Source organism: Phyllobates terribilis, unplaced genomic scaffold (genome assembly GCF_046119375.1).
Source record: "Phyllobates terribilis strain yellow unplaced genomic scaffold, ASM4611937v1 Scaffold_1__5_contigs__length_1240528914, whole genome shotgun sequence".
Classification (NCBI taxonomy): Eukaryota; Metazoa; Chordata; class Amphibia; order Anura; family Dendrobatidae; genus Phyllobates; species Phyllobates terribilis.
The window spans coordinates 293,995,304-294,067,392 of NW_027362761.1; positions in this window are offsets into that span (position 1 = coordinate 293,995,304).

Consider the following 72,089-nt stretch of genomic DNA (forward strand, 5'->3'; position numbering starts at 1 on the left):
ACGAAAGGAGCAGAGCACAAGCAGCGGCTGGGGCGAATGAAGGAGAGGTAGAAGGGTTTATGAATGAAATGTCACAAAGGGAGAGAGAATGTAGGGGGGCCGGGGAGAGTCAGCCTGGGACTGAGCTCGTAAAACCCCCCTGTTGCTGTTGCTTTTCCTTCCAACAGCTGGTATATAAAAACATGGGTGCATTCGAATGCAACATTGTGTCAACATTTCAAAGCGATCGGTGAAGAACTTTCGGAGATTTAAGATTTTGAATAAACGAACATTTACATTTTTATTTATATAAAAGATATTAATAATTGATATTTTATATATTATGTTTGTGAATTGAACAGAAATCTTCTAAAATTTTCCTAAATTATATTCAAATTGTCTCTTCAGAGAGGAAGAGAACCAGAATTCTAGAGCCACCTGCAGGAAGTAGCAATCCTAGAAGTCAATAGCGACCCTTTAACGAGCCTTATCACATGACTTAGAATAAAAAGCCAAGACTAGAGACTTCTAGTCCTCTTCCTCTCTGAAGAGACAATTTGCATATTTCCCAGAGGAGCATTGTGGTTTTAAAAGTCTCCTCACCTGACGTGCTCAACACGTCACTTTCCGCAAGGAGAAATATTACCCCTAGATACCTAAATTATATTGAAATGAGATTTGACTATTAGCTTTCAGGACTTGGAGAAATAAAAGAGAGGGAGAGAGGACACTTTTAGATCTCTTTGCCATCAAAATAGCTGTCTAGGATTAGGCATGCTAAATTCCAGCATGTCAGACACTCACTTTATATATGAGGACGCTGAAGGACTGGTCTGGTCACAAGCTCCTCCACCAGCAGCCATTCAATGGACAGAAGTGCTGGTCAGTTTGTGAGGAAAGCTGCACGAACAAAAAGAAAGTGGTAAAAAAAAGCCTTTATTTTTTTTTCAGAAATTCTTTTTATTGTAAAAGCTTTACCAATATAATATTTTTACATCTCATTTCATTGAAAGCTAAATAATCAATTTGTTTTGGGGGTATGAGAAGAAATCATATTACCTGAAGGAGAACATACTTTATAAACACAATCAGAAATGTTACAGCTTGTAAAAGGAACAAATATACCAATGATACAAAAATATTAGGTACTTCCCTTGCTTAGAATATTGCCTACCAATCAATGCTTCAATTGTATCCAACAATCAATATTGGTGCCCTTTAAAGAACTTGCTACATTTGAGTTCACCTTTATCCCATCTACAGTTGATTAAACAAAATAGTGGCAAGCACAGATCTGACAAGCTAGCATGGAGGGACATCTTTTGTAATTTACCCCCTGTGTAGTAATTTCTTGGACAAACAGGATTATGTCTTTGTAAGTGAAAAAGAACAGGTTAAAAAGAGCAGTGTTCACATCAACTGAACTGGGGGTACTCCATGTAATTAAATCATTGTCCTCTGACAGCTGACCGTCTTCTGTTCCCTATTCAGGTGCATATTTGCCATCCAAATTCTTCCTTTTAAGGTTTTAACCTCCTGTGAGGCCTCAAAACAAAGACATTTGACAAGTCTGATACGATCTTGTTTAGCATATGCCATGGTTATAGGGACAACAATTTTCAAAGTGACCAGTGATGCTTGTCATGTAATAAGCATATAGGGCATGTAATCAATTGTATTGCTATTAGGAAGGAATCCAATGATATTTTGACTATTGCATTTTGGATAGATACACTGCAAATCAATCCATTACATTCTTCAACTCTATAGTTAAAATAATATACAGAGGACTTCTCACCCACCATTTCTCACCATTTCACATAATGCATTATGTTCTCCCGGTGTTTGTGTGGGTTTTCTCCATATACTTTGGTTCTTCCAACATTCCGAAAACTGACTGGTACATTAATTTGCCCCAGTGGGGAATTAAATATGCAAATTGTCTCTTCAGAGAGGAAGAGGACTTGAACTCTAGTGCCACCTATTGGAAGTAGCAATCCTGCCAGTCATTATCTACCCTTTAACAAGTCTTGAAATTTGACTTACGATAAAAGCCAAATCAGAATCACAATTTGTAGACACGGTGTATTGGGGTATTAGTTTTTCCTTGTGACATGGTGTTCCATCATGCTGGAGAAACAACCAAATTGCTCCTGGATTGTTGAGAGAAGTTGCTCTTGGTGGATGTGTAGATACCATTGTTTATTTATGGCAGTATTCTCAGTTTTGAAAAAATTGTGAGACCCTCCCTTGGATGAAAGAAACCCCACACATGAATGTTCTCAGAATTCTGTACTGTTGACATGACATACAACTCATGGAAGAGCTACCATGTGTCAGTTTCAAAACTTTTGACTACGACTGTAATATCTTATGGTTTAGTAAGTTGTTTTTTTTTGTAATTGTGGCCCATTGGTCTAGATTGTTAATCATCAATCATGGTCTGTTTGCCATCATTAAACCGCAATCATTGGCTGTCTAAGTGGATCACTGGAGCATCATTAGCCTTTTGTGTTGCGATATATGATGTACTCCACCATTGACTTCAGATTGCATGGTCCACTGCTAGATCTTTTTCAAGGATGTCAGTGGGTCTGTTAGACACCTCTGCAGCCAATCTTCAAAATGGGATGGTATATACCTTTAAGGAATAATTGTTTTGGACTTTCTATTAGGCAATGTATTCTTGGAAGCCACAGACTGAATAACTTATGATGCTCTAGTGCTAAGAATAATTATAAGAAAGTCATATACAACTGGTTGTAGTCGTTGATATGGGTCACACAAAAAAATATATAGAAGTGATTTTCTTTAGCAAAGATTAATAGCAACATGTTTTAGGAAGAAGAAAATAAAATGCAAGGCATACAATATTGATGAGATATATTTGACAAAATAGTTCTTATAAACCAAATCTATATCTTCCAAGATATTCAATCAATCACTGAGTTGAGTCACATAATAACATGTTTTACCTAAACAATATAGAGTTAGAATGATGGATTGTTTATAGTCCGTACCATTCAGTGTAATAAACACAAAAGGACCGTCACTTATAATCCAACGTATCTCAGAACCGGTGAAAACATGCCGAAAACAATAAACTAAATGCAGGACATATACAGGCAATTATTTCACTTATTTAAGAAAATCCGTGTTTATTTTAAAATTACTTTTAAGCTCCTAAATAGAGTTACATTTACACAATGTATTTGTATTTCTTCATACTCTCGTGCCTTATGGCAGTGGATAATTTATCATCCGTTCTATAAAAATCCTAGTTGTGTCGCCTTGTACGCGTTTTTCCTCAAACAGCAACAGAGAAAATATGGTCGCACTAAAAATATCCTCACTTTCCAAATCCTATTAAAACTTCTGACATTTAAACATTTCATCACATCAACTCCACCCAATCTCTTCTGAAAACTGCACATATTAAATTAGCAAAGTGTTTCTTGACATAATTTTTATATAACAGGTCATATTCTACTTAGGGTGTAACACAAGCAGCTATTAGCTTGGGTGTGAGAAATTGAAGAACATTTTTATTGAAAACCAGTTAGTATCGATTTTATACCATTTAATGTGTGTTTATAATGATATATGACTTTTGTGCTGAAAGGTCTTGCACAGCCACTTCCTACCCTACTGACCGCAGCATTGGACAGTTTTACCCATTAGCTGACAATAGGCTACCATGAATGCAGCTGGTAGCCCATAGTCAGAGGTTGACTACATCATCGGCATCTGCATATATTAAAAAAGTTACTGATCAGTGTCTAGAACAACAGTGGAGTGTTCCTCACTATATCCTATCAAAGGGGAAAGACAATAAAGAGAAAAGAGAAGCAGCACAAAATCAGATACTGCCTAGAGGTAGTAAAAGATAGGAGGGATTGTTAAGCAGGGACCACTGAATGACTATTGTTGTGACCAGTAGGTAGTAACTGGTGAAAAAGGCATTTTAATCTGGAAACATCTGCCGAGGGGTTGGGGGTCAACCATTCTACTAATAAAGGGCTCGTATTGAGAATTTCCTTTAATGCTATAATAACTAAACTTTGCTTTGTGAAGCGAGATTATTGTTTCAGAGGGTATTCTATATTGTGTGCAGTACACCTAATCCTGGGTTTAGATATATCAACAGCGGCCATTACATGACCACCGATCAGCTACTGTATATAGCAGTAGTTTAATGCCCTGTTTAGACAAGCTGACCAGAATTCTATGTATACAACACAATTACTATTGTGATCATTTTCTGGGCATAGAATATCATTGTTCTCGGCAGCACAGGTCCTGTTTACACAGGATGATGTGCTGCCAAGAACAATGATTTTTAAGCTGGCTAAAAATCATTAAACCCAACAATCAAGCAATTTGGTCATTCCTTATGGAGATTGCTGGCCTGTTTAGATGGCCTAATAATGGTAGTGAGCACTACTATCAGCTCATTGAAAACTGACAATAGACTGAGAAGTTGGATTGAGAATTGGACTAGGATAAGGATGGTTAATGAGCGCATTCTTTCAATAATGTAGAAACTAATTAAATCCCAACTTTACTCTTCTCTTATAACTTATACTATAGGAAGATAGGTACAGCCTCATCTCTAGTTATCTATCAAAGATCAGAGCTGCTACATTTTTTCTCGGTATGAGAACTTATACATCTCTGAAAATAGATGCAGAATAGTACAGTTGCAGATACTGCACCCAGTAAGACACCTTTAATTTCCTGTGACCAGTACAAAATGTATACATGGGCCCACCACCTAATATAGTATGATCTAATCCATAGATATTGACATTTTCTATATTGTTGTAGTATTTCACCAACTTATGGTAAACTGTGTATTTGTTATTGATAGGACTTTCTGATATATTGACGAGTTATCATTAATTGCTCTGAAGTTATTTCAAAGTGACATTAATCTAACATCACTTCCTGTCACTTTTTCCAAAAATGTCCACTACAACATAAAAATAAATGCCAATATCTTTGTAACTAATGCATAGACAGAAAGTTGCTAGTGGTGGAGGCAAGGACATAAAAAGCTCATGAATATGGAGGACTACATGGAAGCAGATTTATTAGTACTCTACGTTATAATGCTGGCCGGCGCCTGCACGCAGCCTAAAGCTGTGGGGAGAAAATTAACTTTATTCCCCCCCGCAGAATTCCCATATCAGTTACGGGGGTAGTGCTGGTTCAGTCACCGCTTAGAGTATACAGCGTGACAGCTGTAACTGCGCCCCCCAGCCCTGACTGACAGCTGAGCCTCAATGCAGAGCCAGTGTAAGTCAGGACCAGGGGCCCGAGAATACAGAGCGGCGGCTGTAATCGCGCCCCTGGCCTTGATTGACACTCCCTCTGCTTTAGGGCCGGCTGTCAGTCAGGGTTGAGGGTGCAGTTATTATTATTTATTATTATAGCGCCATTAATTCCATGGCGCTGTACATGTGAAACTGGGTATATATAGCAAATAACAACTACAATAATTTGAACCAAAACAAGTCATGACTGGTACAGGAGGAGCGAAGACCCTGCCCGTGAGGGCTCACAATCTACAGGGGATGGGTGAGGATACAGTAGGTGAGGGTAGAGCTGGTCGTGCAGCCGCTGGTGCTGCCCCTGTGACTGAAATGGGAACGCTGCTGGGGAGAATAAAGTTTATTTTATCTCCACAGCGTTAATTATATGCAGGCGCCAGCCAGCATTATAACCCTACTAGCTATTGAACCCGTTCTACGCCCGGGTGGCGAGCATTTTTATTGGTACATTTTTAATTTTATTAAATTATCCTGCGCCATTTGGTTTAAAGATGTCTGCGAATTTGCATAAACAGTTTCTTCAATAAAATGGCGCCACAGTGTGGTATGCACATGTGCTGACTCCGGTGCCTCACTGCGCAGGCGCCACCCATCCCGTCCAGTATATATAAGATGTACTGAGAATACAGGGGGTGTACTCACTTATGCTGAGTGCTGTATATATAACAGTGAGAATACAGGGGGGTGTACTGACTTATGCTGAGAGCTGTATGTATAATGTACTGAGAATACAGGGGGGTGTACTCACTTATGCTGAGAGCTGTATGTATAACGTACTGAGAATACAGGGGGGTGTACTCACTTATGCTGAGCGCTGTATGTATAACGTACTGAGAATACAGATGGGTGTACTCACTTATGCTGAGCGCTGTATGTATAACGTACTGAGAATACAGGGGGGTGTACTCACTTATGCTGAGAGCTGTATGTATAACGTACTGAGAATACAGGGGGGTGTACTCACTTATGCTGAGCGTCATATGTATAACGTACTGAGGATACAGGGGGGTGTACTCACTTATGCTGAGCGCTGTATGTATAACGTACTGAGAATACAGGGGGGTGTACTCACTTATGCTGAGCGCTGTATGTATAACATACTGAGAATACAGGGGGGTGTACTCACTTATGCTGAGCGCTGTATGTATAACGTACTGAGAATACAGGGGGGTGTACTCACTTATGCTGAGCGCTGTATGTATAACATACTGAGAATACAGGGGGGTGTACTGACTTATGCTGAGAGCTGTATGTATAATGTACTGAGAATACAGGGGGGTGTACTGACTTATGCTGAGAGCTGTATGTATAACATACTGAGAATACAGGGGGGTGTACTGACTTATGCTGAGAGCTGTATGTATAACGTACTGAGAATACAGGGGGGTGTACTCACTTATGCTGAGCGCTGTATGTATAACATACTGAGAATACAGGGGGGTGTACTGACTTATGCTGAGAGCTGTATGTATAACGTACTGAGAATACAGGGGGGTGTACTCACTTATGCTGAGAGCTGTATGTATAACGTACTGAGAATACAGGGGGGTGTACTCACTTATGCTGAGCGCTGTATGTATAACGTACTGAGAATACAGGGGGGTGTACTCACTTATGCTGAGCGCTGTATGTATAACATACTGAGAATACAGGGGGGTGTACTCACTTATGCTGAGAGCTGTATGTATAACGTACTGAGAATACAGGGGGGTGTACTCACTTATGCTGAGCGCTGTATGTATAACATACTGAGAATACAGGGGGGTGTACTCACTTATGCTGAGAGCTGTATGTATAACGTACTGAGGATACAGGGGGGTGTATTCACTTATGCTGAGCGCTGTATGTATAACGTACTGAGAATACAGGGGGGTGTACTCACTTATGCTGAGCGCTGTATGTATAACATACTGAGAATACAGGGGGGTGCACTCACTTATGCTGAGAGCTGTATGTATAACGTACTGAGAATACAGGGGGGTGTACTCACTTATGCTGAGCGTCATATATATAACGTACTGAGGATACAGGGTGGTGTACTCACTTATGCTAAGCGCTGTATGTATAACGTACTGAGAATATAGGGGATGTACTCACTTACGCTGAGCACTGTATGTATAATGTACTGAGAATACAGGGGGGTGTACTCACTTATGCTGAGCGCTGTATGTATAACATACTGAGAATACAGGGGATGTACTCACTTACGCTGAGCACTGTATGTATAACGTACTGAGAATACAGGGGGGTGTACTCACTTATGCTGAGCGCTGTATGTATAACGTACTGAGAATACAGGAGGGTGTACTCACTTATGCTGAGCGCTGTATGTATAACGTACTGAGAATATAGGGGATGTACTCACTTACGCTGAGCACTGTATGAATAACGTACTGAGAATACAGGGGGGTGTACTCACTTATGCTGAGCGCTGTATGTATAACATACTGAGAATATAGGGGATGTACTCACTTACGCTGAGCACTGTATGTATAACGTACTGAGAATACAGGGGGGTGTACTCACTTACGCTGAGCACTGTATGTATAACGTACTGAGAATACAGGGGGGTGTACTCACTTTTGCTGAGCGCTGTATGTATAATGTACTGATAATACAGGGGGTGTACTCACTTATGTTGAGTGCTGTATGTATAATATACTGATAATACAGGGGGTGTACTCACTTATGCTGAGCGCTGTATGTATAATGTACTGAGAATACATGGGGGTGTACTCACTTATGTTGAGCGCTGTATGTATAATATACTGATAATACAGGGGGTGTACTCACTTATGCTGAGCGCTGTATGTATAACGTACTGAGAATACAGGGGGGTGTACTCACTTATGCTGAGCGCTGTATGTATAGCATACTGATAATACAGGGGGTGTACTGACTTATGCTGAGCGCTGTATGTATAATGTACTGAGAATACATGGGGGTGTACTCACTTATGTTGAGCGCTGTATGTATAATATACTGATAATACAGGGGGTGTACTCACTTATGTTGAGCGCTGTATGTATAACGTACTGAGAATACAGGGGGTGTACTCACTTACGCTGAGCACTGTATGTATAACGTACTGAGAATACAGGGGGGTGTACTCACTTTTGCTGAGCACTGTATGTATAACGTACTGAGAATACAGGGGGGTGTACTCACTTATGCTGAGCGTTGTATGTATAATGTACTGTGAATACAGGGGGGTGTACTCACTTATGCTGAACGCTGTATATATAACGTACTGAGAATACAGGGGGGTGTACTCACTTATGCTGAGCGCTGTATGTATAACGTACTGAGAATACAGGGGGGTGTACTCACTTATGCTGAGCACTGTATGTATAGCATACTGATAATACAGGGGGTGTACTGACTTATGCTGAGCGCTGTATGTATAATGTACTGAGAATACATGGGGGTGTACTCACTTATGTTGAGCGCTGTATGTATAATATACTGATAATACAGGGGGTGTACTCACTTATGCTGAGCACTGTATGTATAACGTACTGAGAATACAGGGGGTGTACTCACTTACACTGAGCACTGTATGTATAACGTACTGAGAATACAGGGGGGTGTACTCACTTTTGCTGAGCGCTGTATGTATAACGTACTGAGAATACAGGGGGGTGTACTCACTTATGCTGAGCGTTGTATGTATAATGTACTGTGAATACAGGGGGATGTACTCACTTATGCTGAACGCTGTATATATAACGTACTGAGAATACAGGGGGGTGTACTCACTTATGCTGAACGCTGTATATATAACGTACTGAGAATACAGGGGGGTGTACTGACTTATGCTGAGCGCTGAATGTATAACGTACTGAGAATACAGGGGGGTGTACTGACTTATGCTGAACGCTGTATGCATAACGTACTGAGAGTACAGGGGGTGTACTGACTTATGCTGAACACTGTATGTATAATGTACTGAGAATACAGGGGGTGTACTGACTTATGCTGAACGCTGTATGCATAACGTACTGAGAGTACAGGGGGTGTACTGACTTATGCTGAACACTATATGTATAATGTACTGAGAATACAGGGGGTGTACTCACTTATGTTGAGCGCTGTATGTATAATATACTGATAATACAGGGGGTGTACTCACTTATGTTGAGCGCTGTATGTATAACGTACTGAGAATACAGGGGGTGTACTCACTTACGCTGAGCACTGTATGTATAACGTACTGAGAATACAGGGGGGTGTACTCACTTTTGCTGAGCGCTGTATGTATAACGTACTGAGAATACAGGGGGGTGTACTCACTTATGCTGAGCGTTGTATGTATAATGTACTGTGAATACAGGGGGGTGTACTCACTTATGCTGAGCGTTGTATGTATAATGTACTGTGAATACAGGGGGGTGTACTCACTTATGCTGAACGCTGTATATATAACGTACTGAGAATACAGGGGGGTGTACTCACTTATGCTGAGCGCTGTATGTATAACGTACTGAGAATACAGGGGGGTGTACTCACTTATGCTGAGCACTGTATGTATAGCATACTGATAATACAGGGGGTGTACTGACTTATGCTGAGCGCTGTATGTATAATGTACTGAGAATACATGGGGGTGTACTCACTTATGTTGAGCGCTGTATGTATAATATACTGATAATACAGGGGGTGTACTCACTTATGCTGAGCACTGTATGTATAACGTACTGAGAATACAGGGGGTGTACTCACTTACACTGAGCACTGTATGTATAACGTACTGAGAATACAGGGGGGTGTACTCACTTTTGCTGAGCGCTGTATGTATAACGTACTGAGAATACAGGGGGGTGTACTCACTTATGCTGAGCGTTGTATGTATAATGTACTGTGAATACAGGGGGATGTACTCACTTATGCTGAACGCTGTATATATAACGTACTGAGAATACAGGGGGGTGTACTCACTTATGCTGAACGCTGTATATATAACGTACTGAGAATACAGGGGGGTGTACTGACTTATGCTGAGCGCTGAATGTATAACGTACTGAGAATACAGGGGGGTGTACTGACTTATGCTGAACGCTGTATGCATAACGTACTGAGAGTACAGGGGGTGTACTGACTTATGCTGAACACTGTATGTATAATGTACTGAGAATACAGGGGGTGTACTGACTTATGCTGAACGCTGTATGCATAACGTACTGAGAGTACAGGGGGTGTACTGACTTATGCTGAACACTATATGTATAATGTACTGAGAATACAGGGGGTGTACTCACTTATGCTGAACGCTGTATGTATAATGTACTGAGAATACAGGGAGGTGTACTGACTTATGCTGAACGCTGTATGCATAACGTACTGAGAGTACAGGGGGGTGTACTGACTTATGCTGAACGCTGTATGCATAACGTACTGAGAATACAGGGGGGTGTACTGACTTATGCTGAACGCTGTATGCATAACGTACTGAGAATACAGGGGGGTGTACTCACTTATGCTGAACGCTGTATGTATAATGTACTGAGAATACAGGGAGGTGTACTGACTTATGCTGAACGCTGTATATATAACGTACTGTGAATACAGGGGGGTGTACTCACTTATGCTGAACGCTGTATGTATAATGTACTGAGAATACAGGGAGGTGTACTGACTTATGCTGAGCGCTGTATGCATAACGTACTGAGAGTACAGGGGGGTGTACTGACTTATGCTGAACACTGTATGTATAATGTACTGAGAATACAGGGGGGTGTACTGACTTATGCTGAACGCTGTATGCATAACGTACTGAGAATACAGGGGGGTGTACTCACTTATGCTGAGCGCTGTATATATAAAGTACTGAGAATACAGGGGGGTGTACTCACTTATGCTGAACGCTGTATGTATAATGTACTGTGAATACAGGGGGGTGTACTCACTTATGCTGAGCGCTGTATGTATAATGTACTGAGAATACAGGGGGGTGTACTCACTTATGCTGAGCGCTGTATGTATAATGTACTGTGAATACAGGGGGGTGTACTCACTTATGCTGAGCGCTGTATGTATAACGTACTGAGAATACAGGGGGGTGTACTCACTTATGCTGAGCGCTGTATGTATAATGTACTGAGAATACAGGGGGGTGTACTGAGTTATGCTGAGCGCTGAATGTATAACTTACTGAGAATACAGGGAGGTGTTCTCACTTATGCTGAGCACTGTATATATAACGTACTGAGAATACAGGGGGGTGTACTGACTTATGCTGAGCAGTATGTATAACATACTGATAATACAGGGGGTGTACTGACTTATGCTGAGCGCTGAATGTATAACGTACTGATAATACAGGGGGTGTGCTGACTTATGCTGAGCGCTGTATGTATAACGTACTGAGAATACAGGGGGTGTACTCACTTATGCTGAGCGCTGTATGTATAATGTACTGTGAATACAGGGGGGTGTACTCACTTATGCTGAGCGCTGTATGTATAACGTACTGAGAATACAGGGGGTGTACTCACTTATGCTGAGCGCTGTATGTATAATGTACTGTGAATACAGGGGGGTGTACTCACTTATGCTGAGCGCTGTATGTATAATGTACTGTGAATACAGGGGGGTGTACTCACTTATGCTGAGCGCTGTATGTATAATGTACTGTGAATACAGGGGAGTGTACTCACTGATGCTGAGCGCTGAATGTATAACGTGCTGAGAATACAGGGGGGTGTACTGACTTATGCTGTGCGCTGAATGTATAATGTACTGAGAATACAGGGGGGTGTACTCACTGATGCTGAGCGCTGTATGTATAACGTACTGAGAATACAGGGGGGTGTACTGACTTATGCTGAGCAGTATGTATAACATACTGATAATACAGGGGGTGTACTGACTTATGCTGAGCGCTGAATGTATAACGTACTGATAATACAGGGGGTGTGCTGACTTATGCTGAGCGCTGTATGTATAACGTACTGAGAATACAGGGGGTGTACTCACTTATGCTGAGCGCTGTATGTATAATGTACTGTGAATACAGGGGGGTGTACTCACTTATGCTGAGCGCTGTATGTATAACGTACTGAGAATACAGGGGGTGTACTCACTTATGCTGAGCGCTGTATGTATAATGTACTGTGAATACAGGGGAGTGTACTCACTTATGCTGAGCGCTGTATGTATAATGTACTGTGAATACAGGGGGGTGTACTCACTTATGCTGAGCGCTGTATGTATAATGTACTGAGAATACAGGGGGGTGTACTGACTTATGCTGTGCGCTGAATGTATAACGTACTGATAATATAGGAGTGTACTCACGAATGTGTCTCTCTCTTGCTCTCTCTCTTGTCCTGGACATCTTGTCGTCATGGCGCCACACTGAGCATGCTCAGTCTATAGAGGCTTCGGACAGAGACACACATCCCCGGTTATATTATAGATTAACCTGCAGATTAACCCCATATCTGCAAGTTAATAGAATTTTTTCTGGTGACAGGTTCCCTTTAAAATCAAAAGCCTGATAGGGAGTCCTATTATACAATTTGCATAGGTTTCCAGGAGTCCAAGTTACACCTTATTATTTCTAGCAGTCCAGATTGTGATATGAAAAATATTGGCAACAATTTTTTTTATAAATAGATGTAACACAAAAACTTTTTTAAACAATGGACCAATTTATGATGACATATTAAGCCTTTAAGCAACTTGAGAAAATAGAATGTTTTCTTATGACAGGTTGTCTTGACAATAATTGGATCGTAGAGTGTCCTTCTTTTGGAATATCCACCAATCAGATTCCTCAGAAACCACATCAATAACCCGAGAGGAGCTTTACTGTCCTGTATTACACAGACAAAACATTGATTTAAATGGAGTCTGAGTGTAATGCCAAATTTTCCCTGTGGAGGTGCTAATGGGAAATAGAACAACTATTTCCAGGTTTCCTCATAGGTTACACTATGAGGTTACACTATGAGGAAACCTGGAATTAGTTGTTCTATTTCCCATTAGCACTTCCACAGGGACAATTCGGCATTACAGAGAGTCCATTAAAATCAATGTTTTGTCTGTGTAATACAGGACAGTAAAGCTCCTCCCGGGTTATTGATGTGGTTTCTGAGGAATCCAAAAAGCAAAGGATCCATCTCTATAAAATCAAGACTCCTTAGTAGGGTATCGGAAAATGAGATATGTAAACTAGACACCCAAAAAGATCCAGGATAGTTATATATTTATGGCAAAAATTTCCAAATGTAATAAAAAGAAAAGTAATGTTATTTTGTGGATAACTCACAAGCCTTTCAGTATAATCATGTTCGGACTTCTCATTTGTCATTCATTATCGCTTAATAATTACATAAGTCATCATACATGAAAACAAACTGGCCAAAACAAGTGACTCACAATAATCTGAGGACATTGTGTGATGTGTGTTGGGCCTTTCCTCCATAAATCATTATTTAAGCACTATTCTGTCAAAGACTGAACATCCGCAAGGGAATTAAGACATGAATGAAACTGGAAAATGCCTGATCCAAGAAAACTTTACGTCCAATTCACAGATTCCGATTTTGGAAACATGCTAACACTCTTTTTCCCATGATGAAGTCCTAATTCCATAAACTCATGTTGCGTAGTTTAATGCAAAGATAGACTGTCTGTATAAGATATATAACAGACCCCGAATGCAGGTGGCGGTTTATCTCAGACATTTTCATTTTAACAAAATGTCATTTTGAGAAAAAAAAGAATCCAACAGAATGTTAATCCTTAATATTAGAAGTGTTTATAGTAGAAAATCAGGTTGAAACTTCACTAATACAACAGACTGCAAGAATGACTCTCTATGGGATAAAACACGTCCATACATAAACAAGCTTATAGTCTTATCATTAGAGGCATCATTTAAAATTCCATAGATGAAGCATATAGAAGAAAAAACTCAAATGGGTGCACATAGGGTGACTTTGTTAAGATGCAGCGGGAGGGGTGAATGTGAGTGTGTAGGTGCTCACCTTATAGAGTTGTGCTATGCTGGGCACAACTGCACTGAAGACCAGATCAAATGTCCATCGTGCTGCCACTGTCGTCACCCCACAGCTAAGCAATGCTAAACGGAGTTGGGAGGGAAATCTAAAGTAGTGGAGAGTCATGGATGAGGACCGGAATAATGGATGAAAAAAACATTGTTTCTTTAAAACATCTCTAAAGCACTATGCAATTCAGGGCTCCAGGTCCCCTTTCTCAAGAGGCAGAAATAGAGTTTGGACAAGCACTATTACTTCAGGTGTTATAATCTGTTGGATTTAAAATTTCAGGCCCCCAAATGTAAAAATTTATACAAGGGCACCCAAATTGATTTGTAGCATATGCTGCAATTGTAACCTCTGTTACCCCAATTGGCATCCTATAGGCTTGTATAGGGCCAGGGACTTCCATTCACACTGAAATGGATCTGTGATCCAAACAATCAGAGTGTGGATCACATAGTACAACTAAGGAGCAAGACATATCGGATAATGATAGAAGCAGTTATCAATGAGACGGGCTAAGGCCTCCATATACTTTAGATAACTGTTGGCCAAATGATGTTTCGACTGTTCATTTTTCCGGCAACTATCTTGCCTAACTCTCCCATAGACAGGAGCCTGTGCTCTGTATGAAAGAGCCGCTGCCAAACATCTCTGATAGCGTCTTATCTCTTAGAGAACAAATGGATCATCAATCCCAAGTCGAACCAACCAACACCAATCGTCAGGGCTCCTATACATTTTAGATTGTCAGCCAAATCCATCAATATTGGTGGGCTCTGCCGACATTAGTTGAATGTGTATAGGGTACCAGTGACATGTTTTTTTATAAATTTTGCTCCATTTTTCTGTGAGTTTTAGTCAAGAATATATTTTCCTACCATTTGTAGGAAAGAACACCAAAAAATAAACATTTCCTGAAATTATATTCTTAATCAAGCAGAGCAATAGTATTTTGCAAAGTTAGTAATTTAAAGGGAAGCTGTCAGTTGATTCATAAACCACAGGCTGGCTGTTTTAGAGCATCCATGATTTTTTAACTCTAAAATGGTGTGGTGTTTCAGAGAAGGTGTGATGCATAAGCACTAAATAGTCTAAGTTGGTGAAGTGAGAAAAAGATAGGCATAAATTAAATTTATGGCATCAAATAGCTAAAAATTGGCATGTGCATATGAATTCACCCCTTTTGCTATGAAGCCCCTAAAAATTTCTGGTGCAAGCAATTACCTTCATAAGTCACATGCTTAGTGAAAAGAAGTCCACCTGTATGCCAATGAAAAGAACATGGTATCACAACAAACCTGCCAAGAGAGGGCCGTCCACCAATACTCTCAGCCCGGGCAAGGAAGGCATTGATCAGAGAGTAAGCACAGAGACCAAAGGTAACCCTGAAGGAGCTGTAGAGTTCCCAAGCAGAGACTGAAGTATCTGTCCATACGACCGCAATAAGCAGTATACTCCATAGAGGTGGTCTTTATGGAGGACTGGGCAGAAAAAAACCTTTACTTACACACAAAAATTTTAAGGCTCAGTTTGAGTTTGCCAAAATGCATTTGGGAGACTCCCCAAATATATGGAGGAATGTGCTGTAGACAGATGAGACCAAAATTGTACTTTTTGGCCACCAAGGTAAACGCTGTGTCTGGCGCCGAACCAACACAGCTCATTACCCCAAGAATACCATCCCCACAGTAAAAAATGGTGGTGGCAGCATCATGCTGTGGGGATGTTTTTCAGCAGCAGGGACAGGGAAAATCGTCTGAGTTGAGGGGAAGATGGATGATGCTAAATACAGGAATATTCTTGAGCAAAATCTGTTTCAGTCCATCTGTGATTTGAGACTGGGACGGAGGTTCACCTTCCAACAAGACAATGGCCCAAAGCATACTGCTAAAGAACACTCGAATGGTTTAAGAGGAAACATGTAAATGTTTTCGTGTGGCCTAGTCAAAGCCCAGACCTTAATCCAATTGAGAATCTGTGGTCAGACATGAAGATTGCTGCTCACTAGAGGAAACCATCTAACTTGAAGGAGCTGGAGCAGTTTTGCCTTGTGGAATGGGCAAAAATCCCAGTGGCAAGATGTGGAAAGCTGATAGAGACTTATCCAAAGTGACTTGCAAATGTGATTACCACAAAAGGAGGCTCTATAAAGTACTGACCTTAGGGGGGTGAATAGATATGCACACAGAAGTTTTCAGTTATTTTGTCCTATTTGTTGTTTGCTTCACAATAAAAAGAAAACCAAATGTTCACAGTTGTATGGCATGTGCTTTACATGAACTGATGCAAACCCTCAAAAAAACAGTGAAATTCCAGGTTGTGAGGTAGCAAAACACAAAAAATGACAATGGGGTGAACAATTTTGCAAGCCACTGTATATACCATTGCATTGTGAAGAATAATACAACTGAGGAATTTAAGCAGAGAAAATTCTCTCATAGACAGTAGTCTATTGCTCATTATTAGTGTTTTTGCTTCCCATAGAGAAGGTGCAGAGTCATGAAAGAAACCTGGTAAAAAAGAAGCTGATAATCCATTAAATTTGTGGAAAGGTCCCCACTAGCATTGCCAGAGTGTCAGGAGTGTCTCTCCCTGCAACCAATTGTGTTGAATATCTACACAAGATGTAAGAATGCAGCAATATCAGCTGTAGTTTGTCTAATGTGAGAGGAACTGTACATGATACATAAGTGCAGGGTAATGAGTAGCAGTAGGTGTCAGCTTTTGCCTTAGTTGGGGGATGCTATAATTTTTTTCTGCCTTTTTGACAGGGAGAATGGGGCTACTTGGAGTGTAATTTTTCTCTTAAGATCTTATAGTTTTAGATTTTTAAGGTTGAAAGAAGACGCGAGTCCATCAAGTTCAAACTATAACAACATTTTGAACCATAAGGCTATTTTCACACATCATGGTTTTTTCAGCGTTTTTTGATGCGTTTTTTTATGCAAATTTTCAGCTGCGTTTTGCAGTACCAGCAAAGTCTATGAGATTCCAGAATTCTTAGTTCATACAATATGGTTTGTTCAGGACTTTGTGCCTTTCATGTTTTTTTGAAAAATAGACCATGTCACTTCTTTCAGCATTTTTTCAGCGTTTTTTCACCTATAGGAAGTAATGGGCGGTGAAAATAACGCTGAAAAAACGCACCAAAAACGCAGATAACTTTTTTTCAGCGTTTTTGATGCCAAAATAGAATGGGTTTTTTTTTTGCACTGAACTTTATGTACATGCATAAAAAGAGACAGAAGGACAGTGAAAAAAAACGCTAAAAAAAACGAACCAAAAAATCACCAAAACTGCTAGAAAAATCCAGAACAAACCTCCCTTGAGGGATCAGGTTTTGCTGCAGAAAATTGATGCCAAAGAAACAATGATGTGTGAACATAGCCTAAGAAAGCAAAAATCCAACGTGGCAGATGCTTATTGCCCCATTTTAGGGGAAAAATTCTTTCACAATTCCACTTATGGCAATAAAACTAGTTCCCTACATCAATGCTCCATCTCCAAAATTTAGTACTCATAATCTAAAATATTATATTTTTCAATAAAGGCATCTAGGTCTTCTTTGACTGGTTCTAGTGAATCGTCTATTTACCTCTTATCGACTTATGATGTTCGTCATATGTCAGCGTCCGAGCCCACATCTTTCCCCGCACATGACAGCTGATTTAATCAGTTCCATCCATGGCTGTTAACCTGTTAAATCACGCTGTCATTCTCTGAGAGTGGCATTCAACACACGCGGGCTCCCATAGTTGTGCCCATGATGTGACTGTGGGGCGCCAATGGGTTGTCATGACAGCTGGCGGTCTGCTGAAGAAGCCAGTGCTTGTCATTACAATCCTCCTTTGAAAAGCAGCGTATAGGAGATTGTGATTTTAGCTACACATAGCAGTGCTGATGCAGTGACATGTATAGCACAAGTGATCAGATGATCGCAGCTTCAAGTCCCCTAAGGGGACTATTGAATACAGTAAAAAGTTTTAAAAAAAATGTTTTAAAAATATGAAAAAAATAAAAAACTCAAGTTCAAATCAATCCCCTTTGCCCCAATTAAAAATAAAACAATTAAAAAAATATATACATATTTGGTATTGCTGTATTCATAAAAGTTCAATCTATCAAGATATAAAATAAATTAATCAGATTGGAAAACAGCATAATGAGAAAAAGAATCAAAACACCAGAATTTTGTTTTTTTTGGTCGCCACAACATCGCAATAAAATGCAATAAGAGGCGATAAAAACACTGTATCTACACCAAAATTGCAAGGCGCAAAAAATAAGCCCTCACACACCCCCATATCCTGAAAAATGAAAACATTACGGGTCTTGGAAAATGGAGACACAAAAATGTTTTTTGGGTTTTTTTTTACAAATTTCCTAAAAAAAATTCACCACTTAAATAAAAAAACTATGCATGTTTGGTATCTGCGTACTAATACTGACTATATTGTCAGGTCAGTTTTACCATATAGTGAACATGGTAAATAAAAAAGCCAAAAACCATCATGAAATTGCAATTATTTTGAAATTTCAACGCACTTGGACATTTTTTCCTGCTTTCCAGTGCATCACATGATAAAATGAATGGTGTAATTCTAAAGTACAATTTGTCTCGCAAAAAGAAAGCCCTCATACGGCAATATTGACAAAAATAAAAACGTTAAGGCTCTTGGAAGAAAGGTAGGAAAAAATGAAAACGAAAAAAGAAACGGAAATGGCCATGGTGTGAAGGGGTTAAAACCTTTGGCAAAGAGTTTCATAGTCTCTATTCTCATGGGTCATACAATAAAGAATCTGCATCTATTATGATGATTAAATCTTCTTTTCTTTAGACGTAGTGTGTGCCCCCTTGTTATCATTGCAGGCCTAGGTGTAAAAAAAATCATTAGAAAGAGCTCTCTACTGTCTATTCATACATTTGTGCATTATAAGAAAATTGCCCCTAAATCTTCATTTTTCTAAACTAATAACCTCAAGATTGAAAACCTGTTCTAATACTGCAGTCCACCCATTTCCTTAATAACTTTGGTGGCTCTTCTTTGTAGCCGTGCTGTTTCAGCTAAGACATTAAACATTGGAGCCAAAAATTGTACACAGAATTCTAAGTGTGGCTAATCTAGTTGTATAGAGGCAAAAGTATGTTTTTTTCTTGAGGATTGTACGAAGGCAGGAGGTAATGTCTTGGATGGCAGGTACTGTATGTGTTACTGAGATGTTTTTTTATTGTGACTGGATTTTGGGTCTGGGATTTAGGAGCGAGCAAAAGAGCCTGAATGGGAAAGGTCCTCCCATACAACAGTCCAGGTCTTACTGGCCTAATAAAATGCACCTGGTCTAGCTCAGGAAAAAGTAGTATGCTGAGGCTGGAGAAAGACAGAGCTGGTGTATAATCTGTACTAAAGGTTCTTGTAATACTAAGTTGGTGAGAATGTTTGATTTACTTTGGCTTACACAGAGAGAGGATTGTTTTCTTATTTATTTGTGCTGAAGAAAGGACTGTTTGGGTTATTCATTTGTGCTGAAGAAATTTCATTTTTGAGCTGTAAAGTTTATGAAGGACAATAAACTTTATTTAGTTTTGATATAAAAACACTGTTTCTGTGTGTATCCAAGTGGTTACCAGAGAGCTGAAACCCCAACAGGATCTATGGCTCTTTAAATGATTCCAATGATCTTATTTGTCTTAGCAGTAGCTGCTTGGAACTGGTCACTAAAGTTTAGTTTGCTGTTCACAAATGAACCTAAATTATTCTCCATGGCAGTTATACTCAGTGTTAATAAATAATTGTACATTTTGTCTTCTTGGCCCAAATATATAACTTTAAAGGGAACCTGTCATGTAAGAAAATGCTATTAACCTGCAGATATGGGGATAATCTGCAGGTTAATAGCACTCTGAAGCCACTCGGCGCCCTAGCTGAGAGCCCTGCTGCTGGGAGGAAATTAATTTAAATTTTTTTCCTCACTGCAGCCTCAGACTTTCAGTCATAGGTGTGGACCAAGAGATAAAGTTAATTTCTCTCGGGGCGGGGCTTTCAGTGCTGGTGCCGGGCAGCTTCAGAACCATATTAACCTGCAACTTAACCTCATTTCTGCAGGTTAATAGTGTTTTTACATGATAGGTTCCCTTTAAATTTATCATTGTTAAACTTCAATTGCAAATTCTCGGCCCAAGAATCCAGCTTCTTCAAATTCCTGTGTAATATTAAATAATTCTTCTCTCTGCTGACTACTTTGCAGAGCTCAGCTTAATCTGTAAATCTAGACATTCTACTCTATATGCCCTTAACAAAGTCATTAATAAATATGTTAAAAAGAAGAAGGCCCAATATTGACCCCTGTGGTATCTCACTTTTAAGACCATGTGCCCACGTAGCATTTTTGCGGCGTTTTTAAGGCCGCGAAAATGCTTGTAAAACAGTCTGCCATGCAAAGCAATGTGAATTCGGATGTGCTGTGCACATGATGCGCTAATTTGCGCGCCAAATTCGCATTGCATTGCAAAACTCAGCATGAGCATTTCTACCGCGATTACGCTGCAAATTCGCGGCCATTGAGGAACATTGAAACGCAGCAAACCCGCAGGTATATGTGGATTTGCTGCTTTTCAATTAAATTCAATGGCCGCGAATTTGCAGCGTAATCGCGGTGCGTGTGGTGCCCAGGATGAAGAGGAGACTACAACTCCTTTTCATCCCGGCTACCACGCGGTGAAAAAAATTAATAAAAAAGTTAAAAACAAACAAAACCTGTATATTCACCTGTCCGGCGGCCCCCGGTCTGCTCCCGGCCATGTCCTCTCTCCTTGCCGTCCCGCAGTGTACTGTCAGGACCTGTGGTGATGTTATTTAGTCACCTGATGGTCATGCGACCGCTGACGTCGGCGGTCAGGTGATGGTCGCAAGACCATCAGCTGACTAAATGATGTCACCGCAGGTCCTGACAGTACACTGCGGGACGGCAAGGAGAGAGGACGTGGCCGGGAGCAGACTGGAGGAGACCGGAGAGGTGAGTATGCAGGTTTTTTTTTATTTTTAAAGTTTTAATTCTCTTTTTTTTACTATAGATGCAGCATTTAAAGCATCAGTTGTTCCCACATTATAAATCCATGCGGGTTGCATGGATTTATATTGTGTGACCAACTTGTCAAGCACTTTTCCAAGTGATGCTCTAAATCGCTTGGAAAACTGCTTGAAAAAACGCATGCGAAAATGCATGTAAAAACGCTGAAAAAGCGCTTCTCTGACAGAAAAAACGCATGTAAATCTGCATGCGTTTTTTTCTGCCAGAGAGAGGCAAAAACGCTCTGCATCAAATCTGCTACGTGGGCACATAGCCTGACAGTAAACCATTCCATTAATATCCAACTTCCGCTTCTTATCACTGAAACAGCCTAGTCCCATTGTTCTCATTTTATGCACTATCCTTTATGAGTCACTGTATCAAATGATTTTGAAAAGTCCTGATAGATATTATCTATGGCCTTACCCTGGTCCAAAAGCTGATCAGATTTATTTGCTATGACGAACCTCAGATAGACTGATGGAATTTGTGATAGAAATCTCCAATGCAACTGTGAACCTAACAGTCAAGTCATGCAAGGAGACAGTTTTTACTTTTTTTTTATTTTAGTTTAACAACAAAACTGAAGTGTTTAAATTCAGGATCATGGTTGACATCTTACCATGAAATATTGTAAAAATGTTGGCAAGTGTAATACCACTCTGTTAGTAGCAAATGACATTAAATGGGAAATTCCATTAAAATGATTTGCTAAAAGTTGTATATACAAGTGATCACATTGTGAAGTCTGTAATCTTAGACCACCACTGATATGCTGAACAAAAGGGCTCTATACAGCACTAATACCCCTTTGGCAGAATGGAATTTTGAGAGGAAATCAGTGGTGGTCTTCACTTTGCTCTTCATATCTATACAAGTTGTACTCACGAGGAAAACTTCCATCTGTATGTCCTGTTAGAGTTAAAAAAAAATCATAGTTGGTGGCCCCCCACTCAGGACCCCGCTCAATTGAACTAGAAGAGTCAATATTACAGCATTTCTTTAGCTGCCTGTGTTACATATGCAGATATTCATTTGAATGTCTAGCAAGTAATGTTAAATTTCCTAAGTAGAGGCCACTGCGTAGGAATTATTTGGCTACCTGTCACTTTCCCTGGCAAAATCAGCTGTTAGGCGGGTTGCAGCTTGTGAGCAGGGCCCTCACTCCTGTTGGTATCTGTTGATTTATGTGATTACTGTTATTCTGTAAAGTCTTCTATTGTCTGTACAAGTCTCCTCTAAAAGTGCTGCGGAATATGTTGGCGCTATAGAAATAAAATTATTATTATTATTATTGTTGCTGTGAGCCAAACATACATCATTTCCAATGTGTTAGGACAAAGAAATCTGTCACTAATTCCCTTCACTGGCTCCCCATTACCCCATTGGCTCCAGTTCAAAACCCTAACCATGGCATACAAAGCCATCCATAACCTGTCTCCTCCATACATCTGCGACCTAGTCTCTCGATACATACCTGCACGCAACCTCCGATCCTCACAAGATCCCCTTCTCTCCTCTCCTCTTATCTCCTCTTCCCACAATCGCATACAAGATTTCTCCCGTGCATACTACTGCGTACTCTGGGACTCTCTAACCCAACATATCAGACTCTCGCCTACCATGGAAACCTTTAAAGGGAATCTGTCACCCCCTGGGACTTTTCAGAAATAGGGCTAGTAGGCGAGCATTTCTTGGCGTTCGGGGGATGCGAAGCTTAGCAGAAATAATTAAATAAAAAAGCTATTACACAGCAACCAGACCGCTAATATGGGCCATACAGGTATGTATAGATTCACATTTCTATCACCTGTATGCCCATATTAGCGGTCTGAAAAGTCACAGGGGGTGACAGATTCCCTTTTAAGAGGAATCTGAAGACCTACCTCTTCTGACAAGCCTACAACTTGCAGTAACCCTTGTTCCACCATACCGCTGCACGACCAGCTCTACCCTCACCTACTGTATCATCGCCCATCCTTTATAGACTGTGAGCCCTCGCGGGCAGGGTCCTCTCCTCTCCTGTACCAGTCAGTGACTTGTATTGTTCAAGATTATTGTACTTGCTTTTTATTATGTATACCCCTTTCACATGCAAAGCACCATGGAATAAACGGTGCTATTGTAGAACAGGCAAGGAAGCTTGCAAAAGAACTTCAACATGACGTTTCAAGGATGGAGCGAGACTGCCATCTACTGGCCAGATACAGTCAAGCGGAACCAAAATATGCAAGGGAAGTTGCAGGGAGAGCAGGTTCAGACGCTGGACCCGATCAGGTGACTTCCAGTAAGGAGTTCAGGGAGATAGGAGGCCAGCGCGCCAAACCTGAGGGGTCTTTGGCGCCAAGCAGCAGAAAGGAGCAGACATGCTCCCTGCATCCTGAGAAACCCCGCGTGACAGGCCAAATCCAGAGGCCTGAGAGGTGCTCCAGCCGGGCACCGGTAAAAGAGCTCCGGATCCCTCACAGTTGTGACCCGAGTGCTGTGCCTGCTGAGGAGACTAGGAACCTGATCGCGGTGCTGAGTGAGTTCGCGGAACCCGACGTCGCCCGCCAACAGACGAGGCCTGGACCCCCCTATCCAAGGCTCGAGAGACTGCCTCCAACGGCCAAGCAGAGAGGAGCTGCATACGTGAGCAGGGCCGTCACTTCCACTGCTCACCCACGGTACCGGGGACAATTGGGTTTAGATACTCAGGTTGGGAGGTGAACGGTTGGGGCTAAAGTAGCTCAACGTGATTTAATTGAATTCATCCAGAAGAAACTCACGGCCTAGCGGGAATAACCGGTGACCCCCGCTAGGGCCAAATGGACAGTTAAAGAACTTGTGTGGTGTCTCCCATGATTGAGGGCATCACCTTACTTTGAGAGACTGCGCCTTACTTTGAGAGACTGCGCCTTACTTTGAGAAATTTCGTATTTTTCTGATATTTCAAACCACTGTTCATTACCCTTGTTGCTAATCCCTTGTTTCAGTATACCTGTTGTATAAAACTATTTTCAAACATCTCTGACTGTTCTCGCCTTGTGTCTCTGTGCGTTGCATTCCGGCACCTGCATTACACTATAATAATAAATAATAATAATCCTTATATATTTCTTTAAAAAGATGCAGTGGTCTCACTGGTAATTGAAAATACCTAATAATCTACACAATCTCCTGTACTTTACTATATAAGTGGAAAATCCCTTTTAACGGTTTCAAAAATCAAATTACTGGAATTACTCAGTAGTGACCAATCATTACAAGTACATTTTATCAGCCTTAAATGTATTTCTCTCCAAATCTAATTAAGCATACAATACTGTATTTTTTCTGTTTCGTCTGAGAGCTCTAACCTTCTGCAAATGGCTAATGAGGGTGAGAAAAATGGATGAATATTGTGTTTAAAAAAAAAAAACACACGCAAAAGGTCAAAGCAGATTTCTGAATGGAAATCCTAGTGGTTAAGCCTGTTCATGCTGTGCATTCCTTGCCCACCCAGATTCTCCCTTCTGAAAAGATGTTACCATTTAAACATAGTCATTGTGTGTAGAAAGCTTTAGCCTGAGAGGCCGTAACAAGCAGCTGACCCCAGTTCTCATCTATATAGAAAATAACATCTTACAAGTCTTGCAGCGTAATAAGATAAAGTGCACGTTTCAGGTCTACGAAACACTCTGCAAACCCAGATACGTTTTCAGATGTCGTTAAAGGTCCATTTAGTGCCTGGTTGTGGCTAAGCACATTATATAAACCTGTCTTTAGAAGCTAACGTCGGGCTGTAATGCTTGACTAATGATAAACTGTTTGTAAAGTATTTCTGTATTTCTACTGAGTTAGGTCTACTTTTTTCCTTAAAGCCTTTTTTTTTCTTTTTTTTTCTTTGCATAAGCATGAAATCAGAAATTTCATTGAAGCTCGGTATTATCAGTCAAAGAGAAGCTTTAGGAGGCCATCAGGGAAGCCAGTGGGAAACAGTATTGCATTTGATACGCATTAGCCAATCAAAGACAAACAGCCTTTAAGTGCTGAAAGACTGAGGCAGCCACTATTATGTCCTGTGTAATATGCCTACTGGGGTCTCACTGGGAACATTCCATGCCTGCCGTACTAGACCCCGGTTAAGTCTTCTGGCCAGGTCCTAATTCTATAAATCACTAAAAAAGGATACTTCTTAACACCTCAAATTGAGATAAAATACCTTAATTATCTGGCCTATTGCTACTTGTCCTGTCCTGGGGCTATATATTATTTGTAAAGGGACTAGACCTAAGTATAGGCTTGCTTTATTTCTCAATGACAGTGAACCACATGAGAGAAATAGTCCTTTAAAGAGAAGGAAAGAAAAAAGATCTCAAGAAAGGTGACTTTCACTAAGCTGTCAATCAGATTGTTTGTGTAAAGAAAACGTTAACTGTGGGCCTGCTAAGGTCACAAATCAAGAATGAGAAGTTCCCCTCCCCTCCTGCAATTGCCCAGTGCTTAAGACATACTGATTAAGCCAATTATCATTACTTAATGACTTTTCAAATACCCTGCCTTTCAAGCTGAGAACAAAAAGCCTAGGATTTACCAGGAGGACACCAGCAGCAACTGGTATTCACTCAATTTCCATTAAACTAAGGAGAACTTTACACTGGGAGTCCCATTGAACTTTGCAAACATTGGCTTTAAAAGGAGATACATGGGGGTCCAAATGTTGTTACGTCAAATGGAAATCCAGAGCCCTAGTCTTCCTATCTGCCAAGGACTTGGATGGTCAGGTTAACAGTTTAGTGTGTCATTTTATTGACTAGGTCATTATATTGTGTATTGGGAAGCTGTTATGCAGAGTATGGAGGCAGAAGGTGGGAGGCAGGGCTCTCACACTAATCCAAAAATTTAATCCTATGGATAATCCTTTTGGCGGCACCCCTGCTGTCCAGGCTAAAGCACAACACCTGAGCCCTACTCATCCAACAAGACTCATGACCTTTGGCTTTTTAAATGAGAAGTATTCTAACAATTACAACAAAGAGCCTGAACAAAGCCATAATCTTCTTGGATGATGAACTTGTCACCAACATTACAATTGGTCAAGGCAAAATTGTATTGAAAGCATACAATTGCATGGTGTGGCCCAATACAATAAATACTGCAAAAATCTAATAGAATTGTTTTAAGACATGAAAAAATGAATTCTTTATCGGAAGATTTGAGAAGTAGAAGGTATCACTATGGTTTGTAAGCTAAGTACATTTTAGATCAAAGTCAAAGGGATAGATCATTAGTCCAATGTGTACAATCCCCACAAATATTAGTAGATACAAGGATTGGGCATGATGGATTTTTGGCAGTGGGTTATATCCCTCTCCCCACTAGAATAAATATGCACACGGCAATGGTCGGTCATGGGCTGATAACTATATAAAACCAATGTCGTTGTCATGGCCAGATGATGCTCTTGCACATTTTCAATAGAAAAATTATTCTAGATGTAAAAAAGGAGCATGGAAAAAAACATTGTTAGTCTCCATATCAGTCAATCAATCAATTAGACACTTGCTTTTACATGTTAATATCCAGTATCAGTGGATGACAGATAAAAATGTGGCAGTAATCAGTACCTGTTTGTTCTACTTTATTGGCATAATGTCAATTTGATTGCAATAAGACATGTTATAGTGTGGTAAAGCACTACTGATGTACATCGCCACATTCTTAATTTACTGGGACATACTATACAGCTTAGACCATGCACATTAATTCTTTTACTTTTTTTAGGATTATACCACAATACATCTCCCAACTACTTAAAGGGGTTTTCCCACGAACGAAAGTTGATTTTGATCGATAGATCTTATAATAATAATAAGTTCCACAATTGGATGTGCTTAAATAAAATGTTCCTGTGCTGAGATTATCTTATAAATGTTCTCCTGTGTAATGGCTGTGTTTGACCGTGCAGGAACATGGTCTGATCATACCACAGCTCCTGGGCAGGGGAGGAAGCAAAAGAGTGTACAGATATTACTGCAGGGGATCACAGCTGATTCTTTATGTGAGATAAAACATTTCACTGCCAGTTTTTAAACAATGTTTTACTTCAAAGAAAGAATCAGCTGCAACCCCATGCTGTAATGTCTGTAAAGTCGTTTACGTCCTCCCCTGTCCAGGAGATGTGGTATGATCAGACCGTGTTCCGTACACGGTCAGACACAGCCATTACACAGGGGGACATTTATAAGATAATCTCAGCACAGGGACATTTTACTTAAAGACATCCAATTGTGGAACTTATTATTATTCAAAGATCTATTGATTAAAATACATTTTTGTTCGTGGGAAAAAACCCTTTAATGTAAAGCTGGAGCATCTGGGACAGAAGAAAGTCTAATAGACTGTTCAATTCCAGAAACTTTAAGTTAAAGAGGTTGCCCAATAAATCCCATTTACCACCAATCCACAAGATAGATGATAAATGTATGATCGCTGGAAGTCTGGTTGTTGAGACCACCACCAATCCCAAGAATCGAGAAAGAGAACAATGTCACCTGTGTTAGTGGAGCAGTAGTGAGCATATGAGACCATTAGTGTTGAGCGAGCATGCTCGACACTGCTCGGTACTCGCCCGAGCATCTCACTACTCGGGATGTTCGGCGATCACCGAGCATTTTCGGGTTACTCGGGCGGGAGCTCGGGTCTCCGCCCTGCATGTTTGGCGCTCTTTACAGAGCCAATGAACATGCAGGGATTGCCAGCCAGTCACTGTAATGCCACAGCCATGTTGGTTGTGGGCATTACAGTGATTGGCTGGCCGCACAGCGTCACCAAGATTATTTAAAACCGGGCGCCGCCATCTTGGACACAGTCGCTCCGGATCAGACAGTGTAGGGAGAGTGCTGCTGAGCTAGGGAGAGATTTATACTGCGAAATAGGTAGTGTAGGGTCTCTAAAGCCTGCAAAATCAAACAAACAGTCCTTCTGAGGACTAATATCCATCCCAGATATCAGGCAGGCAGGCTGTATAGGAGACGCAGTGGTTATACCAACAAACACTGCATTACAGTCCTGTGTGCTGCTACTGCTCAAATTGCTAGACTTAGCCCCAGGTCTCAGGGGCCAGGAAAAATCCTTTTTTTTCATATAAATCCTCTTTTACCTTATACACAAGTCTTTACCCTGGAAAGGATGTTCCTTAACATATTTCACAGGAAAACAGTTTCAGTTTCGTTTTTGAACGTTTTATTGTGAGCCCGTAAAAGTGGCTTAATACCTCTGACCACGTTGTTGACATCAGTGACCTGGGGGTCAGAAATGCTTCCTGGGGTGATCCCCATGCTGTCCCCATGTCATTTGAGCACTGTCACTATCGTTTTGGGCACTTTTTAGGCTTTCTACAGACTGCCGGGGGTGCTGCCGCAAAAATGCTCGGGTCTCCCATAGACTAACATTGGGCTCGTTGCCCGGGTCGAGCACCCGAGTATCACGGTGAGCTCTGCCCGAGCTTCGAGCACCCGAGCATTTTAGTGCTCGCTCAACACTAGAGACCATCACTTAAATAGTACTATTGTTCTAGAGAATAGTGGATTTCTGGATGTCTCACTGGTTGATCCCACATACGATCATACATATATCACCTATTATTTGGATAATAATAATAATTTTTTATTTATATAGCGCCAACAAATTCCGCAGCACTTTACAATTAAAGTAGATATATATGTTGTTTATGGGGAAGTCTGGCACAATAATCTATATAACACCGTGCGAAACATACAGGACAAACACACTACCATGAATGGATTCACATTGCAGCTATTGTTAATAGGCAGACAAGCTACAAGTGAAGAACCATGGCTCGGGCATGTTGAAGTCCATCATTCTGATACTTCTTTCCTTGACATCTGCTATTGGAGGACTGTTGAAAGGACATCATACTAATTAGACTGATGCTGCCAATATTATATACAGGTGCTTCTCACAAAATTAGAATATCATCAAAAAGTTAATTTATTTCAGTTCTTCAATACAAAAAGTGAAACTCATATATTATATAGAGTTATTACAAACAGAGTGATCTATTTCAAGTGTTTATTTCTGTTAATGTTGATGGTTATGGCTCATAGCCAATGAAAACACAAAAGTCATTATCTCAGTAAATTTGAACACTTTATAACAACAGCTTGAAAAATGTTTTTAAAATCCGAAATGTTGGCCTACTGAAATGTATGTTCAGTAAATGCACTCAATACTTGGTCGGGGCTCCTTTTGCATCAATTACTGCATCAATGCGGCGTGGCATGGAGACGATCAGCCTGTGGCACTGCTGAGGTGTTATGGAAGTCCAGGGCTGCTTTGATAGCAGCCTTCAGCTCGTCTGCATTTTTGGATCTGGTGTCTCTCATCTTCTTCTTGACAATAGATTCTCTATGGGGTTAAGGTCAGGCAAGTTTGTTGGCCAATCAAGCACAGTGATACTGTTGTTTTTAAACCAGGTATTGGTACTTTTGGCAGTGTGGACAGATGCCAAGTCCTGCAGAGGGCCTAAAAATTGCCCTAATCCATGGGAACAGTGCTGAAATGACATGGGAACAGCATGGGGAAGACCCCTGGAAGCATTTCTGACTCCCAGGTCACTGCTGTTAACAATGTTGTCAGAGGTATTACGCCATTTTTACGGACTCACAATAAAACATACAAAAACTAAACCAAAATAAATTTTCCTGGGAAAAATGTTAAGGAGCATCCTTTCCAGGGTAATGACTTGTATATAAGGCAAAATAAATATACGAAAATGCTCCTCCACACCTTGGGCTGTGTTCACAGGTAGCGTTTTTGATGCGTTTTTGCACTTTTGCATTGCTTTCAACGGTGAAAAATCCATTCACCTGTAAATGTCATTTTAACATTTTACTACCTTATCTTGCCATATGGTGTGTGAGACATGATCAGACACATCCTGTTTCATTTATGAAGGAGGGACTCTGAAAGTCACAAAGATTATTTTTATAGGGATATCAGGCTGCCCTTACTATTCTTAAAGGGCCAGCAGTCGGCTATGCTTTGTTGTTCCCATTATTAAAGAGTGTGTCTCCTATACTGTTATAGGATATGCAATGAGTCCAATACCAATTTAAAGACACATAGAGCTGGGCCAAAGTAATGACATGTTCCTATTAGAAAGTAGCGGGTCTGCTATACAGTTATAGGGTATGCTGTGAGTCCAACGGCTGCCAAAATTTAGGAAAAACTCCAATAACAATTTAAAGACACATAGAGCTGGGCCACAGTAACGACATGTTCCCATGAGAAAGGAGTGGGTCTCCCATACTGTTATTGCTTATGCAGTGACTGCAACAGCTGCCAAAATTTTGGAGGAACTTCAATGCCCCTTGGAAGAGACGTAGAGGTCAGAGAGCCTCCTGAAAACAATGTTCCCATTATTAGGAAGTTGGTCTCCCATACTGTTTGCCTATGCAGTGAATGCAAAATATGCCAAAAATTTGGAAGAACTTCAATGCCCCTTGCAAGAGACATAGATATGGTGATATGGTGGATATGGTGGTGATATGGTGGTGGAGGATGACGATGAGAAGAAGGAGGAGGACAAGAGCAAATAGACAAAATCAGGAAGCGTATACCCATGTCTGGGTGTGAAGACAGAAGTGCATGGGAATAGAGTTAGACCTCCTAAAAAAAGGACACTGTATTTAAGTTTATGTTACGCTGCTATCATTCTGTGGTGTTGAAAAGTCTGGCCCAAACCAGCCCTTGTTCATTTTTATAAGAGTCAGCCTGTCAGCATTTTCAGTTGACAGGCGGATGTGCCTCTCAGTTATAATTCCACCAGCGGAACTAAAAACCCACTCTGACAAAACGCTAGCGGCAGGGCAGGCCAGGACCTCCAAGGTGTAGAGAGCCAGTTCATGCCACGTGTCCAGCTTGGATACCCAATAATTATAAGGCACAGAGGAATCACGGAGGACGTTGGTACGGTCAGCAAGGTACTCCCTCAGCATCTTCCCAAACTTTTCCCTCCTTGTGAAAGTACCCCGCGCCTCAGGGCCTGTGCGATGGGAGGGTCTGAGAAAACTGTCCCAGAACTTTGACAGTGTTCCCCTGTCTCTGCTGGATTGCATTTGTGTCTCTCTTGCCTGTACTGCCTGGTTGTCCAACAAACTGTGACCTCTGACGCCAGCGTTTTCAGATGGGAATTTTTTCAATAATTCTGCAACAAGGGCATTCTGGTACTGCCCCATTTTATTAGGCCTGTCCGGCATGGGAATAAGAGACAGAAAGTTCTCCTTGTAGCATGGGTCTAGAACTGTCGCCAACGAGTAATGACTGTCACCCAAAACTTGGACAACGCGAGGGTCACGGGAAAAGCAGCGTCAGATAAACTCAGCTATGTGTGCCACACTGCTAACAGGCAAGACTTCTGTGTCCTCACCAAGAGGACGACTGACCATGCTCTCCTCCTCATCCCCCTCCTCTCTTTCCTCAGGCCATCCACGCTGAACAGACAGTATGACAGTTGTGCAGGTAATACTGTCTATAGCGCAGGAAACTAGCTCCTGTTTTTCCTCCTCCTCTTCCTCGTTGTCACCCAATCCACGTTGGGATGAGATGAGGCTGGGCTGTGTGGAAGTACCCTGTATGGTTCCTTGCTCCATCTCATCGTGCTCCACCTGCAATGAATCCTCTTTAATTGTGAGCAGAGAGTGTTTCAGAAGACAGAGAAGCGGAATGGTGATGCTAATTATGGCATCATCGTCGCTCACCATCTTGGTGGAGTCCTCAAAGTTTTGGAGGATGGTACAGATGTCTGACATCCATGTCCACTCCTGAGGTTTTATGTGTGGAGTCTGACTTGAATACCGACGGCCTTGTTGATGCTGGTAGTCAACAACTGCCCTCTTCTGCTCACAAATCCTTCCCAACATCAGCAATGTAGAGTTCCAATGCGTGGGGATATCGCACACCAGTCGGTGAGCTGGAAGCTACAAACACTGCTGAAGCATGACAAGGGCGGCGGAAGCTGTAGCTGACTCTCTAAAATGGGCACACACGTGGCGTACTTTGACAAGCAGATCCAGCAGATCCGGGTAGGTTTTGAGAAACCGCTGAACCACGAGGTTAAGCACATGGGCCAGGCATGGTATGTGTCTGAGCTCGCCTCGCCTCAGAGCCGCCTTCAGGTTTTGGCCATTGTCACACACGACCATGCCTGGCTGTAGGGTCAGCGGTGTTAGCCACAGATCTGCCTGCTCTTTCAGAGCTGTCCACAACTCTTCAGCATTGTGCGGTTTGTCATCTAAGCATATTAGCTTCAGCACAGCCTGTTGCTGCATGGCCAAGGCAGTGCTGCAGTGCTTCCAGCTTCTGACTGATGTGGTCATTTCGGAGATGGAGGCTGAAGAGGAGGAGAAGGTGCAGGAGCTGTAGAATGTGGGGGCAACCCTGATTGATCCAGGGCCCGCAATCCTCGGCGTTGGGAGGATGTGTTCCGTCCCAAGGTCTGACTGGGTCCCGGCTTCCACTATATTAACCCAGTGTGCCGTCAGCGAGATGTACCGTTCCTGCCCACAAGCACTTGTTCACGTGTCCGTGGTTAGGTGGACTTTCCCAGTAACTGCATTGTTGAGGGCATGGCTAATGTTGTGGGACACGTGCTCGGTTAATGCGGGGACGGCACACCGGGAGAAATAGTGGCGGCTGGGGACCGAGTACCGAGGGACGGCTGCCGCCATGAGGTTGCGTAAAGCTTCTGTCTCCACGAGCCTAAAAGACAACATTTTGAGCGCAAGCATTCGCAAAATGTGTGAATTTAGCACTGTGACCTGTGGGGCGTTGGCTGTGTATTTGCGCTTGTGTTCCAAGGACTGGGGTAGGGACAACTGAATGCTGCGCTGGGACAAGGACATGGACTTGCTTGCTGATGGTGCTAGTTGAGAGTGTGCAACGACACGTGCAGGGCGGGAGGCATCTTCACATGCGCCATGGACAGGGGATTGGCGTGCACACACATCTGTGGAAGAAGCAGTGGTGTCACCCACAGACACTGTTGCTGGACCCTGTGGTTCGGCCCACTTAGTCAGGTGCTTTGCTGCCATGTGCCTGATCATGCTGGTGGTTGTCAGGCTGCTAGTTTGCTACCCCTGCTGATGCTGGGGTGGCAGGTGGTGCAAATGGCCTTTTTGGAGTTATCTGCAGAGTCTTTAAAAAACAACCAGACTCGGGAAGACCTAACAGTTGTACTGGCTGGCAACTTCCATCGTGCTGGCGTTACGGGAAACGATTTCCTGCCTTGTGTCTGCGGCCACCACACTGCTTCTTCCTGCCAGTTGTGGTGCTACACCTCCCTCCCCCTGTGTGCTGCTGTCCTCGCTCTGCATGTCCCGCTGCCAGGTTGGCTCATCCTCATCATCCACCTCTTGCGACAGTAATTACACTTTCCCACCGTTGCCTTCGTGTGGCTGTGGCTGCTCAAATATTTTGGCATCGCTACACGCGTTCTCCTCTTGACTCGTTTAAAGCTGGCTGGGCGAGAGGCTGGAATCTACAAATGGAAAAGTGAACAGCTCTTCTGAGTGTCCAAGTGTGGGATCAGTTGTCTCCGGGCACTTGGCATGGTGGGAGAAAGGAGGATCAGGGTGAGGAATATGCGGTCCAGACTCACAGCTACTGAGACTTGACCGTGTGGAAGACGGTGGTGGTGGCAAAGTGACTGGAAGCATTATCTGCTATCCAACCAAAAACCTTTTGACACTGTTCTGTGTTCAATAGTGGTGTTGTGCGGTCCCCTAATAATTGGGACAGGAAGGTCGAGCGACAAGATGTGGGTGTTTGTTGTGGCACAATTTCAGCTTGCCCACGGCCTCGGCCTCTGCATGCACCATCACGTCCACCTCCCCGTCCCTTGCCACGCACCTTGCCCATTTTAAATGGACGACAATATTTTCCATGTTCACTAGGAATGGCTGATTTTGGAACGCAGTTACAGTATATGTGATACGTCTGTCAGAGAACCACGGTTTTAAGTAGCAGGCCTGTAGTTTACTAATACTATTCTTCACAGAGACCTAGTGTGAATAGTTTGACCAAAACACTGCAACAAAATGAAAATGGAAGCCAGAAATGGCTGGTTTTGGAACGCAGTTATATGTGATACGTCTGACAGAGAACCACGGTTTTAAATAGCAGGCCTGTAGTTTACTAATACTATTCTTCACAGAGACCTAGTGTGAATAGTTTGACCGAAACACTGCAACAAAATGAAAATGGAAGCCAGAAATGGCTGGTTTTGGAACAGAGTTATATGTGATACGTCTGACAGAGAATCACTGTTTTAAATAGCAGGCCTGTAGTTTACTAATACTATTCTTCACAGAGACTTAGTGTGAATAGTTTGACAGAAACACTTCAACAAAATGAAAATGGAAGCCAGAAATGCCTGGTTTTGGAACAGAGTTATATGTGATACGTCTGACTGAGAATCACGGTTTTAAATAGCAGGCCTTTAGTTTACTAATACTATTCTTCACAGAGACCTAGTGTGAATAGTTTGACAGAAACACTGCAACAAAATGAAAATGGAAGCCAGAAATGGCTGGTTTTGGAACGCAGTTATATGTGATACGTCTGACAGAGAACCACGGTTTTAAATAGCAGGCCTGTAGTTTACTAATACTATTCTTCACAGAGACCTAGTGTGAATAGTTTGACCGAAACACTGCAACAAAATGAAAATGGAAGCCAGAAATGGCTGGTTTTGGAACAGAGTTATATGTGATACGTCTGACAGAGAATCACGGTTTTAAATAGCAGGCCTGTAGTTTACTAATACTATTCTTCACAGAGACTTAGTGTGAATAGTTTGACAGAAACACTTTAACAAAATGAAAATGGAAGCCAGAAATGCCTGGTTTTGGAACAGAGTTATATGTGATACGTCTGACAGAGAATCACGGTTTTAAATAGCAGGCCTTTAGTTTACTAATACTATTCTTCACAGAGACCTAGTGTGAATAGTTTGACAGAAACACTGCAACAAAATGAAAATGGAAGCCAGAAATGGCTGGTTTTGGAACAGAGTTATATGTGATACGTCTGACAGAGAACCACGGTTTTAAATAGCAGGCCTGTAGTTTACTAATACTATTCTTCACAGAGGCTTAGTGTGAATAGCTTAACTGACACACTGCAACAAAATGAAAATGGAATCCAAAAATGGCTGATTTTGGAACACAGTTATATGTGATACGTCTGACAGAGAATCACGGTTTTAAATAGCAGGCCTTTAGTTTACTAATACTATTCTTCACAGAGACCTAGTGTGAATAGTTTGACAGAAACACTGCAACAAAATGAAAATGGAAGCCAGAAATGGCTGGTTTTGGAACAGAGTTATATGTGATACGTCTGACAGAGAACCACGGTTTTAAATAGCAGGCCTGTAGTTTACTAATACTATTCTTCACAGAGGCTTAGTGTGAATAGCTTAACTGACACACTGCAACAAAATGAAAATGGAATCCAAAAATGGCTGATTTTGGAACACAGTTATATGTGATACGTCTGACTGAGAACCACAGTTTTAAATAGCAGGCCTGTAGTTTACTAATATTATTCTTTACAGAGACCTAGTGTTAATAGCGTGATAGACACACTGCAACAAAATGAAAATGGAAGCCAGAAATGGCTGATTTTGGAACAGCAGTTATATGTGATACGTCTGACAGAGAACCACGGTTTAAAATAGGAGGCCTCTAGTTTACTAATACAATTCTTCACAGAGACCTAGTGTGAATAGCTTGACCGACACATTGCAACGAAATGAAAATGGAATCCAGAAATTTCTGATTTTGGAACGCAGTTATATGTGATACGTCTGACAGAGAATCATGGTTTTAAATAGCAGGCCTGTAGTTTACTAATACTAATCTTCACAGAGACCTCATGTGAATAGCTTCACAGACACACTGCAACAAAATGGAAATGGAGGCCAATATTTTCCACGTTCAGTTCAAATTTCTGGATTTTTATTGCTGTAATATGGAAAAGATCTGGCTGTATTCTGCAGTGTTAACAAGCAAATGGAGCAGAAAAATTTTGTACTCTGGAATGCTTTTTAACCAAATAACCAGGATTAAGATTAAAAAGAAATTAGCCCTGACCATTGATACCTGGGGCTATGTCTATGACGCGCCCCCTGGGCCTGTGTTGTGCAGGGGAACCCGGAACCGGGCCTGTTGTAGAATGCTGGGGGTTGTAGTCTCCGTGTGGCGGTGACCCGGTCCGTGCCCAGGGTGGTCAAACCAGTGGCAGTCTATTTGTATTGTAATAAGTGTCCGACTACGCCACCCGTGGATTGCGGTCAGTGGGGACCGCCGCTGCGCTGCAGACTGCTGAGGCTGATGTTGTTTGCGCAGCTGAGTATGGGATGACTCCCCACGGGAGAAGTATTGCCTCAGGGCAGCTAATGTGGAAGATGATGGGAGTGATGGTCTGAGGGTCCCAGTGCTAATGGTGCAGGAGCGGCAAGGAATCACAGAGACGTGTGGTGCAGTTCAGGGTCTTTACTGATGGTACAAGGCAGACCCTCCCAGGAGTACTGGCTAGTATAAGGGGCCTGGTCAGTCTGCGAGCAAGCAGGAGTTCCCCTGGCCAGGTGGAGTTGTAGGCCTCCCCGTTTATCTGCACTCTTCCTGGCTACCTTGCTGTCAGCGGTTACAAGTAGCCCACGTCCCTGAGTATACCGTGTGGTGCTCACCCGTATGGCTGGTGACTTGGGGCCTTCTGTTAGCCTCCGCTCCTGGATGGCGGCGCTGGTCCCTTCTCTGTGACTGAGCCTCCGGGCTTCTATGGCCAGAGGACCTGGAATCCCCTGCCGGCTGGTTTCTGTTGCTGGGTGTATATCAGTCCCCACAGCCTCGGACTCCTGTGTCCGGCTTTAGTATCTTCGTCCAGGGCGAACTCTGCTCAGCTCCAGCCCCTGGACTTCTGCTACTGCTCCTACAGAGCTCCTGATCTTGCTTTCCCTGTGTCTGGAACTTCACTCCAGGCTCTCAGACATAATATCTCTATTACTGTGGCAACCAGACCCCTGGGGTGTCACATTCCCCCCTAGTAAATTTTAGTACTTCGGGACTAAACACATTTTTTTTTAAAGAAACATAAATACAAGGTATAACAATAATACAATAACATATTCACAAGAAACTTTAGTCTGTAGAGGTCACGGCGTTTCCGTGACCGGGTGTCCATATCACCCAAGGTGAAGTTTATGAAACAAAGGGGGTGTCCATATCACCCAACAAGGCGAAGTCTTGGCACAGAATAGGGGACCTGTCCAAAGCAAACCCCTTGCGTTGTCCTTGGGCGTGGCTGCAAGGGTAGACTAACTACTTTGGGCCGCAAGGAGGCCACGCCAGACAGGTTTTCTCTTCCGCGGCCGTCTTCACAAGAGGCACCAAGGTGCAACTATCTACAAAACTGTTCCGGTTATCCAGTGTCCATAACCTGTTAGTCCAAATAAATCTGCAGGGTAACTGAGAAACATAATTAGTAACAGGCAACAAACATAAACCATAAACATTTTTCAATAAACAGTCAACTTTACAGTGCATTGGTTTAGATTCTCCAGCGAGCGTGCATCTGACCTCTAGTGACTCTAGTGGACCTACGGAGCTCACTAACTGGTTCTGCACTACAGGGTGTAGGAGGTGTTATGGGCAAGCTGGGCAGCTTTCTGCGCACTCTTTGGCTCACTAGGGGCACAGCAGGCTCACTACTAGCAGAGGGTTGATCCTCCTGTACTGCTGGTGTGGCCTCTTCTGCCTCTTGGGCCGGCTGCTCTTCCAGCTCTACCGGTTCCTCTGTAGGCACTTGCGGGGCTGGCTGGAGAAAGGTGAGGACGGGTACTACGACAGCGCCGTTTACTTGTGTCCAAGACCGGGGGAAGTCTCCGAGTACGGTACTGATCATTTCTTCCCTTTCCTCTGCGGGTTGAGGGTTTTCTTGATCTTCTTCAGGGCTTTGCAGCTGCTCGGGACACTTCTTCAGGTGGTCTCTGGAGACAATGGCTGTGGTTTCTCCTCCATCCTTACTGATTACGCAGATTTTTGGGTTCTCATGGCTTGATGGCAGTACGGTGTACGGGTCCTTCTCCCACTGGTCGTCCAACTTGTGGAGCCGCCTCTTCCTCTTCAAGACCTGCTCTCCAGGTACCAGGGGAACAGCAGGAGCATACTGGTTATAAGCCTTCTCTTGCCTTTCTCTAGCTTGAGACAGACTTCACTCGACGCTCTCCTGTACTTTCCGATACTGCTGCTGCCGTTCTGTATCCCAGTCTGCCTCTGGCGAGGTGTCCTCAGGCATCAGGACTCCCATATCCAGGTCAATAGGCAGCTTACCAGGTCTTGCTCTCATTAGGTAAGCCGGGGTACAGTTGGTGGAACCTACAGGGATGTGGTTATACAGGTCCACCAGATCGGGCAGTTTCTCAGGCCACAGACTGCGTTCTTCCAGGGGCAATGTTTTTAGCAGATCCATCACCACCTGGTTCATCTTCTCGCAGAGTCCATTGGTTTGAGGGTGATAGGGCGTTGTTCTTATCTTCTTGCAGCCATACAGGTTGCAGAACTCCTGGAAGACCTCCGCTTCAAAGGCTGGTCCTTGGTCTGTCAGCACTTGGTCCGGGTACCCGTGTGGACGGCAGAAGTGCTGCTGGAAGGCTCTAGCTGCTGTTTGAGCCGTTAAGTCCTTGACCGGGACCACCACCAGGAACCGGGAGTAATGATCTACGATTGTGAGGGCGTAGACATACCCAGATCTGCTTGGAGCCAGTTTCACATGGTCCAGGGCTACCAGTTCCAGTGGCTGTCTGGTGATGATGGGCTGCAAGGGAGTCTTCTGGCTAGCACGGTCCTTTCTTCTCAGGTGGCACGGGCCACAGTCTCTGCACCACCTCTCGATGGCTCCTCTCATGCCTACCCAGTAGAACCGTTCACGCAACAAGAACTCCAGCTTCTTCCATCCGAAATGCCCCGCTCCGTTGTGGTATGCCTCCAGAATCATAGCCGCGTCTCGTCTTGGGACCACTACCTGCCAGGTCAACTCATGTGTTCGAGAGTTAACCATTCTCCGGCACAGCTTCTCCCTGTAGAGGAACAGCTTACTTTTCTCCTTCCACAGTTGCTTGGTCTCCTCCGGAGCGTCTGGGTCAAGACGGGCATCGGCCTGGGTCAGCATTTCCTTCACCAAACGGACTGCGGGATCACTGTCTTGCGTCTCCGCCCAGTTGTAGTGGGGCAAGGGATTGAACGTCACAGAGCGCCTGTCCTTCACACGGTGGGAATACAGGGTAATCCCATGACGATGGAACGCAGGGAGCTCAACTTCTTCCAGATCTTCTGGATCTTCCCCTACGTCCGGTAAGTTCGGCATTCTAGACAGGGCATCCGCGTTGGCATTTGAGCGTCCTGCCCGGTATTTGATGGTGAATTCAAAGTTGGACAGGCGGGCCATCCATCTCTGTTCCAGGGCACCGAGCCTTGCAGTGTCCAGGTGTGTCAACGGGTTGTTATCCGTGTACACGGTGAATTTGGAGGAGGCAAGGTAATGCTTGAAACGTTCGGTCACTGCCCACACTACTGCCAGGAACTCCAGCTTGAATGAGCTATAATTCTCAGGGTTCCTCTCTGTGGGCCGTAGCTTTCGGCTGGCGTAAGCGATTACCCGTTCTTTCCCTTGCTGGATCTGGGACAGTACGGCTCCTAGCCCGATGTTGCTTGCGTCCGTGTGGAGGATAAAGGGCTGGCTGTAGTCTGGATATGCCAGGATTTCATCCCCCGTGAGGGCCATCTTCAGCTGGCAAAAGGACTCCTCTTCCAGCTTTTCCCACCTGAAGGGCGGCTTCTGGTTTTTGGCTTTCCGAGATTAACCTATCAGGAGGTCCTGCATAGGGGCTGCCATTTTGGTGAAACCGGGAATGAATCTTCGGTAGTAGCCTACCAACCCGAGGAACTGCCGCACTTCCTTTATGCTGGAGGGTCTTGGCCAGTCCTTAATCACGGTGATCTTATCAGGGTCAGGAGCCACTCCGTCAGCACTCACCACGTGTCCCAGGTATTGCACCTTTGGTTTCAGGAGGTGAAACTTGGAGGGTTTCACCTTTAGGCCGTAGTTTGCCAGAGCTTCGAACACTTCTGCCAGGTGTTTCAGGTGGTCCTCGTAGGTCTTGGAATAGACGATGACATCGTCCAGGTATAACAGGACCGTCTCGAAGTTCCGGTGTCCCAGACAGCATTCCATCAACCGTTGGAAGGTTCCTGGTGCGTTGCAGAGCCCGAACGGCATGCAGTTAAATTCACTGAGACCCATCGGGGTGGTGAATGCGGTCTTCTCCCGGTCCGCCTCTGCTACAGGAACCTGCCAGTACCCGCTAGTGAGATCCAAAGTAGAGAAGAAGTTAGCAGATTTTAATGCAGCTAAGGACTCTTCTATCCTTGGTAACGGGTACGCATCTTTGTGTGTGATACGGTTGACCTTCCTGTAGTCTACACACATTCTCATGGTGTTGTCTTTCTTTTTCACTAAGACTAGTGGAGCTGCCCAGGGGCTACAGCTGTCCCTGATTACCCCAGCCTCCTTCATGTCTCTAAGCATCCCCTTGGCGTGTTGGTAGTGTGCCGGGGGTACGGGTCGGTATCTCTCCTTTATGGGAGGATGGTCTCCCGTGGGGATGTGGTGTTCTACCCCCTTTACTCGCCCGAAGTCTAGCGAGTGTTTACTAAACACTCTCTCGTACTCTCGAACCACCCGATAGACTCCCTGTTTCTGGTGTGAGGGAGTGGAGTCAGTACCCAAATGCAGTTGCTGACACCAGTCCTCCATTGGTTTCTTAGAGCCGTTACCTTCCTCTGGTTGAGATGGAGGCAAGGGTTCTACGGCCTGTACAGAATTCTGGTTTATGGTGAACAATTTGGCTAGCGTGGCATACCGGGGCAGGTGTACTTCTCTCTCCCCGATATTTATGATGCGAACGGGCACCCTCCCATGGCGTACATCGACCACCCCCCGTGCTGTCAAAATGGTGGGCCTACTGTCTGAGTAGACGGGTTCTACCATTGCTTGGTAGTCTCTACCTCTTAGACCAATAGCTGCCCGGCACCAAATCATCATCTCACTTTTTGGGGGCATGGCAATAGGGAACGGGTCACACATTCTCACGCTACCTATCTCACCACCAGAGAGTTCCACCTGTTGCCGCTTCATCAGTGCCCGGATCTCTTTTTGGAGCACACGCTGCTGGCCGGAACTGGCGTTCTTGGCAACCTGCTGTAAAATGAGAATCACCTCTGCAAGACAATTTTCAATCACATTAGTTCCCAAGGTTATTCTAGGGTGACTCTCATGACGGTCTATGTCCACTATAATCAGTCCTTGTGCCGCCAGTTCGACTTTACCGATCTTAATGGTCACCTCTTTGAATCCCACCTGCAGCACGGGCTGACCATTGCTGGCGATGATACTCAGGTCGTCACCTGGGTAGCGGGTTATGTCCGAGTCATTCCAGTACTGTTTAAAGAGCACGTACGGGATGGTGGTCACCTGTGACCCAGTGTCTAGTAGGGCACTCATAGGAATGCCATCCAGTACCACAGGCAAGATTGGACATCCCCCTACGTATTTATCATGCCAGTTTGATGGGCCTGATGGTCTTATGCCTGGGGGTTGGCCCTCTACCCCAGGTTGTGCCCGTTTAAATGACAGTACCTTGCCACATGTCCGAGTTGATTGCAGCGGCGGCAGATGGGTCGTCCGTCCTCGTTGTATCTGTCGCTGGGTCTTCCTCTGGCCGGTGGGGTCCTCCTCAGTCGGCGCCACGGGACGTCCTCCGGTCCGGATGCCAGCTGGATCTTTTCTGGAGAAGAGACCTGTAAAGACTGCACAGTTCTGGTTAGCGCGGCAACGCTCTTAGTCAGCTCTTGGACCTGATGGTGCAGGTCTGTAGCCGCATCACTGTTTAAAGCCTGCGCATCAGCTCCCACAGGCCCTGCAGACAAGGGCGCCGTCTCCTGGTGGTAAGTGATAGCAGGGGGCCTGTGGGTCACAGCGCCACCTGGTGCCGGTTCTCGGAGCACCCGGATGGCTCTGTCCTTGAACTGTGCAAAGTCCAGGTCAGGGTCCTGTAAGGCCATTGCCCGCAACTGGGTTCGGTGGGCATTGCACAGTAGACCCTCAATAAATTGCTCAGTCAACAGCTTATCTTCATTTCCCACGCTGTCAGGGTCTGCCTGCTTAATGGCTCTCAGGGCCTCTTGTAGGTTTAGAGCATAGTCTCTTATACTCTCATGTGCCCGTAAAATCTGAGCTTTATTTCGGCTGAGGTGCGGGTATCAAATGTGTCTTTCAGCCGGGCTAGTATTTCTCTGACAGTCCTCTTCCTCCCAGGTGGCCAGGACTTTACCTCCCTTTGGGCTGCCCCGATTAATTGGGCCACCAGGATGCTCACTTTTTGCTCTTCTGTGAGGGGGTACACCTGGAAGAGGCTATCCAGTCTTTCTCTAAAGTCATTTAGAGTATGTGACTCCCCTGAGTACTGGGGTAGCAAGGTTGCCCCCGGGATATAGGGCATGGTGAATGGCATGACTGCTGCAGCGGTTGCACTGGCGCTGGCTGTGGCAGTGGAGCTCCCCTCGGTATCCGGCATCCTCCTCCCCCCTAGTGGACCGTGGCCTACCTTGCGATGCTCTTCTTCCGTAGGCCGCGGCTCCGCAGTCGATCGTCGGGGTTGAGGACCTGGCGTCACGCTCCGATGATGTCAGCGTCGCTCTTCCTTCCTTCCAGGACCTTACGCAGCGTCGGAGAGTGGGGCGGAGCTTCGGATCTCGCGCGCTTTCGGCGTCCACGCCCCTCTTCTTCCCATGCGGCGTCCCGAAGATGGCGTCCGAAGGTGGGAAGCAGCTGCGGATGGCTGGAAGAAGGCAGAAGACGGCGAGAAACGGTCCAAGATGGCGTCTGATGGCGGGAATCGGCTCCGGATGGCGGGAAACGACTCCGGACGGCGGGAAACTTCACCACAGGTAAGTATAAAAGTCTCTTTTTCAGGCACGCAGTACCCGGTGGTTGCGGGCACGAAATCCTGCCGACTACGCCAAAGTTGACGCGCCCCCTGGGCCTGTGTTGTGCAGGGGAACCCGGAACCGGGCCTGTTGTAGAATGCTGGGGGTTGTAGTCTCCGTGTGGCGGTGACCCGGTCCGTGCCCAGGGTGGTCAAACCAGTGGCAGTCTATTTGTATTGTAATAAGTGTCCGACTACGCCACCCGTGGATTGCGGTCAGTGGGGACCGCCGCTGCGCTGCAGACTGCTGAGGCTGATGTTGTTTGCGCAGCTGAGTATGGGATGACTCCCCACGGGAGAAGTATTGCCTCAGGGCAGCTAATGTGGAAGATGATGGGAGTGATGGTCTGAGGGTCCCAGTGCTAATGGTGCAGGAGCGGCAAGGAATCACAGAGACGTGTGGTGCAGTTCAGGGTCTTTACTGATGGTACAAGGCAGACCCTCCCAGGAGTACTGGCTAGTATAAGGGGCCTGGTCAGTCTGCGAGCAAGCAGGAGTTCCCCTGGCCAGGTGGAGTTGTAGGCCTCCCCGTTTATCTGCACTCTTCCTGGATACCTTGCTGTCAGCGGTTACAAGTAGCCCACGTCCCTGAGTATACCGTGTGGTGCTCACCCGTATGGCTGGTGACTTGGGGCCTTCTGTTAGCCTCCGCTCCTGGATGGCGGCGCTGGTCCCTTCTCTGTGACTGAGCCTCCGGGCTTCTATGGCCAGAGGACCTGGAATCCCCTGCCGGCTGGTTTCTGCTGCTGGGTGTATATCAGTCCCCACAGCCTCGGACTCCTGTGTCCGGCTTTAGTATCTTCGTCCAGGGCGAACTCTGCTCAGCTCCAGCCCCTGGACTTCTGCTACTGCTCCTACAGAGCTCCTGATCTTGCTTTCCCTGTGTCTGGAACTTCACTCCAGGCTCTCAGACATAATATCTCTATTACTGTGGCAACCAGACCCCTGGGGTGTCACATCTACAAATATTTGTCACAGCAGGATCAGTCAGAAGTTGAACATGCAATGGACCCTCTTGTGCTGTATCATGCAATACAGTCTGTCACATACCCTGCCTGCCTGCCTAACTCCTTCTATCACCTTCACCACTGAAAATATGCAGCTGGATTAGTCCTCAGAAGGACTGGTAGTTCAGATAGATATATATATGTTGTAGAATACCTATACTAACTATAAACAAGCAAATCTCTCCGTGACTCAGCAGCAGCTCTCACTACTCTGCCTGTTTCCAGGGTAGACTGTGACGAGCATAGCGGCGCCAGGTCTTATATAGACCTCATGACGCTGTTCTTCCAGCCAATCACTGTAATGCCCACAACCAACATGGCTACGGCATTACAGTGCGTGGTAAGCAATCCCTGCATGTTCATTGGCTCTCTAAAGAGCGCCAAACATGCAGGGCGGGGACCAGAGCTCTCACTGAGCAACTCGCCGAGTGCAGAGCATATCGAGCACAGTGATGCTCGGGCGAGTACCGAGTAGTAGCGAGCTCGTTCGCTCATCACTAGTGCTAAGTCCTGCTGGAGAATGTAATTTCCTGCTCCAAAAAGATTGTCAGCAGGGGGAAGCATGAAGTGCTCTAAAATTTCCTGGTGGACGGCTGCGCTGACTTTTGTCTTGATAAAATACAGTGGACCTGCACCAGCAGATGACATGGCTCCCCAAACCATCACTGTTTGTGGAAACTTCACACTAGACCTCAAGCAGCTTGGATTGTGTGCCTCTTCACTCTTCCTCCAGACTCTGGGACCTTGATTTCCAAGTGAAATGCAAAATTTACTTTCATCTGAAAACAACATCTTGGACCACTCAGCAACAGTCCAGGTCTTTTTCTCCTTGGCCCAGGTAGGACGCTTCTGGCATTGTCTATTGGTCATGAGTGGCTTGACACAAGGAATGCAACACTTGTAGCCCAGGTCATGGATACATCTGTGTGTGGTGGCTCTTGAAGCAATGACTCCAGCAGCAGTCCACTCCTTGTGAATCTCCCCCAAATTTTTGAATAGCCTTTTCTTAACAATCCTTTCAAGGCTGCGGTTATCCCGGTTGCTTGTGCACCTTTTCTACCACACTTTTTGCTTCCACTCAACTTTCCATTAATATGCTTGGATACAGCACTTTGTTAACAGCCAGCTACTTTAGCAATGACCTTTTGTGGCTTACCCTCCTTGTGGAGTATGTCAATGACTGCCTTCTGGACATCTGTCAAGTCAGCAGTCATCCCCAAGATTGTGGAGACTACTGAAACAGACTAAGGGACCTTTTAAAATGCTTCGGAAGCCTTTGCAGGTGTTTTTTGTTAATTATTCTAATTTACTTGTTTTTTTTCAATTTTGTAGCTAAAAGTTAAAGGTTCTTTCTATGGAATAAAAAAAAGAGAGAAAAAATAAAAGTACCAATACCCCTCCTCTGCAGATCCAGTTCAGATACTTACTTGCTCTCCCCCTGTCCTGTCTTGACACAATAGAAATATCTGGAAATGCCGCTAAGCCAATTATTGGCTGAAATAGGTAACTGCTGTGGCCAGTGACCAAAATGTTCAGATATGGTGCAAGCTAAATGCTCAGGGGGATAGAAAGCCCAACAATGACTGCTTAACTATATTCCTGATGGTGCTTAAAGCACCACTCCAGTGTTTTTTTTCAGCACTGGAGTGGTGCCACTAATCTAAGTTCCCTGCACTTAGTCTTTATAGTATCCAGCCGCTTACATTGAGCTGTGACATCCAGCTCACCCAGTAAACACTGGAGCGATCCGGCAGGTCAGAACCTGCAGAAGACGATCGGAGTGTTTCCGATAACAGATGAAGACGGAGGCTGGTAAGTATAATACTAGTGCCAGGAAACTTAGATTAGTGGCACCATTCCAACAACAAAAAATGCTGGAGTGGTGCTTTCAGATTAATAGATTACAAGTATACATGCAACTTGTATGACAGTGTACCTAGAAGAGTAAGAAAAGTGAGAAATGAGTAGAGGAATAGATGAATTAACAGCACATATTACAGAATGTATTTTTTAGCATTATTGTGAAACACAACTTTGCAGCTGAAAAGGGAATTCAATTATCTTTAATGGGTGTAAAAGGTACTTTTTATGAAGAATATTTTAACAGCTGCTAAAGACCTTTTTAAGGCTATTTTACCATAAAATGCCAACTGGGTATTACTACTAATTATTTTTCAATTATTAACATACTAAGCATGGTCTGACTCAAATCATTATAATAATGTTTGGCCTTGTTATACAAGTCACTGGATAAGTATACTCTCACAGGCAAGACAGTTGGCTTTGCTCAACATTGCTTAACTCTGCAGAGAAGATAGCTGTAGCTGCTTACTAAACGATATTGTCGTGTTCTATTATTTCATTAGTCAGCATTAGACACGCTCTATATTAATACAAGTGGTCAACGAAAAGCAAGTCACCATAATAAAAGTACACACAAGCTATTCTACATTAATACAACTGGGTTACACAAAGGGAAGAGAGAATAAACGATCAAAAAGTCCAAATATATATGTTTCAAAAATAGACAATTTTATTAAACAAATATAATTACAGGCATAGGGAGAAAAAAGTGCATGAGTGCAATAATTCAAGCATGGGGTGCACAGAGGTGGAGCAATAAAATCCTACATCAATAATGACACAGTGGTACATAGTAGTACGGACATATGTTATATTCTAAGCCTATGGCATAACATTAAAATTATCCAGCCGTGAATGGTTAGGATATAATAGGTTCAGATACAGGTGCTTCTCACAAAATTAGAATATCATCAAAAAATTTATTTATTTCAGTTCTTCAATACAAAAAGTGAAACTCATATATTGTATAGAGTCATTACAAGCAGAGTGATCTATTTCAAGTGTTTATTTCTGTTAATGTTGATGATTATGGCTTACCGCCAATGAAAACACAAAAGTCATTATCTCAGTAAATTAGAATAATTAACAAAAAACACCTGCAAAGGCTTCCTTCATGTTTAAAAATGTCCCTTAGTCTGTTTCAGTAGGTTCCACAATCATGGGGAATTGATTTACAATTTGAGCCACATTCACAACGCACTGAATAAACAGCATTTTACGTTTATATTATGACCACAAGAACTGGATTCAAATGCACTGAATTATTTGTCAATTTGTCAAGTATTTTATTAAGAATATTTCTGGTTATTTAGAGATTCTTGCAAAATCTCTATTATAGTTTCACTAAGAAATCATCAGAATCATCAGTAGAAGGTATTACTTCCTGATATAGTTAAAACTAAGATTTAACTTAAGGGAATGTGTCAAACATATTTTTTTCAACAACTGAAAAAATGGAAAGGGTTAATGTTTTATTTAAAAAAAAAAATAATGGTATAAAATATGAAAAATAATTTAAACAGTTTTGATATTTTCCGGTTTTAAACACTAGGGGGAGCAGCTGCTGATATTTGCCATGAAATCCTAGTGTACTGCCAGCTCGCATTACGACTGCAGTAAATATGGGCGGGATCTACTCACATGTGTCTGATGTCACTCCTCTTCTGGGCATTTGCAAAAGGATAAGGGAGGAGATTAAGTTTTAGGATCACAGTGCAGAGCCATTTTGTTGCTGACTGCAAAGTGATACTTAGATGTTCAAAGTGTCACCGAGGACAGCTGGCAGCGCTGATTCTGTAAATTGGTGCTTCTCGCCATACCACGCACCAGGATGAGATATGCGGAATGTATCGGCGCTGGGATTAGATACATGGACAGTATCATGTGATGGGATTAGGTAAGCGGACTGTATCATGTGCTGGGATTAAATACGTGGACTGTATCACGCGATGGATTCAATGCACGGATCAGCAAACCGAGTCACACATGACAGAATTAGATGCACGACTCAACAGACCATGTCACACATGATAGGATTAGATGCACGGCTCAGCGGACCATGTCACACATTATAGGGTTAAATGCACGGATCAGTGGACCATGTCACACATGATGGTATTAGATGCACAGCTCAACAGACCATGTCACACATGATGGTATTAGATGCACAGCTCAGCAGACCGTATCACACATGATAGGATTAGATGCACGGCTCAACAGACCATGTCACACATTATAGGGTTAAATGCACGGATCAGTGGACCATGTCACACATGATGGTATTAGATGCACAGCTCAGCAGACCATGTCACACATGATGGTATTAGATGCACAGCTCAGCAGACCATGTCACACATGATGGTATTAGATGCACAGCTCAGCAGACCATGTCACACATGATAGGATTAGATGCACAGCTCAGCAGACCGTATCACACATGCTGGGATTAGATGCACGGCTCACCAGACTGTGTCATATATGATGTGATTAGATACATGGCTCTTGTCATTTCGTGTAATGCCTCATTCAGATGTCTGTAATGCAGTGACATCTGAATGAGGCTTTACTGCTGACTTCTGATGCACTTTGCAGATGTAACAGTAAATCCTCATTCAGACGTCTCTGCACACAAAGATGTCTGAATGAGGCATTACACTGACTGAGTCAATCTTCAGAGCACAGCAGCATGATACTTACACTGCTGTGTTCTAAACACTGTGGTGACAGCGACGAGTACAGGTCATCAGCCTGACAATGTACTACTAATACAAGGCTACTGAGCTGTTCTCATCAGAAAAAGTTACTGCAGCACTGTTCACATCGTTCAGAGCAAAGCTGTGGCAGTGACTTCTTCCAGCGGTGAGAATATCTTGGCTACCTGGTATTAATAGTACAATACCAGGCTGCCGACCTGTACTCACCGCGGCAGCCCTGGAGGTCCGGTCACAGTCGCAACCCGACCTATATTTGCTATCTCCACCCTGTCACCGCTCCTGTCACTGCTCGCAGCAGAACACTTTGTGAGTGGTGACGGGGACATTGTAGTTCGGAGCACAGATCTGGACTACAATAAAATAGCACCCAACTCCTCCCACAGCAGTAGACTGGGCAGCCCTAAGTCGTGTGACAAGGCTTGTTAAAGGGTCAGTATTGATTTTTAGGATTGCTACTTCCAATAGGTGGCACTAGAGTTCAAGTTCTCTTCCTCTCTGAAGAGACAATTTGCATATTTCCCAGAGGAGCATTGCGGCTTGAAAAGTCTCCTCACCTGACGTGATCAACACGTCACTCTCCGCAAGGAGAAACGTTACTTCTTAGATTAAAAAAATCTAAAACCACAACATTTTATTTTGTATTAAAAATAATTGATTATATAATAAATAATTATAAATACAAAATAAAAAATCGAGACACATTCATTCTCTTTAAAAAAATAAAAGGAATATTCATGGGCCCTGCCAATATATACGATACTGATAGTCATCTTGATAAAAATTATTATTTATTCAATACCACATATTTCAAAGACAATCTGATTCCTTCTGTACCTGATGAAGGAGCTAGATAGGCTCCCGAACGCATTGCATTGAACAGTGTGTAACACGGCCGAGTGCTATGCGATAAAACATGGGGCAGTGCAGATCAGCGATTATTTTCTCATGCCGATTTGCTGAGACAGGCAATGGAGGAGATGGAGAAATTACTTTTGCCATCTCCTCCGCACCTGTGCTATGATTCTCTCATGCTAGAGAATCACAGCACAGTAGAATGACACTCATATCACGCTCGCAGGAGAGCAGGAGCCGAGGGTCAATAGCATATTGCATCCGATGCTCTTGCATCACATGCCATACGTTGCTGTGATTTTAGCCTTAACAAGATGACCACCAATATTCTATACATTGGCAGAGCCCATGTGTATTCCTGCTTTTTAAGCTGCATCTTAGCGTGATTAATATAAGGATGTAATCTCTATTGGTGATTATTAAGAATTTCCTTAAAAAATAACTTTCACCAGTTTGAGTATGTTAAACTGGCAACATCATGGAATTGTGGCTGCAGAGTTAAATAAGCATTTCTTTTTATTACTTCTCTTTGTTGCGGAGATATTAGCTTGTAAAGTTTAGGTTATAATTTATGGTAAGTGCAAGGGGGCGTTACCAGAGATTTTTCACTGTGCATGTGTACTTCTTCCCCTGTATGATGTTGACCAATGAGAAGCAAGTAGCAACAAATGGGGAAAAAAGAACATGCCCAAATAATAGCTTAGAACAGGCTTTTTACAGTGTAAGGCCCCACATGTCCGTATTTGCAGTACGCGTGGCATCAGTTTTTTTCATGGATGCCACATACAGGTGCTTCTCACAAAGTTAGAATATCATCAAAAAGTTAATTTATTTCAGTCCTTCAATACAAAAAGTGAAACTCATATATTATATAGTCATTACAAACAGAGTGATCTATTTCAAGTGTTTCTTTCTGTTAATGTTGATGATTATGGCTTACAGCCAATGAAAACACAAAAGTCATTATCTCAGTAAATTAGAATACTTTATAACAACAGCTTGAAAAAAAATTTAAAATCCAAAATATTGGCCTACTGAAATGTATGTTCAGTAAATGCATTCAATACTTGGTCGGGGCTACTTTTGCATCAATTACTGCATCAATGCGGCGTGGCATGGAGGCAATCAGCCTGTGGCACAGCTGAGGTGTTATGGAAGGCCAGGTTGCTTTGATAGCAGCCTTCAGCTCATCTGTATTGTTGGGTCTGGTGTCTCATATTCCTCTGGACAATACCCCATAGATTATCTATGGGGTGAAGGTCAGGCGAGTTTGCTGGCCAATCAAGCATAGTGATACTGTTGTTTTTAAACCAGGTATTGGTGCTTTTGGCAGTGTGGACAGGTGCCAAGTCCTGCTGGAGAATGACATTTCCATCTCCAAAAAGCTTGTTGGCAGAGGGAAGCATGAAGTACTCTAAAATTTCCTGGTAGACGGCTGCGCCTACTTTGGTCTTGATAAAACACAGTGGACCTACACCAGCAGATGACATGGCTCCTCAAACCATCACTGATTGTGGAAACTTCACACTAGACCTCAAGCAGCTTGGATTGTGTGCCTCTCCACTCTTCCTCCAGACTCTGGGACATTGATTTCCAAGTGAAATGCAAAATTTACTGTCATTTGAAAAAAACATCTTGTACCACTGAGCAACAGTCCAGGTCTTTTTCTCCTTGGCCCAGGTAAGATGCTTCTGGCGTTGTCTATTGGTCACGAATGGCTTGACACAATGAATGCGACACTTGTAGCCCATGTCCTAGATATGCCTGTGTGTGGTGGCTCTTGAAGCAATGACTCCAGCAGCAGTTCACTCCTTGTAAATCTCCCCCAAATTTTTGAATGGCCTTTTCTTAACAATCCTTTCAAGGCTGCGGTTATGCACCTTTTCCTACCACACTTTTTCCTTCCACTCAACTTTCCATTAATATGATTGGATACAGCACTCTGTGAACAGCCAGCTTCTTAAGCAATGACCTTTTGTGGCTTACTCTCCTTGTGGAGTGTGTCAATGACTGACTTCTGGACATCTGTCAAGTCAGCAGTCTTCCCCATGATTGTAAAGCCTACTGAAACACACTAAGGGACCTTTTTAAATGTGTAGGAAACCTTTACATCAACATTAACAGAAATAAACACTTGAAATAGATCACTCTGTTTGTAATGACTCTATATAATATATGAGTTTCAATTTTTGAATTGAAGAACTGAAATAAATTAACGTTTTGATGATATTCTAATTTTGTGAGAAGCACCTGTATATCCATTATAACCTATGCTGTTGTGTACATGTCTGGGTTTTTACATGGACCATGTGCCCTTGTAAACCACACGGAGTCATGTCCATTTTTTACCAGCAGCATGGATGACAAGGCCCAATACAAGTCTATGGGTCCGTGTAAAACACTAACAGCACACGGATGGCATCCATGTGCTGTATGTATTTAAAATTGCAAAGTATATGAGAAGCTTTGTAATGATGGCACACTGATGACACAATGATCAAAAACTCTGATTACACCAGTACTGATTTCTCTGGTAACGGTTTTATACAGACATGTGCAGGGGGCCAGACAGACAAATTATTCATCAATATCCACTTATATATAGAATTATGGCACTTCCTTATCAAATTGAAACAACTAGTTCAGACTAAAATTTGACATGTGTCAAAGTTGACCTTAGTGTGTGAATAAGGGCAGTCAACGGACCAGGTCCCGAACTGTGGACCCCAGCCCAGGGAAGCTATATAAATGTGATTTCCAGCTCAAGGAAGATACAAAGAAAAAAACATAAAAACTGAGCTTGGTTTAAGTTGGTGTACATGCAGCACATAAATGCCCATTTACACTGACCATAATTCAGAAAAAAACTACAAGAAGCAAAAACCCAGACAGTATGGGATCCAGTCCAATGTCTGCCCTTATTTACACACTGAGGTCAACTTTGACACATGGTAAGGTTTTAAATATTAGACAGCGTAGCACCATCCCAAATGGGGTCACCGTGCAGTGGTGGGATGGCTTTTATACTATTTTTGATCAAAAACAGTGTTACTAAGAACCCTATGTTATTTAAATGCAATTTTGTCTTTTATTTTTTTACAGCAAGGTTTTGTTTATTTTTGCTTCTTGTAGTTTTTTTCTGAATTATGGCCAGTGTAAATGTGCATTTATGTGCTGCATGTATACCAACTTAAAACAAGCTCAGTTTTTGTGTTTTTTTTCATGGTACCAGCATTGTCAAAATCTGAATTTGTTCCAGAAAATTGTTGCAGGAAGCTATCTTAGAAAAGATTAAGAAAAGAACATTGGCTAAATATACTATCCCCCCACTTTAAACTCAAAGGGTATGTGGGTCTGTGTAGTGAGAACGGGTAGTCCGTGTGGTGAGGAGTAGTTTGTTCAGTGAGAAGGGGTAGTCCGTGTGGCGAGAAGGGGTTGCCAAGTGGAGAAAAGGGGTGGTCCGTGGGGTGAGAAGAAGTTGTCCGTCTGGCGAGAAGGGGTTGTCCGTGTGGTGAGAAGGGAATGTCCATGTGGTGAGAAGGGGATGTCCATGTGGTGAGAAGGAGCAGTCCGTGTATTGAGAAGGAGCAGTCCGTGTGTTGAGAAGGAGCAGTCCGTTTGTTGAGAAGGGGCAGTCCGTGTGTTGAGAAGGGGCAGTCCGTGTGTTGAGAAGGGGCAGTCTGTGTGGTGAGAAGGGGCAGTCCATGTGGTGAGAAGGGGCAGTCCATGTGTGAGTGTAGCATCGGCATCTCTGCCCCCTGACAGGCAGAGACGCCGTCCCCCTTACCGCCGCGCTCCTGGCCCGGCGTCTTCCAGCTCTCCTGCTGCTGCTGCCGGCGCGCGCAGCTTCCTGGGCACTGTGCTTAGGGCGCGTGCGCGCTCCCTCCCTCTTAAAGGGGCCGCGCGCCATCCTAAGGAGTCCCCGGCTAATGGCCGGAGGACTTCTCATATAAAAGGCACCTCCTCCAAAATGGAGGTGCCTGTGCAAGGTTGTAGCTTTGTGTTCTAAACTCTGCTTCAGCCCTCAGGTCCCGCAAGAAGGAGCAGTCCGTGTGGTGAGAAGGAGCAGTACGTGTGGTGAGAAGGAGCAGTCCGTGTATTGAGAAGGAGCAGTCTGTGTGGTGAGAAGGAGCAGTCCGTGTCTTGAGAAGGGGCAGTCCGTGTGGTGAGAAGGAGCAGTCCGAGAGGTGAGAAGGGGCAGTCCGTGAGTTGAGAAGGGGTAGTCCGTGTGGTGAAAAGGGGCAATCCATTTGTTGAGAAGAGGCAGTCCGTGTGGTGAGAAGGGGCAGTCTGTGTGTTGAGAAAGGGCAGTCAGTGTGTTGCGAAGAGGCAGTCAGTGTGTTGAGAAGGAGCAGTCTGTGTGTTGAGAAGGAGCAGTTTGTGTGTTGAGAAGGAGCAGTCCTTGTGTTGAGAAGGGGCAGTCCGTGTGGTGAGAGGGGCCAGTCCATGTGGTGAGAAGCGGCAGTCCATGAGTTGAGAAGCGGCAGTCCGTGAGTTGAGAAGGGGCAGTCCATGTGTTGAGAAGGGGCAGTCCGTGTGTTGAGAAAGGGCAGTCTGTGTGGTGAGAAGGGGCAGTCCGTGTGTTGAGAAGGGGCAGTCCGTGTGTAAGAAGGGGCAGTCTGTGTGGTGAGAAGGGGCAGTCTGTGTGTTGAGAAGGGGCAGTCCATGTGTAAGAAGGGGCAGTCTGTGTGGTGAGAAGGAGCAGTCCGTGTGGTGAGAAGGAGCAGTCCGTGTGTTGAGAAGGGGCAGTCCGTGTGTGGAGAAGGGGCAGTCCGTGTGGTGAGAAGGGGCAGTCCGTTTGGTGAGAAGGAGCAGTCCGTGTGTTGAGAAGGAGCAGTCCATGTGGTGAGAAGGGGCAGTCCGTGTGGTGAGAAGGGGCAATCCGTGTGGTGAGAAGGGGCAGTCCGTGTGGTGAGAAGGAGCAGTTAATTATTTAAAAAACATACAATGTAATTTTCTGTATTTTATGTTTAGATTCTCTCTCTCACAGTTGAAGTGTACCTATAATAAAAATTACAGACCTCTCCATTCTTTGTACGTGGGAAAATTTGCAAAATCTGCAGTGTATCAAATACTTATTTTCCCCACTGTATGTATGGCAAGCAGTCGTAGTGAAAGAAAGCATGGACAGCAATCTTTGTGAAAGGGATCATAGAATGCGATCTTTATCAGAGGGCATTGGGAGCTGTCTGTGAGAGGTGGGAAGTACCATTGGGAGTAGTTTGTGGACAGCATTTTTTTCCTGGTATCTATGAGAAGAGAGGGGCCATGTGAGAGTGGGGATCACTCTGTATGATGGGAGGTAAATGTGGATCAGTGTGTGAAGTTAAAGGGTGTGGAAACCAATTTGTAAATTAAGTCATGGGTAGAAGTCTGTGAGAGAGGTTGGTATCTGTAGCATTCTTAGTGAGAGGTGGGATGAAAAATAGCCCACGATGCAGCTACAGCCATGGAGAGCAGTCACTGATAGAAGGCGATATGGGAGCTGTCTTTGTGAGAGGTGGCATGGACAGCCATTGGTAGGAGATAAACAGTCTGTGTGAGAGGTGGAACCATGAGACGGGCTGTGAAAGAAATTACTCATAAAATTCTATGGAAAGGGGGTGGGAATGAGGATAAACAAGAGGCAGACACATTTTGCTGCAAGTTCTCCTGAAACGAAATATGACAGGAAATCAAGATTTAAGAAAAGATGCCCCACTGAAGACACTACAGTTTCCAAACACGTCCATTGTATTTGAAGTGTCTAGGATAAAATCCAATTTGGTAAACATGTTCCTACAAGAATTCCCATATTTTAATCTACGTACAATGAATGTGTCTTATTTTGCATCAAGACCTTTTATGCCCCATTTACTGAGCAATAAAGCCTTTATTCAACTTTTTGTTAATCACTTTCAATCCAAGTAGTCTTAGCAATCCTATTGCAATGCAGCCTGAGATTCCGGGACTCGTGTTATCTGGGGATTTGGCATAATACTTTATGCAATTCTTCTCCAGGTCTTAAATGGCTGAGGTTGCACAAGGCAGGAAAGTTATTTACAGTCCAGTCTTTTTGTGAATATAGACATTAAGGCCCCGTCACACTTAGCGACGCTGCAACGATCCCGACAACGATATGACCTGTCAGGGATCGTTGCTGCGTCGCTATGTGGTTGCTGGTGAGCTGTCAAACAGGCAGGCTCACCAACGATCAGGGGAGCAGCGACATCGTGGAAAGAATCTTTCCACGATGTCCTGCTCCTGGTTGCGAGCCTGCTGAAGCAGGAGCAGGCTGGTAACTATGGTAAACATCGGGTTACTAGGGGCACACGCGCACCTAGTAACCCTTTGTTTATCATGGTTACCACTCTGCTACGGTGAGCGGGAGGTTACCGCTCACTTTAGCAGGCTCGTAACCATGATAAACAACGGGTTACTAGGTGCGCGTGTGCCCCTAGTAACCCGATGTTTATCATGGTTACCAGCCTGATCGCTGCTCCCGCTGGTCACACACAGCGATGTGTGCTGACCAGCGGGAGAGCAACGACCAAAAAATGGTCCAGGACACTTTGCAGCGATCAGCGACCTCACAGCAGGGGCCTGATCGTTGCAAAGTGTCACACATAGCGACATCGCTGGTGAGGTCGCTGTTGCGTCACCAAAACCGTGACACAGCAGCGATCTCGCTAGCGATCTCGCTATGTGAGACGGGGGCTTTAATGTCATTTAGAAAAACTTAAGCTCAGATAAAAGTTAAATTAAACAAATCTAAGTGATTTACTTCCATTGTCCACTTATATCAGATGTGTCTCTTTTTAAAATGTCGATACACATAAGAGTACAGTTGGCCAAACCTACAGACTTCTGTGGACAGACTAACTAGCTGTGTGTATTGGAGTTTGCCAACTCTCCTCTGATAGCAAATGTTGAGGTAACAAGGATCGGGTAAGTCAGATTTCAGCATGCCATATTCTGTGTTCTCATGAGAGATAATCATCCGCCAAATGGGTGCACAACTGACAGCTTTCTAAAATTGGTGGACACCTTAAAGAAAAATTATGGGGGGCTTTGTGTCTAGAACACTGAAAAGAGAACTATTACAGAAGACATTACTCAGTGGGCATTTTTCAATAGTAAATAGGATTAACTGCAAAACGGCACCATTATGGGGTGCAAGTCACCATTTATTGTGAGTTACTTTGGCTAACAGAACACTATTTTCATATGGCAGTTATGGCAAAATTAGGCCCAGTATAATGGGTGGTAATGTATGTGAATTGTGTTTAGCACAGTCTTAAAAAATTTCAGTTGTAAATAGGTGACTCCCAAAAAGAGATAGGTAACTTCTACTATATGTAATAGTCATGCAATGACAATGCAGAATATGGATTGAAATCAATATACTCATAGGTGCTCTGAAAATGTTGGACTACCACAAGGGTATGTTGCAAGAACAAAATGTCTTAAAAGGTTATTCCTAACATGTCAAGTTATCACATGTCCACAGAATGCATAAACTTTTCCTGATTGGTAGGAGTCCAATTGCTGGGACTTCCACCAATCCCAAGAACTGGGTTCCAAAATCCTGTACCTGGCTATCTCCAGCAGTTCCATAGACAATGAATGAGCGGTGGTGCACACACACAGCTTCTGCTCCATTCTCAGCAACTCAGAGCCCAGGTCTCTGTGGATAGCTTACAATTAGAGATGAGCAAACCTGAAGTGAAAAGTTCGGCATTCGTATCGTACCGGTGCTAAACGCCAAACACGGACTTCTCCTGGAAGTCAGGTGCAATGTTCAGAGTTCCGGGGGAAGACAGAGAGACAATTTTCCTGCTTCAAAGTTCGGTTCTGCATTGTTTTCAATAGGGTTCGGGTTCCAGTTCAAGTTCGGTACAGTTCTGGTATCTGAACCGAACCAAACTTTGAAATAAAGTCTGGTTCGGGTGCCAGAACCCAAACTTCCACGGGTCAGCTCATCCCTACTTACAATGTTTGGAATAACATGGGGAATAAGTACTAGAAATCACCTTATGCTATATCTGTCTGCTTATTTGGCAGGTGACAGATTGAGGTGGGGGCTATTACAAACTTTACAGATGTCAACACTAGTTATAAAATCTCTACCCGAAAATAGAAAATGACTTTCAGTTAGTAGATAGAGCAGTCTAGTCTCGAAATTCCATTGAGGGCAGACTAAGTATGTGCACATTTCTGGGAGAGTCATAACGCCGGTCTGTGTGTCTGATGACTCCACCTCGATCAAAGAGAAGGTAAAATATTAACCTGACAATGTATATCTGTAGCATTACTTACAAGGTAATAGCCTATGTTCCTATTTTGATGATAGTTTTTCTACAGCAGACAGGTTTATATGCAATACTCAGCTACTTTAACTCATGTCGCCAAGGAGATACCAGACAAAGAAACAAACATGAAGAAACACAAGCACACAAACAAAGAAAAGTGTCTTCAACTAGGAAACTAGAAACTTTTCTTGGCACATGAAGAATAGTGATTAAACAGACCTCCAGCTTGATTTTTATAACTGTTTGTATCCACTTTGTGTGAGACCAAATTGATAACGTGTGTGGTTGTGTAACCTTTCCAAAATTCTATATTTTTCTTAACTTCAGTTTACAGACGAATTCTTTTTGGATTGGGTAAGCATTATTTTGTCTTATTAAAGAAAAAAAAACACTCCTGGAAAAATAAGCCCATGAAGTGTACTGCTTTAACCTTTCCCAGAAAGGCATGTTTTCACTGGCTCTGAATGGAGCTTTATGTTCTTCTACGTTTCTATAGACAATTAATTGATCCCAAGTTATTTCAACAAGCAAATAATGCAACAGAATTTTTTACAGACTGAGCAAAGTTCAATCCCCATTAAACAGAGTGTTTTATAGTACAAGATATAATGCTCTGCTTTCTGCGCTCACGTAAATATCATAGTAGCTTTAATAGATATATGCCCATGTAGATGTAAAATATAAACTCTCAATCATTAGTTAGGGAATGATTTTAAAAAGCATATTTTTAGGGTGAATCTGAATATAAAGAATCTGTCATTGAAAGAAAAAAAAGTTAATAAAAGAGGTTATACATGATTAGAAATACATAACTTTCTTCTGAAAACAGCACCATGCACATCCATGGTTTATGTCTGGTACTGCAGCTTAGTTCTATTTAACCCCTTTACAGGATGAGTTGTACTTTTGAATGACACTATTCATTTTACCACATAGTGTACTAAAACAGAAAAAAAAATTGAAAGTAGGGAGAAATTGTAAAAAAAACGCAATTCTGATACTGTTTTTGGGGAATTATTTTTACGGTGTACAATTTGTGGTAAAAATTACCTCTCAGTATTATTCTGTTCATCAGTACGATTATGGCGATACCAAACATGTCCAGTTTTTTTATTATTTTCGCTTTGGAAAAAAAATCTGAATTTGGAAAAAAAAAATTGGGGGGTTGTGTTGCCATTTTGCAAGACAAGTAGTTTTCATTTTTTGGTCGATGAAGTTGTGAAATAATTTATTTTTTTGCAGGGCAAGACAACGTTTTTATTTATACCATTTTGGGATAGATATGACATTTTGATCACTTTTTACAGAATTCTTTGTAGTATTGCAGCGACCAAAAAATGTAATTTTGACAATTTAAATTTTTCTCTGCTTATGGTGTTTAGCACTCGGTTTATTTTTATATTTTGACTTTTCTGAACACAGCGATACCACATATGTGTATTTGTATATATTTTTTATATTTAATGGGGGGAAAAAAAGGTGTTTTAATTTTTATGTCTTTTTGAATTTTTCCATATTTACATTTTTTTTTTTCCTTTTCATTGTACTTGTTAGTTTCCGTAGGGGACTTGAAGATGCGATTGTCTGATCACTTGTGCTATATACATCAATGCCACAACATTGCTTTATATAGTAAAAATCTCATTCTCCTATAGGATGGGTTTCAAGGGAGCTCTGTAATGATTAGCATGGAGGTCTTCAACAGACCCTCGGCTCTCATACCTACCCATCGGCGACTGGTGATCACAATACATAGAATTATGTGCCCCCAAGCCGGCGCGTTGTTAATGCAGATGCCAGAGTTTGACAGCAGCATTTAAGAGGTTAACAATCATGGCTGGAGGCAGGCCTTAGCTGTAACACATAGCCATTACCTGCTGGGTATGGGGCGAGCTCACCCCGTGAGCCTGCTCCATACAATTGCTTTTGACTTGAGCCGTACATGTTTAGCGCATGTTGTATAGGGGAAAAAGGGAAGCTACCATCCAAAAACAACTTAGTAGCTAAAAAAAAATAATATTTTTTTTTATATTGACATTGTTTTTTTCCATATCACAATATGTATTAAAGATAAAAAAAAAAAGAAATCTTGCAATTTTCACACTGGCCACTGGGGCTTTTTTAGACTCTAACTTCCTGTTGTTTCAGGAAGCAGAACATGTACATTAGCCACAACGAACATTCTCTAACCCCTATCTTTTGTAATGAGAAATCCAATGTGCATATGCGGATGTCATTGTGAAGGGAGGGGAGCAGAGTAAAGCCCCCGTCTCACATAGCGATATCGCTAGCGAGATCGCTGCTGAGTCAAGGTTTTGGTGACGCAACAGCGACCTCACCAGCGATGTCGCTATGTGTGACACTTTGCAACGATCAGGCCCCTGCTGTGAGGTCGCTGATCGCTGCAAAGTGTCCTGGACGATTTTTTGGTCGTTGGCCTTCTGCTGGCCGGCACACATCGCTGTGTGTGACCAGCAGGACCAACGATCAGGCTGGTATCCATGGTAAACATCGGGTTACTAGGGGCACGCGCGCACTTAGTAACCCGCTGCTTACCATGGATACCACTCTGCTACGGTGCGCGGGAGGTTACCGCTCAACTTAGCAGAGTCGTATCCATGATAAATATCGGGTTACTAAGTGCGCGTGTGCCCCTAGTAACCCGATGTTTATCATGGATACGGCTCTGCTAAGGTGAACGGTAACCTCCCGCGCACGGTAGCAGAGTGGTATCCATGGTAAACAGCGGGTTACTAGGGGCACACGCGCACTTAGTAACCAGCAGGCTGGTAACCGGGAGCAGGACATCGTGGAACGACTCTTTCCACGATATCGCTGCTCCCCTGATCGCTGGTGAGCCTGCCTGTTTGACAGCTCACCAGCGATGTATTAGCGATGCAGCAACAATCCCTGACAGGTCATATCGTTGTCGGGATCGCTGCTGCATCGCTTAGTGTGACGGGGCCTTAAGCTATGGCATCACCTATTGTGAATGGTTTTGTGGCACCCCAGGGGTCTGGTTACCACAGTAATAGAGATATTATGTCTGAGAGCAAGTGGGAGGTTTCTCTGGTCAGGAGCCCTAAGCATGCAACACGGCCCACCCAGACCTGGGAGGGGAGGAATCTGCCCTTATAAACTGGGTCTGGGGCGGGATTAGGCAGTGAAGTCACAGACAGAGCCTGCAGAACAAGCAGAGCAGTCAGAGCCTGAAAAGGGAAAGTGACAACAGGAGCTCTGTTCGAAGCAGGAGCGAGTGCCAGAGGCTGGAAGCTAGAAAGCTCGCCTTGGCTGAAGACACTAAACCCGGACACGGAGTCCGAGGCTGTGGGGACATCCAGGTCCAGCAGCAGAATCAAACTGGCAGGGGATTCCATGTCCTCTGGCCTTAGAAACCCGAAGGCACGGTCACAAGCAAGGGACCAGCACCGCCATCCTAAAGAGGAGGCTAACGGAAGGCCCCAAGTCACCGGCCATACGGGTGAGCACCACACGGTATACTCAGGGACGTGGGCTACTTCTACCCGCATAGAGCAAGGTAGCCAGGAAAGAGTGCAGATAGTCGGGGAGGCCTACAACTCCACCTGGTCAGGGGAGATCCTGCTTGCTCACAGACTGACCAGGCCCCTACTGCTAATCAGTACTCCCGGGAGGGTCTGCTTTATACCATCAGTAAAGACCCTGAACTGCACCACACGTCTCTGTGTTTCATCGCCGCACCAGCACCATTACTACTGGGACGCTCACACCATCACTCTCATCATCCACACTAGCTGCCCTGAGGCAATACTTCTCCCGTGGGGAGTTATCCCATACTCGGCTGCGCAAACAACATCAGCCTCAGCGGTGTTCAGCGCAGCGGCGGTCCCCACTGACCGCAATCCACGGGTGGCGTAGTCGGACATTGTTATTACTTAAGACTGCCACTGGTTTGACCGCCCTGGGCACGGACCGGGTCACCTCCACACTGAGACTACAACCCCCAGCGATCCGGCTCCGGGTATCCCCCTGCACAGCACAGGCCCAGGGGGCGTGTCAACTTTGGCGTAGTCGGCAGGATTTCGTGCCCGCAACCACCGGGTACTGCGTGCCTGAAAAAGACTTTTGAACTTACCTGTGGCGAAGTTTCCCGCCGTCCGGAGTCGTTTCCCGCCATCGGACGCCATCTTGGACCGTTTCCCGCCGTCTTCTGCCTTCTTCCCGCCATCCGCAGCTGCTTCCCGCCATCAGACACCATCTTCGGGGTGCCGCGCAGGAAGAAGAGGGGCGTGGACGCCGAAAGCGCGCGAGATCCGAAGCTCCGCCCCACGCTCCGACGCTGCGTAAGGTCCTGGAAGGAAGGAAGAGTGACGCTGACATCATAGGAGCGCGACGCCAGGTCCTCAACCCCGACGATCGACTGCGGAGCCGCGGCCTACGGAAGAAGAGCATTGCAAGGTAGGCCACGGTCCACTAGGGGGGAAGGAGGATGTCGGACACCGAGGGGAGCTCCACCGCCACCGCCACACCGGCCGCCTGGACTTTGCACAGTTCAAGGACAGAGCCATCCGGGTGCTCCGAGAACCGGCACCAGGTGGCGCTGTGACCCACAGGCGCCCTGCTATCACTTATCACCAGGACGCGACGCCCTTGTCTGCAGGGCCTGTGGGAGCTGATGCACAGGCTTTGAACAATGACCCGGCTACAGACCTGCACCATCAGGTCCAAGAGCTGACTAAGAGCGTTGCCGCACTAACCAGAACTGTGCAGTCTTTACAGGTCTCTTCTCCAGGAAAGATCCAGCTGGCATCCGGACCGGAGGACGTCCTGTGGCACCGACTGAGGAGGACCCCACCGGCCAGAGGAAGACCCAGCGACAGATACAACGAGGACGGACGACCCATCTGCCGCCGCTGCAATCAACCCGGACATATGGCAAGGTACTGTCATTTAAACGGGCACAACCTGGGGTAGAGGGCCAACCCCCAGGCTTAAGATCATCAGGCCCATCAAACTGGCGTGACAAATACGTAGGGGGACGTCCGGTCTTGCCTGTGGTACTGGATGGCATTCCTATGAGTGCCCTACTAGACACCGGGTCACAGGTCACCACCATCCCGTACGTGCTCTTCAAGCAGTACTGGAATGACTCGGACATAACCCGCTACCCGGATGACGACCTGAGCATTATCGCCAGCAATGGTCAGCCCGTGCCACAGATAGGATTTAAGGAAGTGACCATCAAGGTCGGTAAAGTTGAACTGCCGGCACAAGGACTGATCATTGTGGACATTGACCGTCGCGAGAGTCACCCAAAAATAACCCTAGGTACTAATGTAATCGAAAACTGTCTTGCAGAGGTGATTCTTATTTTGCAGCAGGTTGCCAAGAACGCCAGTTCCAGCCAGCAGCGCGTGCTCCAAAAAGAGATCCGGGCACTGATGAAACGGCAACAAGTGGAACTATCTGGTGGTGAGATAGGTAGCGTGAGAATGTGTGACCCGTTCCCTATTGCCATGCCCCCAAAAAGTGAGATGATGATTTGGTGCCGGGCAGCTATTGGTCTAAGAGGTAGAGACTACCAAGCAATGGTAGAACCCGTCTACTCAGACAGTAGGCCCACCATTTTGACAGCACGGGGGGTGGTCGATGTACGTCATGGGAGGGTGCCCGTCCGCATCATAAATATCGGGGAGAGAGAAGTATACCTGCCCCGGTATGCCACGCTAGCCAAATTGTTCACCATCAACCAGAACTCTGTACAGGCCGTGGAACCCTTGCCTCCATCTCAACCAGAGGAAGGTAACGGCTCTAAGAAACCAATGGAGGACTGGTGTCAGCAACTGCATTTGGGTACTGACTCCACTCCCTCACATCAAAAAAAGGGAGTCTATCGGGTGGTTCAAGAGTACGAGAGAGTGTTTAGCAAACACCCGTTAGACTTTGGGCGAGTAAAGGGGGTAGAACATCACATCCCAACGGGAGACCATCCTCCCATAAAGGAGAGATACCGACCCGTACCCCCTGCACACTATCAACATGCCAAGGGGATGCTAAAAGACATGAAGGAGGCTGGGGTAATAAGGGACAGCTGTAGCCCCTGGGCAGTTCCACTAGTCTTAGTGAAAAAGAAAGACAACACCATGAGAATGTGTGTAGACTACAGGAAGGTCAACCGTATCACACACAAAGATGCGTACCCGTTACCAAGGATAGAAGAGTCCTTAGCTGCATTAAAATCTGCTAACTTCTTCTCTACTTTGGATCTCACTAGCGGGTACTGGCAGGTTCCTGTAGCAGAGGCGGACCGGGAGAAGACCGCATTCACCACCCCGATGGGACTCAGCAAATTTAACTGTATGCCGTTCGGGCTCTGCAACACACCAAGAACCTTCCAAAGGTTGATGGAATGCTGTCTGGGACATCGGAACTTCGAGACGGTCCTATTATACCTGGACGACGTCATCGTCTATTCCAAGACCTATGAGGACCATCTGGAACACCTGGCAGAAGTGTTTGAAGCCCTGGCGAACTATGGCCTAAAGGTAAAACCCTCAAAGTGTCATCTACTGAAGCCAAAGGTACAATACCTGGGACACGTGGTGAGTGCTGACGGAGTGGCTCCCGACCCTGACAAGATCACCATGATCAAGGACTGGCCAAGACCATCCAGCATAAAGGAAGTGTGGCAGTTCCTCGGGTTGGTAGGCTACTACCGAAGATTCATTCCCGGTTTTACCAAGAAGGCAGCTCCTATGCAGGACCTCCTGATAGGCCAGTCCAGGAAGGCCAAAAACCAGAAGCCACCCTTCAAATGGGAAAAGCTGGAAGAGGAGTCCTTCCGCCAGCTGAAGATGGCCCTCACCGGGGATGAAATCCTGGCGTACCCTGATTACAGCCAGCCCTTTATCCTCTACACGGACGCAAGCAACATCGGGCTAGGAGCCGTACTGTCCCAGATCCAGCAAGGGAGAGAACGGGTAATTGCTTACGCCAGCCGAAAACTGCGACCCACGGAAAGAAACCCTGAGAATTACAGCTCGTTCAAGCTAGAGTTCCTGGCAGTGGTGTGGGCAGTAACCAAACGTTTCAAGCATTACCTTGCCTCTTCCAGGTTCACCGTGTACACGGGCAACAACCCGTTGACACACCTGGACACTGCAAGACTGGGTGCCCTGGAGCAGAGATGGATGGCCCGACTGTCCAATTTTGAGTTCACGATCAAATACCGGGCAGGACGCTCCAATACCAACGCGGACGCCCTGTCCAGGATGCCAAACCTACCGGACGAAGGGGAGGATCCAGAAGAATTGGAAGAGATCGAACTCCCTGCGTTCCACCGTCATGGGATTACCCAGTATTCCCACCGTGTGATGGGCCAGCGATCCGCTACGTTCAACCCCTTACCCCACTACAACTGTGTGGAGACGCAAGACAGCGACCCCGCAGTCCGTCTGGTGAAGGAGATGCTGACCTAGGCTGACGCCCGCCTGGACCCAGATGCTCCGGAAGAGACCAAGCAACTGTGGACGGAGAAGAGCAGACTGTTTCTCTACAAGGAGAAGTTATGCCGCAGAATGGTCAATTCCCGGACACATGAACTGATCTGGCAGGTTGTGGTACCGAGACGGGACGCAGCTATTTTGCTGGAGGCCTATCACAATGGGGCAGGGCACTTCGGATGGAAGAAGCTGGAGTTCCTGCTGCGTGAACGGTTCTATTGGATAGGCATGAGAGAAGCCATTGAGAGGTGGTGTAGAGACTGTGGCCCGTGTAATCTAAGAAGAAGGGACCGTGCCAGCCAGAGGACTCCCCTGCAGCCCATCATCACCAGGCAGCCGCTGGAACTGGTCGCTCTGGACCATGTTAAACTCGCTCCAAGCAGAAGCGGGTATGTCTATGCCCTAACCATCGTGGATCACTACTCCCGGTTCCTGGTGGTGGTCCCTGTCAAAGACTTAACGGCTCAGACAGCAGCCAGAGCCTTCCAGCTGCACTTCTGCCGCCCACACGGGTACCCGGACCAAGTGCTGACGGACCAAGGACCAGCCTTCGAAGCGGAGGTCTTCCAGGAGTTCTGCAACCTGTATGGCTGCAAGAAGATAAGAACAACACCCTATCACCCCCATTTATGGACTCTGCGAGAAGATGAACCAGGTGGTGATAGATCTGCTAAAAACATTGCCCCTGGATGAACGCAGTCTGTGGCCTGAGAAACTGCCCGATCTGGTGGACATGTATAACCACATCCCGGTAGGTTCCACCAACTGTACCCCGGCTTACCTAATGCGAGCAAGACCTGGTAAGCTGCCTGTTGACCTGGATATGGGAGTCCTGATACCTGAGGACACCTCGCCATAAGCAGACTGGGATACAGAACGGCAGCAGCAGTACCGGAAAGTACAGGAGAGCGTCAAGCGAAGTCTCTGTCAATCAAGAGAAAGGCAGGAGATGACTTATAACCAACATGCTCCCGCTGTTCCCCTGGTACCTGGAGAGCAGGTCTTGAAAAGAAAAAGGCGGCTCCATAAGTTGGACGACCAGTGGGAAAAGGACCCGTACACCGTACTGCCCTCAAGCCACAATAATCCAAAGGTGTACGTCATCAGCAAGGATGGAGGAGAGACCACAGCCACTGTCTCCAGAGACCACCTGAAAAAGTGCCCCGAGAAGTTGCAAAGCACGGATGAAGATCAGGAAGACCCTCAACCCGTAGAGGAAAAGGAGGAAATGATCAGCACCGTACTCGGAGACTTTCCCCGGTCCTGGACACAAGTAAACAATGCTATCGTGGTGCCCATCCTCACCTTTCTCCAGCCAGCCCCTCAAGTGCCTACAGAAGACCAGGTAGAGCTGGAAGAGCAGCCGGCCCAGGAGGCAGAAGAATCCACACCAGCAGCGCAGGAGAATCAACCCTCTGCTAGTAGTGAGCCTGCCGTGCCCCTAGTGAGCCAAAGAGTACGCAGACAGCTGCCCAGCTTACCCATAACACCTCCTACACCCTGTAGTGCAGGACCAGTTAGTGAGCTCCGTAGGTCCACTAGAGTCACTAGAGGTCAAATGCCCGCTCGCTGGAGAATCTAAACTAGTGCACTGTAAATTTACCTGTTTCTTGAAAATGGTTATGGTTTTTGTTGTTGCCTGTTATTAATTATGTTTCTCAGTTACCCTGCAGATTTATTTGGACTAACAGGTTATGGACACTGGATAATCGGAACAATTTTGTAGATAGCTGCACCTTGGTACCTCTTGCGAAGACGGCCGCGGAAGAGAAAACCTGTCTGGCGTGGCCTCCTTGCGGCCCAAAGTAGCTAGCTCCAGCCTTGCAGCCACGCCCAAGGCCAACGCAAGGGGTTTGCTTGGGACAGGTCCCCTACTTCGCTTAAAACTTCACCTTGGGTGATATGGACACCCAGTTGCGGACACACCATAACCTTTAAAGAACTAAAGCTACTTGTAAATATGTATTGTATTGTTGTTTATACCCTGTATTTATGTTTCTTTAAAAAAAATGTGTTTAGTCCCGGAGTACTAAAATTTACTAGGGGGGAATGTGGCACCCCAGGGGTCTGGTTACCACAGTAATAGAGATATTATGTCTGAGAGCAAGTGGGAGGTTTCTCTGGTCAGGAGCCCTAAGCATGCAACACGGCCCACCCAGACCTGGGAGGGGAGGAATCTGCCCTTATAAACTGGGTCTGGGGCGGGATTAGGCAGTGAAGTCACAGACAGAGCCTGCAGAACAAGCAGAGCAGTCAGAGCCTGAAAAGGGAAAGTGACAACAGGAGCTCTGTAGGAGCAGGAGCGAGTGCCAGAGGCTGGAAGCTAGAAAGCTCGCCTTGGCTGAAGACACTAAACCCGGACACGGAGTCCGAGGCTGTGGGGACATCCAGGTCCAGCAGCAGAATCCAACCGGCAGGGGATTCCATGTCCTCTGGCCTTAGAAACCCGAAGGCACGGTCACAAGCAAGGGACCAGCACCGCCATCCTGAAGAGGAGGCTAACGGAAGGCCCCAAGTCACCGGCCATACGGGTGAGCACCACACGGTATACTCAGGGACGTGGGCTACTTCTACCCGCATAGAGCAAGGTAGCCAGGAAAGAGTGCAGATAGTCGGGGAGGCCTACAACTCCACCTGGCCAGGGGAGATCCTGCTTGCTCACAGACTGACCAGGCCCCTACTGCTAACCAGTACTCCCAGGAGGGTCTGCTTTATACCATCAGTAAAGACCCTGAACTGCACCACACGTCTCTGTGTTTCATCGCCGCACCAGCACCATTACTACTGGGACGCTCACACCATCACTCTCATCATCCACACTAGCTGCCCTGAGGCAATACTTCTCCCGTGGGGAGTTATCCCATACTCGGCTGCGCAAACAACATCAGCCTCAGCGGTCGGCAGCGCAGCGGCGGTCCCCACTGACTGCAATCCACGGGTGGCGTAGTCGGACATTATTACTTAAGACTGCCACTGGTTTGACTGCCCTGGGCACGGACCGGGTCACCACCACACTGAGACTACAACCCCCAGCGATCCGGCTCCGGGTATCCCCCTGCACAGCACAGGCCCAGGGGGCGCGTCAGTTTTCCTGTGCTATCAGCTGCATATAGAGATCTTACCTGTCATTATAATCCTGCCTCAGATTATGAGTAGCCTGTTGAAATCTCTTCCTGAAAAGACTAAAAAAAAGCATGCAATTACAGTGAAATTTGAAAGATTTCTAATTTTGTTTTTAATAAAGATCATTATATGAAAAAAAAATGGAAAAAAAAAAACATGTAGCTCAAAAACCTGATTTTACCAGATTGTTTTCTGATTATAGCGTCCCCTTTTTTTGCAGTATAATAGAAAATAATCCATGCAGTAGGTAATAAAAAAACAAGGCACTCTCTCTTAGGTCTCATTCACAAGTGAGTATTAGGTCAGTATTTTGCATCATTGTTTGCATGACAAAACCAAGAGTGCAAATTATAGAGAAAAACTATGATTGGAAGACTGACACCTGTTCTGTGTTTTGGAGACAATCATGGTTTTGGCATACAAATATTGATGAAACACCGATCAAAAATAATACTGATACTGTGAATAAATCCTAGAATGCAGAGGAATTTATTACATTCATTTTACTGTAGTGTTGGCCTTGTAAACTAGGGTGCCTGTACCTGTTAGGTGCATATATATATACAGTCATGGCCGAAAGTGTTGGCACCCTTGAAATTGTTTCGGAAAATGAAGTATTTGCACACCCTTTGGAATTAATAACTGCAATTAATTTTTAATTTTAAGATCTCTCCACAGGTGTTCAATGGGATTTAGATACGGACTCATTGCTGGCCATTTCAGAACTGTCCAGCGCTTTATTTACAAACATTTCTGGGTGCATCTTGAAGTATGTTTGGGGTCATTGTCCTGCTGGAAAAACCCATGACCTAGGATGCAAACCCAGCTTTCTGACATTGGGCACTACATTGCGACCCAAAATCCTTTGGTAATCTTCAGATTTCATGATGCCTTGCACACAGTCAAGACGCATGGTGCCAGAGGCAGCAAAACAACCCCCAAACATCTTTGAACCTCCACCATATTTCACTGTATGTACTGTGATCTTTTCTTTGTAGGCCTCATTATGTTTTCGGTAAACAGTAGAATGATGTTCTTTACCAAAAATCTCTATCTTGATCTTATCTATCCACAAGATGCTTTCCCAGAAAGATTTTGGCTTACTCACATACATTTTGGCAAACTGCAGTCTAGCTTTTTTATGTCTCTGTGTCAGCAGTGGGGTCCTCCTGGGTCTCCTGCCATAGCGTTCCATTTAATTCAAATGTCGACGGATAGTTTGTGCTGGCACTGATGCATCCTGAGCCTGCAGGACAGCTTGAATTTCTTTGTACCTTGATTGAGGCTGCTTATCCACCATCTTTACTATCCTGCTTTGCAACCTTTCATCAATTTTTCTCTGCCATCCATATCCAGGGAGATTAGCTACAATGACATGAATTGCAAACTTCTTGATTATGCTGTGCACCGTAGACAAAGGAACATCAAAATCTCTGAAGATGGACTTGTAGCCTTGAAATTGTTGATATTTTTCAACAATTTTGGTTCTCAGGTCCTCAGACAGTTCTTTTCTCCTCTTTCTGTTCTCCATGCTTAGTGTAGCACACACAGACACACAATAAAGATTAAGTCAACTTCTCCCCTTTTCATCTGGTGTGATTTTCAGATTGTCCACACCTGTTAATTGCCACAGGTGAGTTTGAATGAGCATCACATGCTTGAAACAAAGTTGTTTACCTACAATTTTGGAAAGGTGCCAACAATTTTGTCTGGCCCATTTTGGGGTTTTATGTGAAATTATGTCCATTTTGCCTTTTTTGCTATGTTTTTTGTGTTGTTCCATACAAAGGAAATAAAAATGCAATAAAAATTGCAATAATTTTCTTGGAGAAATACTTAATTTTCTGGAAAAGTTCCAAGGGTGCCAATACTTTCAGCCATGACTGTACATACACATAGTAACATTGTTTTTAAGGTTGAAGGAAGACTAAGTCCATCTAGTTCAACCCATAGCCTAACATGTTGATCCAGAGGAAGGCAAAAAAAAAACATGTGGCAAACACTAAGCTCCACATTGGGGAAAAAAATTCCTTCCTGACTCCATATACAGCAATCAGACAACACATGCACACGTACATACAAGAAAGTGTGCTAACCTGAATAATTCAAAATGGAGAAGTCATTTTATTGTGTCATAAAAAAAGAAACATTATAAAAAAAACTGTTAAAAGCAATAAATACAATAACATCTGACTAGCCACATATAAATATTTTGGTCAGTATGTAATACAAACCCATAATGGGGTGTGCGAAAATATTCACATCACTTATGTGTGAATATTGAATCCGCATATAATAGTAATATCTGTGCAAATTAAACTAATAATCATTCTATATTACAGAACCTAAATTGTCAAGTGCAAAGTATTGAAAGAATATGTACATTTAGCAATCCAATATAGACTGCTCAAAAAAATTAAAGCAACACTTAAAGGGGTATTCCCATCTCCAAGATCCTATCCCAATATGTAGTAGGTGTAATAATAATAATATTAGCAAATATCTCCAAATAGAAATGTAGTATAGTATTTTTGATTCGCTATCTCTCTTTCCTCATGTGTAGGCATCGTAGGACCTTAGGTATCCATGGTTACGACCACTAGCAACTAGATAACTAACTGTGACTTTATCAGTGGACAAAATCATGGATACCTAAGGTCCTACGATGCCTGCACATGAGGAAAGAGACATAGAGAATCAAAAATACTATGCTACATTTCTAATTGGAGATATTTGCTAATATTATTATTATTATACTTACTACATATTGGGCTAGGATCTTGGAGATGGGAATACCCCTATAAATCTCACATGGATCTCAACAAATGAAAGAGTCAAGTTGAAAATCTTTGAGTACAAAATGACAGTGTATCGACACTGAATGGAAACCCAAATCATCGACCTATTGAGGGGCTATATCCAAATAACCTGTAAAAATAAAAGTGAAAAATTTAAATCATAGGCAAATTTAATTTGTGTGAATTTCATCATAGCAACTCATAATGTGACCCAGTAGCCTCAACGCACCTGTCTACATGACCAAAAGCATCTGGGCATACTCCTGATGAGATGGTGGATGGTATCCTGGGTAATCTGTTCTAGACCTGGATCAAGACATCAGTGAGCTCCTGGAAAGTCTGTAGCACAACTTTGAGTTGTCAAAAGTATTGATATATAATGTCCCAGAGCTTTCCGGTTGGATTTAGATCTGGGAAACTTGAGGACCAAACACTCCTTAAACATTCTGGCCAATGATGCATTGTCCTCCACCAGGAAT